The sequence below is a fragment of the Musca autumnalis genome, unplaced genomic scaffold (assembly GCF_047663935.1).
Source record: "Musca autumnalis isolate F117 unplaced genomic scaffold, ASM4766393v1 scaffold_4, whole genome shotgun sequence".
NCBI classification, from domain to species: domain Eukaryota; kingdom Metazoa; phylum Arthropoda; class Insecta; order Diptera; family Muscidae; genus Musca; species Musca autumnalis.
Genome location: NW_027411977.1, coordinates 251,714,185 through 251,786,273, shown reverse-complemented (window position 1 = coordinate 251,786,273; position 72,089 = coordinate 251,714,185). Strand labels below are relative to the sequence as shown.

General features: G+C 34.3%; 2 protein-coding genes and 3 long non-coding RNA genes across 7 annotated transcripts in view; 3 read left to right on the top strand and 2 right to left on the bottom strand.

The window, feature by feature from the left end:
- Positions 1 to 29,214: 29,214 nt before the first annotated feature.
- On the bottom strand, positions 29,215 to 35,577 carry btl (breathless). Its single transcript, XM_073982779.1, has 3 exons — positions 32,064 to 35,577; positions 29,485 to 31,998; positions 29,215 to 29,423 (listed from the first exon to the last, which is right to left on the bottom strand). Exons 1-2 carry the CDS (start codon positions 34,806 to 34,808, stop codon positions 31,423 to 31,425), a joined length of 3,321 nt encoding a protein of 1,106 aa, XP_073838880.1. The 5' UTR covers positions 34,809 to 35,577; the 3' UTR covers positions 29,215 to 29,423; positions 29,485 to 31,422.
- Positions 29,215 to 61,686, bottom strand: Pex1 (peroxisomal biogenesis factor 1). 2 transcript variants are annotated; one of them, XM_073982781.1, is made up of 13 exons: positions 61,567 to 61,686; positions 60,882 to 61,150; positions 60,669 to 60,783; positions 60,268 to 60,371; positions 60,091 to 60,205; positions 51,470 to 52,462; positions 51,298 to 51,413; positions 50,778 to 51,234; positions 50,512 to 50,711; positions 50,254 to 50,453; positions 37,011 to 37,434; positions 29,485 to 29,588; positions 29,215 to 29,423 (listed from the first exon to the last, which is right to left on the bottom strand). In XM_073982781.1, exons 2-13 carry the CDS (start codon positions 60,972 to 60,974, stop codon positions 29,354 to 29,356), a joined length of 2,991 nt encoding a protein of 996 aa, XP_073838882.1. In that variant the 5' UTR covers positions 60,975 to 61,150; positions 61,567 to 61,686; the 3' UTR covers positions 29,215 to 29,353. The 2 variants fall into 2 exon arrangements, with proteins under 2 accessions (XP_073838882.1, XP_073838881.1); XM_073982780.1 differs by having other exon boundaries at positions 60,882 to 61,200; positions 61,389 to 61,655.
- Positions 61,687 to 62,630: 944 nt separating this feature from the next.
- LOC141402100 (uncharacterized) lies at positions 62,631 to 64,917 on the top strand. Of its 2 annotated transcripts, none has more exons than XR_012412527.1 (3): positions 62,631 to 62,756; positions 64,623 to 64,694; positions 64,780 to 64,917. It is a non-coding gene; the product is annotated as an uncharacterized lncRNA (long non-coding RNA). The 2 variants fall into 2 exon arrangements; XR_012412528.1 differs by lacking the exon at positions 62,631 to 62,756 and adding an exon at positions 64,483 to 64,521.
- A 2,446-nt stretch (positions 64,918 to 67,363) lies between these two features.
- Positions 67,364 to 69,048, top strand: LOC141402098 (uncharacterized). The gene is made up of 4 exons (XR_012412525.1): positions 67,364 to 67,501; positions 67,572 to 67,706; positions 68,174 to 68,245; positions 68,331 to 69,048. It is a non-coding gene; the product is annotated as an uncharacterized lncRNA (long non-coding RNA).
- A 1,879-nt stretch (positions 69,049 to 70,927) lies between these two features.
- The window catches only part of LOC141402099 (uncharacterized), a 1,675-nt gene continuing 513 nt past the window's right edge, over positions 70,928 to 72,089 (top strand). Inside the window, exons 1-4 of the long non-coding RNA XR_012412526.1 lie at positions 70,928 to 71,054; positions 71,125 to 71,259; positions 71,727 to 71,798; positions 71,884 to 72,089. The exon at positions 71,884 to 72,089 is cut by the window's right edge and continues 513 nt beyond it. This is a non-coding gene — a long non-coding RNA (uncharacterized lncRNA). The remainder of the gene's footprint in view (positions 71,055 to 71,124; positions 71,260 to 71,726; positions 71,799 to 71,883) is intronic.

The following is a 72,089-nucleotide window of genomic DNA, read 5'->3' as shown; positions in this document are numbered from 1 at the left end:
GAATAAGAAAGAAACAATTCACGCGAATCAGAAATAAGAAATTTGACCTCAACAAAAATTGTATGCCCACCACAATTAAGACAAGATGTATATAAACTTCAGTGTTCAAGCGATGGACATAGCTGGGATTGAACTGAGCAAAACAGTCCACTTTGTGTTGGATCGAAAATCTCAATGGTTTGGCTGTTATATGCCAAATTGTCCAAAAACGTGTATAAAAACTTAAACTCAAAATCGGGAGGCTCGATTTTCACCGTAAATCTATGGTCTAGTGGACTTTTTTGCTCAGTTCAATCCCAGGAATCCGAAAGGAGAAGGGCCCATTAAGGTTTTTTTCCTTCCATACAAATCGCCCCGACATAATATGCAGGCTCCGAAGCATCGGTACCTACGCAAGCAGATAAAGTAGTACTTAGTACTGAATCCAATTGCTACAAACGAATATATATTTTTTCAATATATTGCGCATATTGTGCATCAATTGACTCAGAAGTCTACAATTATCCGAAACTGTTCACCCCTATAGTGACAGTAATGATCATAATACGAAAATGATGTTGTTACCAGTATAAATTTCATGCTTTTTTGGTAGTGCTTATATTTTGATGCTTTCTTTGGGAGCAGGTTTGTAACAGAATATTTCACATTTATGATTCAAATGATGCCTAAGGATTGTATAAGACCATATTACAAGGAATCTAAGAATTCCGTGGAATCTACTGACTTCCAAAGAAATCTCAAGAAAAACGTGCATTTATCGAAGCCCACAAAGGTATATTATGCACAAGAAGAACTTCAAAGCTTTCTAGGATCTCAAGATTTGCAAACTGACGCTAATTTTGTGATTTTTAAAAGTACAATATCAAAAAATTAAAAGAAATAAAGAAGGGTCCGCTTTAAAGAGCTATACAAAAAGTCTGACCTTAAAAAACGACATATTACCCACAAAAATAATTTTTTTCTAAAATATATCTCAGACACCCAGAGACATTCGCCAAAACAATAAAATGTATAAATTTTCCTTGGGGTGCACTATGGGCCCAATGACAGGTTTTTGCTGCAACAAGTCACAGGAAGCAGCTGGAGCTCCGATGTTTATAATGAACATAAAAATACATCTGCAAAATTTGGTAGGAATCGGTTCAGATATAGATATAGCTTTCATATATATGTTTCATATATAATCATTTGATTCCAGATGCCGATTTCAACTTTAAGGAAAATGTGTTTTATTTCACAACTAAGGAGAAGCGTATTTCTTTGGAATTTTTTATGTATCTATGTCTTTCAATAAATGCCTTTCAATAAACAACCATATAAATATATATATAAATGTGTGTTTATAAATGTATGTTAGAGATAGGGTTCCGTATATAGATTTTAAGGCAGCATTTGACAGAATTCCTAGAGACCTACTAATATACAAACTTCATGAGATAGGTCTGTCTGCTAAAATCATAACCTTCGTAGATGAGATATACAAGAATATCAAGTCAGCAGTGTGGTCAGGAAACCAGCTGTCTGATTACTTTGATACCGTAACCGGAGTAAAACAAGGTTATCTTTATCGCCCATTTTATTTGCAATATACCTTAACGACCTTCATGAACACTTAGAGGGAGGACTTTATATTGAAAAGACAAACATCCGACTACTCATGTACGCGGATGACATAGTCATAATGACCGATAATCCCAATACCCTGCAAAAAATGATCTTAAAATTGGAAACATACTGCGAAAGATGGGGAATGGAAGTAAATCAAGCGAAATCTGAAATTATGGTGTTTAGAAGAGGAGGTGAACTTGTGAATAATGGACATATAAAGGAGAAACGTTGTGAATTGTCAATGAGTACAAATACCTAGGAATTGTATTAACCCCAAAACTATCCTTTAGCAAGCATCTTATCAAAAAAGAAGAGGCGGCAAAAATGACATTAAACTCGACTTGGAAAACTTGTATCACCAATCCATCAATGCACTTAACCGCAAAATGCATACTGTTTCTATCACTTTGTCGATCTATTTATAGTTATGGAGCACAGGTATGGGGAGGCACATATTTTGAAGAAGTCGACAAACTGTATCGTTATTACATAAAAAGAATATTAAGACTGCCAGAAATCACCCCGAATTATATAATCGCACTGGAGACGGCATACGAACCGGGATTTATATATACGTATTCGCTTCACTTAAATTATCTATCTAAAGTTTTATTTGATCTTGAAGGTCATAGACTGCCACACATTCTTGCTCTACAACTACGCAACAAAAACATGCTAAGATTAGACGAACATAATGTATGCAACAGAAATGTCAACACAAGTAAGAAATATTGGACAGATGCAAGCAAAAAACTGCTCCAGGAAATGAAGAACAGGACTTACAACTTACACATTCAAAACGCTAATCAGAGTGAATATAGATTATTCAAGTTCCTTGATTTTAGCATCGGACCCATCTATTGCAACAAGAATTACAGTCAAGAGTATATCACGCTCATAATGAAGGCTAGGGGTGACCTGTTTTGGCTAAATCCCAAAAGGTACAGGACTACGAATGAGCAGAGGTGATCTATGTGTAATATGGGAGAAGCGGAAACATTCGTGCATTGTCTAGGGCCCTGCCCCATATTAACAAGTATACGATCTAGACATTTTAACAAAACTGAAATGTTATTTGATGAAATTATTTCAATCCTAAATGGTGGTGAAGATTTTTGTTGGATTCGTTTATGCAGATTCTTGAAAGAAGCTCTTAAATACCGAAATATTCTAATAAATGAATTTAATTATTAACTGATCAAAAAATATAAATAAATTACTCAATTCTCCAGCTGACGGTTTTAAATATAACCATGCAGAATAATTCCTTTATTTACTTTACGAAATAAAATTGTAATTGTATTAAATCTTTATAACGATCTTTGAAAAATAAATATAAATAAATAAAAGAACTAATAATAATAAAAAATAGAAGTAGCCAGTGCTCTCATTAAGCGCCCACTTGTGCATGTGTTTGTTTTTTTATTTATTTGCACCCAAACATATAATTTGTTTGCACTCAAACATATATTTGTTGGCAGGACCCAAACATATGTTATGTTTGGGACTGATTGTAAACAAATATATGTTTGCTGCAAAATATGTTTGGGACATATGTTAGAGAGTCCTTTTTTTCCTCCGTGTATAGTTTCGCCGGTACGTGGAGGTACCGAGTGTTCTATTCCAAAAAACATATAAACTACAATAATAACTACAAAAACGCATCACATGTCTTCGCCAACAATTCTTTATCACACCTATTTTTTAATTCTTAATTAAAATCTTAATTATCGTACCTTTTCTCCTATTTTCCATTTAAAAAACACTAATTATGCTAACAAAGATTAGTTGTCGAGCGAAGCAAAGTCATTTCTGGTTTCTACGTCGTAAAAATCCCAAACTTCGTCCCATATTTGGTCTAAACTTACAGCCTGTATATGTATTTCGAAACGAGAATTTGTGCGCATGAAACACACCCAATCTTTAGTTTTGGATGTATTATTTCCTTTGTCCCGGTCCACACTAGAGTGATTTCACTGAAAAAAATTCTTGAAATTAGGTGTTCTTAGATCGAGTTCCCCACTACAGCAATTTTATTATGGAACTCGATCTAGGGACTCATAATTTCATGTATGTAATTTTTTCAATGAAATTACTCTAGTTTGATCCGCGACTTTGCTTTTGATTCAAAACAAAAACAAATTTGAAAAACACATAGATTAAGGGTGAACATTTTCACGAAAATAATGCATTTCTTCAATAGGTTACCCCATGTTCTTTCCTGGCCAATTTACTTAATTCTTTTGGCATTTATGTATTTATTTTGGACCATTTAGTAAAGAAATATACTTTTCTAGAAGTAAGAATCATTTTTTTTTTGCAATTTTACCATAATCCTCTTTATAGTATGCGTAAAATGTCAGTACTACGCAGACAGTATAAAGACTTATATAGTTTAATTGTTCTTCATAATTTCTCACAGTTTGAGACATAAAATTATTTTGGACACCGTATTCTAAAACTTCAGTACCTTTTTGGTAAAATATGAAACGAAACTTGCGATTTTTACCACGAACAAACCTAAAAAGTGTTTACGTTACCTTAGCCCGGATTACGCTTCGTTGCATTTCCAAACGCTGACAACATTTATTTCCATAGGAGACCTCGAATATTGTTGCAAAAGGACTACTTTTAGCTAGTTTCATCCAAAATTCGATAATAAATTGCAATAGTTAATAGTATCTATCACATTTTTCTTAAGTATTTCGAATGTTCGTCCAACTTTTTATACATGCAAAATTTTCAATCAGCACACTATAGGTAATTTGCCCTGTTTTCGAGACAAATATTAATAACAGCGGAATTAAAGGATTTTTTTAACTTTTTAAATTATTTATGTGTAAAAGTGAGATAAATCAAAGATTTTTAGAGATAAATTCGGATATAACGAACAACGGTTATAAGCAACTACGTATATAACGAACAAAGTCATTTTTTCCAATGCAATTTTCATTAGTTTTCACTATAAACTGTTGAAAACGATCACGGTAGTAAGTAAAAAAAATTTTGTCCCCGCGAGTAGATTTTCCAAGGAATTTGTTACTACAGTTTTGTGTATTTTTTGAATATACGCTAATAAAGACGAGTTTAGTACTCAAACCGTATCAATGATTAATATGTAATGGAGAGATAAAATAAAGCTTACTACTGCCGCACTGTTTATAGAAAACCACGGATATAGCGAACAATTTGTCGCCATTATTTATTTTACTTGTAACGAAATTGTAAACAACAATATTTTTTACATTTATTGTTTATTTCCTCAAACCAAACTTCCACAATTTTAGGACTTTTTATTGAGAAGTAACCTAATAAAATCTCATAAATATCAAAAAACGGGCAAAATCGGGGTTTGAAACCTAGTAATACCAATGCAGAAGACTTTCAGTAATGTGTTCTAGGTGGCAAAATCACGGCCAAATACGGCCAATTTAGTATAAGTCTATATGAAGTGAGTTTAAGAAAAATAAAATATTTATTTCTGACTTTTTGTGTTTTTTGGTCGCTACCCAAAATGTTTAAGCTATATTATATATTAAATAAATTCCTCTCGCAATTGCCAATCTATTCAATTTTACATACATATATTTATATTTGATTGATTTTTCCGCGGTTTTAAATACATTGAAATATGCATTACAATATATATTTTTTTAGTTCTTCTTCGAAATTCTCACTTTGATTGCAATTTAAACCGCGATAATGACGCTATTTTGAAAAATATCATTCATATTAATAAATTTTAACATGTTCTTTTTTCAATGCCAACTAAAAAATTATTATTATTAAAAGTTGCAAAATCGACTTTTTGCCTCAAAAACTGGGCAAAATACCTATAGTGCAGCAGAGGAAATTTAAAAGAAGAAAAGAACAACAATTTGTGGCATTTTGCTTAAAAATCTTTAAATACCACAAATATTTATTGTTTCTAGGTGTACGAATACGAATTTCGCTAGTGGTGGCCAATACATTTGCAACAAAATTGAACGTTTTATAAAAGCACTAAATGTGTTGAAACCTTTTCTTTTTTGGGAAGCCTGTGCTCTTCCCAGAAATGTCTATACATAAAATGTGTGCGGTAAATTATCATCTGACGGGCTTTCTAAAACATTTTGCCTTTATAGAATCCCGAATTTCCAATAATATCGCCCGTTATAACGTCATTAGATCAGTAGTACTCACTCTGATATGGGTTCGATACCTACGCTCATATGTTGTTCGAGATCCAGACTTCTGACTTTTGCTAATAAACGATATAACTGCACTCTGTACTCTGAATTTTATTAAATCCAAAACTTAAATGTCAAGAAATTGCCATTATTTCCTAAATTTCTTACTCTTGCACCCATGTTCATGCCCCTCCACTAGACCCGCCACTCCCCTAATGAAGTACGTATGACTGATATCAGTTTTAAAATTTTACTCACTTTATAACTTCCCAAAACAAAAAAAAAAACAAATATTTTGAATCATATTAAAAATTGTATTTTGCAAAACATTGAAGATTTTTGCATGAGATTTGGCTCAGTTGCATATGTTTTGACCATTAAATTTTAAGGTGTTTTATGTATTTTCAAATTTTTTCATAATTCTTGTGGGATTTCGTGTCAAAACTTTTAATTTTCTTGTACTTGAAACATTGAACTATAAATAATTGCAAAAAATACCTTAATTGTCTTTCAAAAAATATTTTACAGAAAATTTTATAAAACGCGCAATTTTGTTGCGAATGTATTGGCCACCACTGTATACCTAAATGACGGAATAATTTAAAAATTTGTTTTGTTATTCTTCGTTATAGTAATCCCCATCAATTGTTTCACATTTGAATATAAAATCTGGAATTAGTAACGATTTTATTCATTTTTGAGGGGTGTACGAATATGAACTTTGCGTACTGTATATACAGTATAGTCTCGATAATCCGGATTATCGCGATTTTTCTACTCGATAATACGGACATAACTATTTTCTTAACCCTTAGATCATTTTTCCTTCTATATTTAATTTAAGTGTCTGGTTTTAGCAAATACAAGTAAAAGAATATTTTTATACGCCTACCACGAGTGATTTAAAAATAAAAACTATTTATTTTTCTTACCGTTCGGTAATCTGGAAAAACAAACATATTATACCCTCCAACTATGATGGAGGGTATAAAAATCAAAATGAAGTACATACAGTGTTGCGCGATACAAGAGCAACAAACATCTTTCATGAGTTATTGATAACTACAATTCTATATTTAATAAAAATTATAAGTGCTTTTGGAATAAATTGTGTTTTATGGACAGACTAAGATAAAGATAAAAACATTTGAACTAAATTTTCCGACAGGCTTGCCGCCATTTATCATTTTTTCCACGGTTAAATATTAGTTATTCAATATTTTGCACAATAATAAAAACTCTGAACATCTCAAATACCATAATGAGTGTCCTTTCTGGTGGAAAACCTTAGGAGCCAACAGTACTCTCTTAAACAAAACACTTCGGAACTTTTAAGGACTAACAGACTATCGCTACACTAGAAACATTTCTTATACAAAGTAAGTATATAGATGTACATACTTTTCTACACGAGTCTAAACATTTGTATATTTTTGGCTGCGCCAATGGTTTCTTTCCGGGTCAATTTTGGAGTGCTGATTACTGCGCTCCTACAATAACTGTTGATCAGCCTTTTGTAGTCAAATTTCCAAGCAGGAAAGAATGGAATAATGGATCACCACTGACAGGTCATGACATCAAGTTATACACAGACGGCTCCAATATGAAATGTGTAGTCGGCTCTGGTGTATTCTCAGATGAAGCAAAAATACATACATCCACAAAGCTACCTGAGGACTGCAGTGTTTTTCAGGCGGAGATACTTGCCATAAAGGAAGCTTGTATTATACCCTTACAGGTCCACACAACAAACTCAATAGGATTTTTTGTCAACAGCCAATCGGCGTTCCTTGCACTTAAATCAAACTCTGTCACATCAAAGCCAATAAAAACTGTAAAGAAGAACTTGCTAAACTAGGGCGTCTGTCAAGAGTAATTCTCACATGGATCCCAGCACATAAGGGACTTGTTGGGAACGAAAAAGCGGGCGAACTAGCTAGAGCAGGATCCGACTCTAATGAACTCCCATATGCTCCAGTCGCAATACCAATGGGAGTAGTTATAGGGAATATCTTCAAATACTATCTATCATTGGCAGAGAGTAGATGGGATAAAACTGAAATATGCCGAATATCAAAATCTACGTGGCCTTAATACAACGCCAAACGCACGAAGTTCCTAATCAGCCTAAATCGTCGGAACCTGGCAAGACTTATTACAGTATTAACAGGTCATTGGTCTATCGGTAACCATGCAAACCGCCTAAATTTGCCACACAACGACCACTGTCGCAGCTACGGAAATGAAGAGGAGGAAACTATTAGGCACCTCCTCTGTTCCTATCCTGCACAAATGCAACGACTACTTAAAGCTTTAGGACGACCGTTCCTTCATGATATCGCCGAGATAGCCGAAGTATATGTGGAAGACCTTCTGCGATTTCTCAATTCATCAGGCTGGATTTCTTATGGGTATTTTACACGATATGTTATTTTACATAAGTGTTGTCACTTAGCATGTACATTTTGTATATAAAATGTGACAACCCATATGTAAAAAACATATCGTATAAAGTACCCATTACATACTAATTAAGGCTATAAAGTATAGCCACCACGTAAACCAACCTATCCTTTTCTACTTTGAACCGTAAAGATAACTTATTGAAAGTTCTCCCTATCTAACAGACTATCGGGCACAAGTAAAGTAGTAAAGTAAAGTAGTAAAGTAAAAAGTATTTAATAGCTTCGAAAAATTAAATTACTTTATGGTACTTGATTTGTTGCTTTTGCATTGCGCAATACTGTATATTGCCACTTAATGGACTATAATTCGTATTGGAGTCTTAACATTAAAATAAATCATCATGAAGGGATAATCATGGAATAGCAGGAACAGGTTGCTATCGCCATAACGAAATCACCACCATTACTTTTACACAAAAATAACTACTTTTGGCTCAATCATGTATTGTAGCCAAACACCAGTATCCCCAGCGACTACATTGAAAATGTTCGATATCATGTAAAAATCTCCAATTTCAATATTATATTCATTAAGATGTAACGTCAATGCTCTGATTCCACGGACCCGTATGTTCATAAGGCCATTTACTCTTCCCTTATAAGATCTAGATTAGAATATGCTCTGGTTGTTTGGAATTCAACAACTTACACGCATTGAAAGGCTCCAAAAAAGTTTATAAAGTTTGCACTTTTCTCAATAAACTTTAGCGTTCCAGTTCCCTCATATGAAGCTCGCTGCAAATTAATCCATTTGCCACTGCTTTACAATCGTAGATACTTACAATCTATAATATGTTTTTGTACAAACTTATTAATGGTCTGATTGATTGTCCCCAACTTCTGCAATTAATACGTTTAAATGCTCCCATCAGTTCTCTGAGGAATACTGAATATTTGTATATATGCACCTTATCATAGAACAATGTATGCAAAGAATGAGCCAATCTTAAAAATCCTTCGCGAATTTAATAGAATTAATGTACAGTCAAACTTAGATTTCTCTGATACTATTATAAAACTCAAAAATATGTTAGAATTAATTTATTTTTAATGCATTAGTCTGTAAGGAATTTCTACTCCATAGACGAAATAAATAAATAAATAAAAAGATGCAACCATGAAATGTGGTAGCTGCCAGACCCTATTTGACCGACTGAACATAGTAGATTTAACCCAACATAGGTCGGAACGATGTAGTGCTGCAGTCCCAATTACGACAAAATTGAAGTCATAGTAATCAATCAGCACTACCTCTAATCGTGTCAAGAAAGCATTCGAAGAGAATTTAAATTTTCACAAGTTTTGCGCATAATGAACATTGAAAACAACACAACAAAATTTCCAATAGTGTCTAACAAAGGATATGTTAGAAGGAAGCACATCTACTACGTGAATTCAATCATAATATGCTTAAAATCTTATTTCGCACACAAAGGATTTTGAAACACTTCATGAAAACGAAGCCGTATTTTGCAAAACAAATTTCCAGAAAAAGGATAGAAAAATAAACAAATGAATCAAAGAAAGCCAAATCCTCGCCAAAGAAACCCCCTGTGAATGGCTCACATTCACACTTCTTCTTCGTGGTGTTAACAAACAATGCCATTGAAAGTGGTGACAATTTGGTTTTAGCTTTCGATTGTTTTCTATTATTTTTTATTGAAGTGTTTGACAAGTGTGTGTGTGAGCTGGGAGAAGCACAGTTGATACATCGGCCTCACGTTTGTCATTCACTTAATGTCCTTTGTCGCTCATATGCGTGTCCCTGTTATTGTTATCATCCACTGCACGTTCACACAGTATGCCCCCAGTTGTGATTTGATTGAACTCCTCCCAGTCTAACGGCATTTCTATGAAAGTATTAAAACATTCATAAACGAAGTGAAGCCTTTGTTGAATTTAGACCATTCTCTAATGCTTTTCCTAACAACAAAGGACGATGTAATTCCCGACATGGAAATTACAAAATTTAAAGACTTTCTTATGAACTTTTTCCCTACTTGTAACTGATTTTGCACCGATTTTCGGTTGCATACTTTAGGGAGTTGTTATTGTGTCAGTGCAAGGGTTTTCATTGAGTTGAATTATGTGTGTGCGTGGAGCATAGACGAACAAGATTAGAGCATTTGTATGGTGAATCGAACGAAAACGTAGAGGCGAATGCTCATCTTGCTCATCTATGGCGTGGAGAGAGAAAGTTCTGTAAGCCCAAACCAAAACCGATGCATTATCCACAAACCACAGCTGCTCTGTTTTCGATGCCATTTAATGAGCAGTACCCGATTTAAAATAACTTTGCAATCTGCTCATCAAAATATATGCAAGTTAATTTTTCCATCGCCAATTTCTGTCGTCGCTGCTCGCCAAATTTTACCCACCGAACAACAAGTTTTGTTAACAGGAGTTAATTTAGTTGTCGAGTCGAGCACCAAGCAAACGGATAAAGTTTTTGTGTTTTCAAAAACTTTCAACAACTTTGGTATCTATACACTCGCCTAAGATAGTAAACGGAAATAACACAACTTGTAAAAGTAGCGATTATATTTCCGCCTTCCTTGCTGCTTGCCATCACCAGACTGAATGTCGCGAAAGTCAGTTTTGTCTTAAAGCACAGTGTTCCTACTTGTTGGTTTATTTTGAAGTAAGGCTGACTTCGGAGAGGTACCAACAATTTGCAATTTTTAAATTTCGTCAAAATAATTCAGTTGTACATTTTCTTCGAAAATGCATCAGAAAAAACGGCGTTACAAAATACAATACTTACGACATTTGCAAAGCATCTAACATTTCGTAACTCAAATTCAAAAATACAGTGGATATATGCAAAAATTATGCAACCTGAACTTAAAAATTTAAACGTTGATAACTCAATCAGGGCAACGACGTTAAATACCAGTCCTGGCTAATATAGAACTTTCCAAATAACATTAAATTAATTAATAGTAATTTGTTGAAAAAAAACTACAAAAACTGGAAATTTTAGCCAAATTGCGATCATGCCAAAATAACGACAGAAACAGCATTCTACCTGCAGGAATCAATGACATAACTAAAATAAGCCAATTAAGTGAAAACCAATAAGCCAATTAATCCACCATTCTGATTACTAAAATGGTATAAAAAAAAACAAAAATTTGATCATTATTAATCGATTATTGTGGTGCATCATTTAAAATGCCAATTTTTTTGGCGGGGTACACACGATCAGTTTTGGCTGTCGATTTTTAAAGTAAAATATGGTGAAAATGACAAAACAACAGTTCGAAATATTAATTGATAAATTGAGTGCAAATCCAATGTACACTGTGTTCCATCTATACAGCTGACTACACAAGGGAATTTCGTTTTTGAATAAAAATGATTTTTATTTTGTCTTTTTTTCTCCTCCGTCAACTTCGAAACGATCCAATTTTGCCACAATTTGTCCTCCATCAAGTGGACAACTTCCTTCAATACGTTCGACAATGTATATTAAGCCATCAAATTGTTGTAATCATTGCCATGGGACCTTTGGAAACTTCCCTTCGCAAACAATCTCAACGCAGCGCACATTTTTAAAAGTCATCCTTTAACGTTTCCACAATGTAAACTACGGCATACTTTGGCAATCGAAAATAAGTCTTAAATCTATAATAATTTACTGAGTATACAGATCTTTCCAACATGAGCATCAACTTACAGTGCAGATGGCAATTCCAATGGATTCAACTTGTCCCTCAAATTTTCTCTAATAAATGCAATGTCCTGTACATTTTCTTCATCATCAAAAAATAATTCCACTGAACTTATCATTTTAAAATAGTTTTTTTTGGCGAATTGAGTGTTTTGGATTGAATATAGAGTTCACAAGTTTGAAAAAACACTGATCGATAACACGTTTATCGACCACCCAGCTTTATGCCCGACATTTAGCAATATTGAGGTCCAATTATCACAATATAGGTACATTGTATTTATAATATTTCATATATTATATTTACTTATAGCTACCAAATTTCACCTTTATAAGCGATTTCGACTTTATATAAAAGAAGTTTCCCTTTTGTACGCTTTGGGAAATATGTTCTTATGTTAGGTCTACAAATTAGAAATAACGAGATTTTTTTTTAAATTGAAACATAATTGAACAATGCTGAGCTACACTGTGCCTCCGACCACAACACCAACGAGAAAATAGACAAACTTGTTCAAATTGTACACAAGAACGTTTGCATAATCTGAAGCCTTTACATCTTCAACTTTTTCGAAGAATAATTAGCATTTGTGCGTATTCCAAAAACAAATCTCGTGCAGTCACTTGAGTGTGTTGTAATTTTAGTAATTACGGCTTTTTCTTGAATCCGTGAGTGTTCTTTGCCACTTTTGGCAACTATAAAAACTTCGAATTAAAAATAAAATTAATATCGTGCGGAAACACAAGACGGGTAGCAAACTACGAGGAGAACTCTTCAGCCACCAACAATTCAAATGTCCATATTAGATGAATCAATGGCATCTCCTATTCGCAAATATGCGTATAGTCCTGCATGTCTGCAACAAAGTTTCCTCGAATATTGAAACAAAAACTCATTATCGACAAGGGAACATAATTCAATATTCACTGTTGTGACGTTCTGTATTGTGATACATAATACCAAAACACATGGCAATGGTGGTAGCACAGCCCAAAGCCCACATAAGAAGGGAGAATGTGAGTTAATTGAAATTTCCACTTTTGTAGTCATGCTTCTGGGGCCCAAAGCAAAAACGTCTGCCTCTCCGTCTGCCGTTCGTGTTTGCTTCATCGTGGAGCCAGGTATTTTTCTATGTTGTCCTTTATGGGGAAAAGTGATTTTTATTTACACAATCACCTCAGCAAATGCTTCTGCAGAAACGAGAATGATTATTTTTTCATTTAAAATTCTTTACGCCCAATTAAGTAATATTTATTGAGATGCATGATGTGAAAAGATGATTACATGCAGCGAACATTGCAGATTAATATTGGTATGATCGTCGGAATTGTCAATCAATGGCAAAAAATGAAACACAGCAACAAAATGTGGAAATTATGTAATATCAATGTTTTCCAGGTGTGATAGTCACACTGAAAAAGGTTCGTTTTAGGTGCCTAATATGGACTTAAAATTTGTAAAAAAAATTTGGTTCTTATCCTATGTACCAACAAGTCTACAAGATCCCAAAATATTTTTCGGATTTTTTTATCATAGAGCACGAGAAAAATCATTTTCCTGTTTTTAATGCGTTTTTGTCACACTTTAATCACATGTGTTAAACGATTTTAAACTATGGTTTTTTCGAAAGACAATATTCTCCCCTTTCAAAATCAAAAAACTAAGTGACCCGAAGAAACCAAACGTATTTCCAAAAGTCTTCCATGGACTCCCACAAAACCGAATTTATGCATTAGAACTTCTGCAAAAAAATGTTGTCAACTATTGTATCACAGTGTTATTTTAGGTAGTTCCCCTAAAAGAAATAACTACGGTGGGGAGGAAATACAAAGGAATAAAGTTACGGTACGGTGATCTGGCTGTTTTATGTGTGGGTCTTGGCACCTACAGCTGTACTTGCTACAAGCAGGGATGCCAGATAAGATTGGTCGAAAATCGGCACTTTTCGGGTACCAAAATCGGCAAAATCGGCAGAAATTTTTCAAAATCGGCAAAAAATCGGCAAATTAAATAACGTTTTTTTCAGTTCAAATTATTGCTATATTTAATAAGCATAAGTAAAAAAATAACATTTTAAGTGCAACAAAACAATTAACAATTCATAACCCAAGGCAATAATTCAAAATATGTATGAATATAAATGGTTTTACCATATGTATATGTAGTATATATTTATAAGTACGTGTATGTATATATGAAATCAATATATTTTCAATTCAGTCAAGCTAAACAAAACGTATAAAAATATTGTCTCAGCATTTATGCTAACGAGGGTATATAAACTTTCATACGGGCAAAAGGTACCTCATCGAAATAATGGTTTTGGACCCCAAGTATGTTTGGACGAAATGTGTTTCAGACAATTTGGAGTCGATTTAGCAATGTCCGCCCGTCTGTCTGTCTGGCTGACTCTCCCACAAAAGTTCGAAAATGTTCGGAAAATTTGTGCGTACGATAACTCTTGAAGGGAGTAACCTATTTGGTCCATACTTTACACATCGTGAAATGTCTACCAGACTTAGATGAGGTTCCAATACGTACTCAATCGGTCCACTCCTTCGGGAACCTCCCACACAAAAGTCCAAAAATGTTCGGAAAAATTGTACGCGCGATAACTCTTGAAAGGAGTGACTGATTTAGTCGATTTAGTACTCTACACATCCTAATATGTCTACAAGATATAGATTAGGTACGAATATGGACTCATTTGTCTATTCCTTCGGGTACCTCCCACACTAAATTTCGTATAAGTTTTCTTTAAGACCTGAGGCCCAATTCCGTTTCTATGAAAATGTAAAATGAAAACTTTTACAAAGGAGAAAACTGTCAAATGAAAAAAATTATAAAGGAAATATTTTTCATTTCAATTTTTCATAGAACAAGAATCTAGCCCCTGCTCTCGAATCACTTCGATTTTGGTTGAAACAAATTGAATACGCTGCCTCCATTACGACGTTAAAGCTTTTTCAGGGGCATGTCCATACTTCTTGAGAATATAGCCCGAGAGGTGTAAACACCCCTATGGCACCAAATGTAGTGGCTGTAGAGCACGATAATTCTCGAACTGATCAACCGATTCCAAAAGTTAAACGATGACCCACTGAAATGACTAGTGGGCGCGATATCTATCGAAAAGATATAACTCTCAAAATAAAATCCACTTCCCTAATGGACTATGTAGGTCCATTCCTTTAAGTACCACCTCCACAACACTTTTGAATTTAAATTTTAATCCACATTTTTCGGCAAGTTAAAATGTCTAAAAATGGCCACATAATTCTGAAAAGACCTTAAAAACATTCGATCTGTCCGTAGAAGAAAGATTCAATTCACATAGGCTGAGTGTATACCTCTGTCAGCAAAGCCGACTGATACTTTCTTACTAGTTGTATTGGAATTTTGAAATGTTGGTTTACAATTAAATTAAATTTATGTAATAAATATTTGAATTAAAGTTTTGTAACAAATCATTTTTTAATGACAGCATTATAACAGTTAGCCTTATTTAATTTTAAGTAGTCTTTAGTAAAGAGAATTCCTTCCATCGAGTCTCTAACTAATCGATCTCGGCACTTGTTGTTATTTAAATGTACTTGGCTAGAAACTCTTTCCACATTTGCTGAAGAATGTGGCAAGACTAAAACATGTTTAATAAATTTTGACAAAATAGGAAATAATGATTCAGAATTTGCACATATTAATTCACACATTTTTTTCCACAATTCTAGCAACTCTACGTTTTTATCTTTAAACAAATTTTTGAAATTTAAACGTGAAAGTTCGCGTGATTCTTGCTTTTCGTTTATGTTTATAAAGCATTCGTATTCCTTTATAATGTCGAAAAATGAATCTTGTGTGCCATTTAATATAAAACTTTGATTTATTGAAGCTAGGCACTTAAATTTATTTTCAAAATTAAACCGCTTCAAAATCTGACCACAAAGTTCAATGTAAAAGTTTGTGCAGTTTTTAATTATTTCCACTAACCCACTTTTCGACTAACCCACTTTCAATTTCCTTGACGTATATACTGAAGTACACGTTATGGTAATCAAGAAAATTCAAACTGTTTTTATAAAATGTTAAACAAATATTATTATTATTATTAATCAAACTACTCTTGACGATATAGTTGTCTTCGTTATTGTACCAAATTAGTTCTAGCAAGCACAATTTTCATACAAAATGGAAATTTTATGTGAACAAGTTGCCTTAACTAAAAATCGGCATTTTAGGGGTAAAAATCGGCAAATCGGCATTTCTATTTTTTTGGACTAAAAATCGGCAAAATGCCGATAAATCGGCAAATCTGGCATCACTGGCTACAAGTGCACAAAACATTAACGATAGGAAAGATGGCGTCCACATAGGACAACGATAATGCCAAAATAGGTGCAAACCAGTCTGCGACTGACAGGACCGATTTTTTGTGCGGAGGAGAATTACACGAAACTCTAAAGGCTATTGAAGATAGCTCCGAGAGACAAAGTAGAGACCTCCTCCACCAACTGGAAAAACTTGTTCCAGATGAGCAGAACATGTTACTCAATTTGACCTATCTGACGACTAGCGAACATGAGAGTAAGATGGGAGCAAAGGAGTATGGAGTCTGATGCTCAGCTGGCAACAAGCCCAGTTCCATCTTGCCCTATATCGGCTCATGCCACGGTGATCCCAGCTAAGTCTACTAGGGAAGATGAGGAAAAGGGAGTATGGACTCTGGTGCTCAACTGGCAACAAGCCCAGTTCCATCTTGTCCTATATCTACGCAAATTCGTGGGTCGAGATCCGAATTTGCACACTGAGAAGGAGGTCTTCTTCGTCAGAAACTAGCTGAGACACGTAGGGAAACTCGAGGGAACTTACCTGATGCGAATTTCATGGTGGACAAGATCCTCCTTCCTGCCCCTGTTGTTGCCCAAGCCAAAGCCTATAAGGAAGCTGCGGCGACAAGCAAAGAAGTTGAATTGGCGTAACCTACCAATCTCTGCTCCCAAACCGATCACAATTCTGAAGGGAATAAAGAAGCTTAAACGAATGAAGAAGTCTAAAGAGTCTACCCCTAAACCAAACGACATTCGTAAAGGAGAACAATTGGCGAAGGCGTCTGCCTCTAAGCTCGACACATAACCAAAAGACAATTCCCACAATGGCGCAGTGTGCTGGTACCCAGCATAGTTGGAAAATATTTGTTTGGTTTTCCAAAGCGAATCGGCACTCAGCATCCAGATTTTTTTCAATTCTGCTGTCTTTCTGACCGCTAAGATTTCATCATGGTATACAAGACCCTAGCCTTTCACACTAGAAACCAGCTCCGCACAGTGCGAAATATGAGCACTTTAGTGGAACTTTACTCATAACTTTTAATGTAAAGGACGTAGGTTACTAAAATTTTCTAAAAATATATGTTTGGGTCGTATGTGGATAAATATGGACCATATACACCCGCGGTTTCCTATAGCCCCCACGTATCGGTGGCGGCCGTTTTTAAGTATTAGGTAGAGTTGTACAATCTAGTTCATTTAACAGATCTAGTTCAATAGTTCAGCTCTTTTAACTGAACTAGTTCAGTAATCTAGTTCATAGTTCACTATCCAGCTCAATCATGATTAAAACACATACATACACCAAATATGAACAAACAATAGAATAATATAATTTAACTAATCCAGGGGCTCAATGTTGTTTCTATGAAAAAGTAAAATGAAAACTTATAGGGCGAAACCTATAGCTCTGCGTGTTGCGTGTGCGTTCAAAAATACAAAAACAAAATACATATGTATTTCAAATTGAGAACAACAACAAATACATGTATTTTGTTTTTGTATTTTTGAACGCACACGCAACACGCAGAGCTATAGGTTTCGCCCATATAAAGTAAAAAACTGTCAAATGAAAAAAATTATAAAGGAAATATTTTTCATTTCAAATTTTCATAGAACAAGAGTCCAGCCGCAGAACAAAAAATATTACATTTAGATATTTTTATTCCAAAAAAAATAGTAGCTCTGTTCCAGAACTAAAAAGTTTTTAAAAATTTTACCACTTTAAAGGCCCCCACTCATTAGTCAGTCTGACTGCCAGCATTTATGGTAGTATGTGTAAATTTTTGAAATTTTGAGAATGTATGTGTGAGTTTTCCAAGACTGATGAAAATCAAAATAGTTTTGATTTCAAAATGAACCCCCATCAGTCTGGGTGAATTGTGTTTATTTTCAAATTGTCAATAAATAATTTTGAAAAACAGAAAATAATGTTGGTGTTGGAACACAAAAAACGTAGAATTCATTCATTTTTGGAGGAGAAATTATAGATTTTTAAACTTGACTGATGGCTCGTGCTACACACTTGTCAGTCACACATACAGAAAGGGTTCATCGGACTGACGGCACAGACTGATAAATGAGTGGGGGCCTTTACACATTTTTACAACTTTTACGACTTTTACCACTTTATAAAGTACGGGAACAGGCCAAGTGTGTGAATGTTTTTTTTTTCGTCCAAAACAAGGCACATTGAATAGGTAATGGACATATTGGACATGTTGTCGACATATTAAAATATGTTGTCTTTACTGCTATACCTTGGTCCGTCCCAGTACTGCAAGAATCTACTAATTTTTACTGTTTTTTTTTCGATAACATAAAGGAAAAATTGTTATCATAGTAAAAAGTAGTAGCTTCTTGTAGGTTCTGAAACAGAGCACATAATTAACGACGGGACGTACACAAATATTTCACCTTTCTACCACAACAACGCTCTGGGAATACGGAGGTATTTAGTAGAGTTGGGCAATCTCGTTCAATTGAAGGTTCCGTATCACTATCTCGTTCAATGGACACCGGTAATTTCTTTGACAAAACTGCGTATACTTAATTTCACACGTTGGTTTTTATGATGTTAATCATTCGTCTTTGAACGAGGACAGTGATCCGGATCGTTCAATTGAACGAGATTGCCCAACTCTAGTATTTAGGCATGTCTCTTATGTTTTTGTACAAATCTTCATTTTCGATCAGCTATTCCATGTACAGTGAGTGTCAAAAATGTTCGGGTTTCAATTTAACCAATATTAACACCTCGGTAGTTTAGAAGCCCATACCCAATTACCAAAAAAAAACAAATACTTAAAAAATGTTGGTCCCGTGGCAATTAAAAAAAATTATGTAACATGGATCCATGGAAACCCTATAATCGAGAATAACAAAGAAAAGTTTGATAACCCTGGGGCCTAATTATGTGATTCGATATCGAGTTGTTTCGACCCGATTACTCAAAGTTGGGATGACAGCATTCGTTAACAAGTAAAATTATCGAGTTATTGAGCATAAATTTGCGAGAAATTATTCGTAGCTAAATTGCCTATCGTAAATCAACAAAATGAAAGACTTCTTACCCCCAGTTTTTGTAACTTATTTTTGTTCGTTCGTCTATATTCGTAATAATTTAGGCATTCATAGCTCAGCCCCCAGATGACATACACATCTAATTTTTCGTATACCCGTTCCATATATCATTAAGGATTCCTCATTTAAAAATCAGCGCTCTACATTTGCGCTAAAGCGAGTAAATCGATCTACAAAATTTGACAATTCGTGTGAGAAGAATAAAAAATTTTACAAAAACTGGGGGTAAATTTCATATTTTTTTTTTTTTGTTTTATTAAAAAAACTCGCACATTTCCATTATTTCTCAATGAACGAAAACAATTGTTAACAAAGTATTGTCACATAATTTTTTCGTTGTAAATTTGTAAAAACTAGACAATCTGGCATTAGGAATGTTTTAGGAATGTTTTATACCCTTATCGAATACGAAATACCTAATTTCAGTTATTTCGATGGGATAATGAGCCTATACCTTTAAAATGCCGAAAATCGGATGGTACCGTGTTTGTGGGAGTGAGTTTTGTAACCCCAACGAAGTCTAAATACCAAATTTCAACAATTTTGGTATGATAATATGGGTCAAATCTTCAAAATATCGAAAATCGTTAGGAACCGGTAGAGTTTCCGACGAATATTTTGATGTGTTACAAAAGGAAACAAAGTTAATCACCCTTATTACGGTTGGCGTTGTCGTATCCAAAATTGCAAGCTGACGTGTCGTAACGTCTAATTGGTATTATGTATGCTTTTGTACAAAAAAGCAAAAATTTCAATTTTTAAAGAATTCTTTTGGTAACTAACATTATTAGAATTATTAGTAGATCATTTTTAAACTTTTAATTCAGAAGAAAAACTAACCCTACAGTTTTTACAATCAAAATAAGTGTTTGGCGTAGACGTTTTTGTGGTCGTTGGCGTAGTCGTTGTCGTAGGTATATTTTTTGGTACCACGTAACATTTACGACAACGACAATTTTTTCTCATACAAAATTTAAAAAATTTATATTTTTTTAATTGTAAAACAATTCGTTTGAAATCATCTTTTGAGCAAGAACTAAGAAATTTACATTGCTTCAATCGTTATATGAGGACTCTAACAGATTTTCAATAGAAAGTTTGTCATCTGATAAAGACACGAAATTTATCTTATGAAAATGAATCAAAGTAGTAAAATTTGTATTTATTATAGTTATTTTCCAAAATATCTTAATAACCATTGCCAAAAAATTCTTTTGAAATTAATTTGTTTTTATTTTTATATGCTGTCGTTTACAAAATCGGTCACGACTTTTTCCTCGTATTTCAACGCCATACGTAATACCAATTTGTCGTATCAAAAAAAAAAAATGTTGTATTTAAACCAAGAAATTCGTTTTGGGAATAACAAATGTATTTCTTTCGATTTTTTTAGGATATAAAATGCTATAAAAGACAAAAAATTTCGTTGTATATAATTTTTCATCATATAAAAATGTATCTTACGACTACGCCTACGTCTACGCCTACGACAACGTCTACGTCACTTGAACGTCTACGACTACGCCAACCGTAATAAGGGTGAATAATACTTTCCAGGTAGTTTGTACGTACTCTGGACATAACCCTTAATGATTTTTCATATTCATTTTTTGGAAAATAACTTCAAAAACTAGAAATTTATAGCCAAATTGCTTACAAAGGGACATTAATTACAATCATGCCAAAATTACGTCAGGAACATAATTTTTTCTACCAGAATCAATGATAAAACTACTGAAAACGATGGGGAACCATTTATTCCACCATTCTGATTACTAAAATGACACAAAAAGCAAAAAAATGGAAATTATTAATTGATTATTGTGGTGCATCATTTTTAAAGCTCAATTAAAAAATGTCCATTTTTTGTTTTCCGGTAAAATTTTAATATAACGGTACTGTAAACGGAATATTTTTGTATGTCATCTCAAAGACAACTTTTCAGCCTACAAAATTGTCTTTTGTCAATGAGTGCATCCCGATTCATATTTTGCTCAATGATATGGGATCGACTGTTTGTCGTCGAGTCCGAACGGCGTGTCTTTAGACAACACTTGTAGAGAAGTTTTACACGGCTGAAATACACAGGAAATGTCGCCGTTGTCACAGTTGAAAATTGTTGATGTTGAATGGCCTGGGAATCGTGAAGGACGCATATTTTTCATCTTTGTGAAAATCATATGAGTGGACTTGGCTTCGTTTAATTATATTCTCCAAATTCTGGAGTTTATTTGACGCTATTTCTTCTGTTTTAACACATCCAAGTATGACAATTTCATTTGCGTAATACATTAGACAGACGGCAACGTTAATTTGCATTAAGATGAGCATTTAATTATACCCTGACAGACGGCAGTTTCTGCATTTACAAGTATGAATCAGCTGACTATTGGCTAACATGTATTTTGTTGTTGTTTGCACTGCTTTATCTTTTTGCACTGCAATATCCATTCCTTCTTACTCAGTGCAAATCAATATAATGTTGCTACAGCATTGCCATATTTAAATTAGTAAATGCAGTTTAAATTCAGTTCAATTTTGTGCAATAAGAATGTGGATAATGCACGAATTGATTTGAAATTAACTCTGCCGTCTGTCTAGGGTATAAAGATAAGATATAAGAGTGACCCAAATATGATCTTAAGTTTTCAAGCAAAGAAGCAAAAAAAGTTACAAAATGTTTTATAGAATACACATTGTATGAGGGCGAGCATTGTGGGCATTATTAATCATATACGAATGAGAGTAAGTAATAAAACCAAAACCGCGGAAACGTTTGGATTTGGGATCGACCATTACTACAATATCTGCAATGTTACCCCATTTTCCGAAATGACATTTCTTGAGTATGACCGTTATTTTTAAACGCAGAAGCTTGCATTTTTTCAAGAGCATGTGCTTTACGTCGCTCATACGCATTTGGAACGCAGGATACACACCAAATAAACATCAGGTAGAAAGCTGATGCATTGGGTAAATTTTGCAACAGAGTGTATTTAAAATACTTTTGCCATGCACAGTTTTACAACGTTTCGGTAATCAGCCTATCTGTTATCCTACATTTAAGGATACAAGAGGTCAGAAGTCACCTCTACGAAAAACTGGCGTTATACAGTTAGGGACAAAAGTTTACATACACCCCATTAATCTCGGCTTTTAGGGGTCGATTATCGATAGCAATTATCGTTGAGTGGAGTTGCTAGTTGTCAAGATTACTTTATGTATGGCAACCTTCAACTGAAGTTGCGAATATCAGTTGACGAAACGGCTATTTTTCAACCAGTTAATTTCAGTTGCAGTGAATATTTTCGAAGAAACAAGAAGTAAAATTGAAAGAAAAAACATTTTCTTAACAATTGTTGATTATTTGCATGATTAATTAATTTTGTGTATTAAAAATATGGTGAAAATAACGACAAAAGAATAGTTTGAAATATTAATTGATAAATTGAGTGCAAATCCAATGTGCACCTGGGTTCCATCTATACAGGCGACAACACCAGGGAATTTCGTTCTTGAATAAAAATGATTTTTGTGTTGTCTTTTTTCCTCCTCCGACAATTTTGAAACGATTCAATTTTGGCACAATTTGTCCTCTATCATGTGGACAACTTCCTTCAATACGTTCGACAATATAGATTGAGCAATACAATTGTTGTTATTAGGGTAACCCTAGTACTACCACATAAAATGCAACAATCTGGCAGCATCATAGCAGTGTTGCATGCATCAGTAGGTTTAAGTTATATCTCTCTCTACTCATTGTCAGTACACAGTCAGTTAGTTACTTTGCAACCACCAATTAATAGACATCTCATCTGTACATATTTTGTCATATTTCATTGTTCTTCATAATTAATACTTTATTTCAACTCATAAAACAACTTAAAGTTTTATTCAATAAATGAATTGATTGTTATGTTTAAACATCGTCTTTCATTCAATCGACCACCTCCGTAAGAACATAACAATTTGGCGACGAGGATTTTGGAACAAATATGTATCATTCTCGCTAACAATTTGGCGACGAGGATTTTGGAACAAAGATGTATCATTCTCGCTAACAATTTGGCGACGAGGATTTTGGAACAAAGATGTATCATTCTCGCTAACAATTTGGCGACGAGGATTGTGAATTGAATACAGTACTCAGTAACAAAAAGGAATTTCACAATTTCATCAGAACTTTCAACAAGGCTGCGTAATAACATCAAGACATCGCACACAATAAAAGGTTGTGGCAGGAAGATTTTCAAGGAAAACATCAAAACGCACAGGCGCAAGTTCATCAGGAATATTCTAACAAGAATTTTCAAGAAATCTTCAGCGATCAACACTCACACAAACAACAGTTTGCAGTCTCACATATACATAAATTTTTTCAGCTCAACACACACACCACTACAACGTTGGGAATTTCATCATTTTTGCTGTACACACATACAGACATACAACGGCAGCGTCTCTAACAAAATTGTAACGGCTGAAAACACACAGACACTAGAACAATCTAGACATGTCGGAACAAGCGAATATTTTACAAATACTTGCGAATCAACAGGATTTGCTCAACAAACTCACACAAATCATCGCTGGACAACAAGGTGCAAACACTGTTTCATCATCAATTCCAGGTGAATCATCAGTGGCAAAAGCCCACCTCATGGAATCTTTAGCTAATTCCATGACGGATTTTCACTATGAGCCTGACAGTGGTTTATTATTTGAATCGTGGTACAATCGTTTCAAACACATCTTCGAAAGGGAAGCAAGTGCACTGGACGATGCAGACAAAGTAGGACTTTTGTGGAGAAAAATGTCCAATCACATTCATGAACGATTCAAGAATTTCGTGTTACCAAAACAACCTCAAGAACTTTCATTGGCAGACACAATCAAGCATCTCACAAGACTATTTGGCCGAACAGAAACACAAGTAAGTTTACGTTATAAGTGTCTCCAAATCACAAAGATGGAAAATGAAGATTTTAAAGAATACGCTAGTCGTGTCAATCTTCAGTGTGAACTTTTTAAACTGGATGACTTAACTACAGACCAGTTCAAGTGTTTAATTTTCATACTTGGTCTCAAATCATCACAAGACAGTGACATCAGAATCCGTTTATTACGGCATCTCAATGAAAGTAAGGAAGTAGTCAACCTAGAAAAGCTAGTTGATGAAACACAAAGCATTTTGGATTTGAAAAGTGACACAGCACTAATTGAGGGAAGTCAAAAACAGTGCAACAAAATTGGTAAGCCTCAACAAAAACAAAAGATACCAAAAACAGCATGTTGGTATTGTGGAGATATGCATTATGCAAAACATTGCCCCTACTCCAAGCACAAGTGTACCAAGTGTCAACAGATTGGTCACAAAGATGGTTTTTGCAACAGCATGCACAGGCAGAGCAAACCAAATCACAACAACAACAAACATCAACAAAGCAAAACCAATCATGATCAAAACTCAGAACAGAACAATGTGAGTCATCAGAATTTTAACAACAACAAAACAAAATTCAGCACAAAAACAGTATCTACAACAGATCCAGTCAAAATCAAGCAGGCAAGAAAATATGCTACAGTGAGTATTAATTCAAAGCAAGTGAAACTACAGTTGGACACGGCATCAGACATTACCATAATTTCCAAATCAACGTGGAAAAGAATCGGAAAGCCGGATGCATTTGAAACCACAGACACCGCCGAAGATGCAGGTGGCAATAAACTCACATTTTTTGCAAAACTTTTTCCAATAGAAGTGTCAGTTGCAGGAAAATCAAAAATTGTGGATTGTTACATTTCAAATTTGGAATCATTAAATGTCCTAGGCATAGATTGGATTGAGAAATTTAATCTATGGGATATTCCAATAGCGAAATGGTGTCATCAGATCAAGTTCACAGGAACTAAGTCATTTAACAATGTTTATCAAGTACTCAATGCTCACTTTCATCCCAGCCCAAATAGGCAAGTCAAAACAGCACTCAAAAAAAGGGAAGAGGAAGGAGCGACCGCAAAAGCATCTTCAAGAAGAAAAACTCACAACGTATTCAACGTTCATAAAAATCTATGTTCATCAGTCATGGACAGAAATCAGAAAAAGGAAAGTCAGTATAATTCCAAACACGGAAGTCGCATCAAGGTACATGCAGATCAACTTCAAACAAAAATAGGCGATACTTCTGCTTCATCAAACAAATTATCACCTTTGGACATATTACTTCGAGAATTCAACATTAAATTGCCGTATACAGATTCTACAGCATATCAACCAGAATCATCCACAGACGACAACCAGTTGAAGTAATATCCAGAACCCAGGTTCAAACTTAAAAGGGGAGATATTAGGGTAACCCTAGTACTACCACATAAAATGCAACAATCTGGCAGCATCATAGCAGTGTTGCATGCATCAGTAGGTTTAAGTTATTATCTCTCTCTACTCATTGTCAGTACACAGTCAGTTAGTTACTTTGCAACCACCAATTAATAGACATCTCATCTGTACATATTTTGTCATATTTCATTGTTCTTCATAATTAATACTTTATTTCAACTCATAAAACAACTTAAAGTTTTATTCAATAAATGAATTGATTGTTATGTTTAAACATCGTCTTTCATTCAATCGACCACCTCCGTAAGAACATAACAGTTGTAATCATTGTCATGGGACTTTTGTGAAACTTCCCTCCGCAAAAAATCTCAACGCAGCGCACACTTATAAAAGTGGGGGTATTGCTGTTGATCTGTAACTTACATTGAAGTCATCCTTTAACGTTCCCACAATGTAAACTACGGCATACTTTTCAATCGAAAATACGTCTTAAACCTAAAATAATTTACTGATTATACAGATCTTTCCAACATGAGCTTCAACTTACAGTGCAGATGGCAATTCCAATGGATTCGACTTGTCCCTCAAATTTCTTTTAATAGATGTCATGTCCTGTAAATTTTTTTCATCATCAAAAAATAATTCCACTGAACTTATCATTTTAAAAGTTTTTTTTTGGCGAATTGTGCCTTTTGCATTAATATAGAGTTCACAAGTTTGAAAAAAAACACTGATCTATAACACGTTTATCGACAACCCAGTTGGGTCGACATCAATAATACAACATTTCATCTCAGTTGTGCTGACAATTGACAACGCAACACAAGCTTAGTGGCAATGCATAATCGACCCCTTAGGGTAAGTAATGATTTTTATGAAAATCCAAGTATGCAGTTTTATTTCTTTTCACTAATAAACAATTGGTATGCTCCAGTACTGCAAGAATCTACTATTTTTTTTTCGATATCATAAAGGAAAAATTGTTATCGTAGTAAAAATAGTAGCTTTTTGCAGGTTCTGGAACAGAGCAAATATTTGAAACAACAAAAGAATATTCCATACTAAAAAGGTAAATTTTACAAAAACCAAAAAATGATGGGGGACAAAAGTTTACATACACCCCAAGGAAATATTGTTTTATCGTACAATTTATGTCGCAGGGAAAAAAGGACATTACAAACTATGAAATGAAATAAAAAATGAAAATTGTGATTCAACCGGCATGTTGTGAAATGGACGTGGACTACAAATAGACAGAATGAAGTGAAGGATGAGCATCAGGAGGTATAAAATTTCCAAAATTCCCATGAGATCAAGTTTTTCCATTCCCATGCTCCCCCTAATCTGAATTCTAAGAAGCACACACTCTTCAAAATGTGCGAACTGATGTATTATTTTTTTTAATTATTAGGCAAAAATAGCTTTTGTGTATAAAATTATAGAAACTGTTTTTATTTATTACGAATTGAACAATTTTATGTTGATGTCCAATCGGAATAATTTAATTAAGGTGTTTACCACTGGTTTTTTGTTCCTAATGATTCATCAGACTCTGGATTTTTAATATATTTAAACTTTAAAAAATTCTGATTCAACTGATGCTCAAGGATTGCATAAGACCATATTACAAGGCGATTCAAGGCCTTCTGCATGTAATTTGCGCCAAGAATTCCGTAAAATCTATTGACTTCCTGAGAAATCTGAGGAAAAACGTGCACTCATCGATGCCCAGGAAGGTATATTATGCACAAGAACCACATCAAAGCTTTCTAGGATCAAGAAGAGCAATCTGACACTAATATTGTGTTTTTTATAAAGTATAATACCTAAAAACACAAAGAATTAAACAAGGGTCAGCTTTACCGAGCTATACAAGAAGACTGACCTTATATATCGGCATTTAACACCAAAAAAATATTTTTTTCTGTAAAATATATATCAAACACCCAGAGCCATTCGCCAAACTATAAAATCTATAAATTTTGCCGCTAATTCCATAAATTGTACGATAAAACACTATTTCCTTGGGGTGTATGTAAACTTTTGTACCTATCATTTTTTTTTTTTTTTTTTGTAAAATTTACCGTTATTTGTTGATCTGTTCCAGTACTGAAAGAATCTACTAATTTTTACTATTTTTTCGATATCATAAAGGAAAAATTGTTATCGTAGTAAAAAATAGTAGCTTCTTGCAGGTTCTGGAACAGACATTGTAATTTGGAATATTCTTTAATATTCTTGTTTTAAATATTGTTTATTAGTGAGAAGAAATAAAACAGCATACTTCTTCTTACAGTAAAACTCGACATTTATGGGGTGTATGTAAACTTTTGTCCCTAACTGTATGTCCACATTTTGGTATAACCATCAAGGTACCTCACGATTTTAGCCACTTTGAGGACTTTAGCTATATGTATTTTGCAACCAACAACCAGGTTGGTGGTGTTTAAAAAATCTATCTATGGTATCCTTCGATACCATAAAGGAAAAATTGTTATCGTAGTAAAAATGAGTAGTTAATATTTCGTCTGCTCCAGAACTGCAAGAATTTTTACTATTTTTTCGATAACATAAAGGAAAAATTATTATCGTTATAGATGGGATTCTACCCGGTATTTACCCAAAACTTGTTAAATACCTGGTAAATTCCCGATAAATTTATTTTTTGGTTGTTTATTTGGGTATTTAAAAATTTATTTTCAAATGAAAATTTTGTTTATCTGTCAGTTAGAGAATAAAAAAGAAAGCAAGAGCAGCGTTTTAACCTCACGGATTATACTTTTTATATGCAACATCGAGAGCTGGAGTTGTATGTAGGAAGAAAATCAATGCAGACTGCAACAATTATAGCTTTATCGAAGAGGACCAAAATCTCAAGATCAACTGAAATCAACATTTAAGCCACCAGATATATGAAAATTTTGGAGTAGTCAAATTTAATGATCTTTTCATATAATATTTGTTTTTGAAATTATCATTAATCAAAAAAATGTAATATTATTTACACATATTTATATTGCTCTTATAATAAAATGCTGTATTTCTTTTGGAGTAGTTTAAAATCCTTCCCATTCTTGGAGTATCAAAATTCAACTAATCAAAATGTTTTTTTTTTATTTACATTTATTTTATAATTACTGTCCCCTTTTTATACATAGTAATTATTATTTTTTTTTGTGTATTTTTAATATCCCTCCCTTGTTATATTTAAGCTAATTTATATAATATTAAATTGAACTATGAACCGCGCTAAAAGCCCTCATATTTCAAAATTTTCGCTGTCACTATATATGAGAGATTTACCAAAATATGGACCAAAATTGATCATATTTTAACTTGTCCCGGATCCGAAAATGTAATTTTATTCCTAGTCAGTTAAAATTTGCTAAAACACTGCGTTTTCGCATCTAATTGGGTAAATACCTGGGTATTTACCCATTTTTACCCAATTTACACATTTTATTGGGTATTTACCATTTAGGTATTTACCCATTTCCCATCTCTTAATTATCGTAGTGAAGAATAGTGACTTCTGGAACAGAGCAATAATTGATGTGAAAAAAGTCACTAAACGTTTAATGACTATTTATTAAAAACATAACAATATCGTATACATATAGCATGTATCGAAAAAATATGCAAAACAACGTACAAAATATATTTGGTCAAAGACTAACTCTAAAAAGATTTAGGCCAAAGTGGCACGTTTCGAAACGTAATCTCGAGAAGATTTTTCCTTGTTAGTAAATCTGGCATAGCTGAAAAAAAACAAACAAAACAAAAATAACAATTATTTTTACATAGTGATGAGGAACTTACGTTTTTTGATATCTTTCAACGTCCGATTTGCTGAGCGAAGGTCTAGTTGAATTAAAAGCGTCAAGTAGATGCGTCTGCTTGATGATGATTTTTTCAGGGATTTTCTGTATTTGAAAAAGACAATTACATTATTAATGGGTCGTATCTTAAGTGACTAAATGCTACTGCATTTTTATGCCAATTTGAACCATAGTGTCGCAGAGAAAAATTACATTACAAACTATGAAATGAAATAAGTCCAAGAAAATGAAAATTGTGATTCAACCGGCATGTTGTGAAATGAACGTGGACTACAAATGGACAGAATGAACTGAAGGATGAGGGTCTGGAGGTATAAAATTTCCAAAATTCCCATGATTTTCCCATTCCCACGCTCCCCCTGTTCTCAATTCTAAGAAGCACACTCTCTTTAAAATGCGCGAACTGATGTATGATTTTTTTAATTATTAGGCTTTTGTGTATAAAATTATAGAAACTGTTTTTATTTATTAAGAATTTAACAATTTTATGTTGATGTCCCATCGGAACAATTTAATTTAGGTGTTTTACGAGTATATCACTGGTTTTTTTGTTCCTAATAAATTATCAGACTCCGGATTTTTAATATTCTTTTAATTTAAAAATTCCGATATTTTTCACGGCATTGACTATTTTGCGTATTATTACTATGACTATGTATTTATATTAAAAAGGAAAGATATCAATTTTTTAAAATTAGTTTGGCAACAAGAGTAAATGTTAAAAGCTAGTCGAACATTTTTTAAAATCATAAAAAACATTTGGACGAAGGTTAGACTAGAGAGGTCTCGTTAAAAAATTGCGTTCTTTTTTAGGAATGATGAATTGGTTTCTTTCGATATTTTATGGATCTAAGAAGCTGTAAATTACAACAATTGTCGTAGTATATCATTTTCCGTCATATATAAATATTCGAAATCCGGAATCGAATGACATATTTGATCTACTAATGACACATTTGCAGTTTATAAATATTTGCAATAATTTTTTTGTCATGTAGATGTGTTAAATGTAATATCTCTACCTACTTCTTATAAAAATATGAAATTTCTTTAATATTTTAGTTAATTCCCACACTGTTTACTGAGGAGATTTTGCCCACGCCATATTCTCACACAATTCAAGATTGAGAATACATATTTTTTCCCATGAGAACAAATTTCCAATTCGAACTTCGTTCAGAATAAGGGGATATGGGAAATGGAAAAAAATTATTTAGAATACGAAAAAGTGCAAGAAAGAAACAATTCGCATCTCCCACGCATTCAGAATAGGGCTGAGGGTCTATACTCTGAGGAATTCAATCTACATTCAAAGTGCTCGCTTTGCTGCCCAACCGATTAAATATTTTCCCGATATGCTATCGTTTAAAGCTTATTTGTTTATTTCTTATACAATTTGCACCTTAACAATATAATAAATTATTTCTAAAACTTCTTATATCTATGCAAAACTAGTTTAAAAGGAATGCATGCGTTAAATATACGTATAAGTCTGAAAACTTATTACCAGTAAACAATATGACACATACTGAATCAAGTTTTCTCTTTACAAAATCTTAAAATAAATCAACAATCAACATATGTGCCAACATATGAATGTGTGTATGCCTAGGAAGTCTTATAGGTAATAGAAAATGAAATGGTGAGTATTTTCATATTTTTAATTTACAATGCGCTGTTATGTTAACGAATGGTAATATTTGGTTTAATATGTGCATATCGAAATAAATTGGCCCCAACCATTTCCTTGGGCAATCGGATGGGTTCCCTGAATATATCTTGTCTAACACCGAGGCCCATGTATGTCACTGTCGTCGTACTCAATGAAGAATTCAGGGTTTTTGAAAATAGTTGCGCAAGCCTCTGTACTGATGGTCAGTGATAAAAGTTGACAATATTTGTTGGTCTGAACGTTAGTTCATTTGAATTTATATGTGTATTGGTATCTGGCGGACGGCGATTCCAAGAAAGTCTCACTTTCTGATTCATCATCGCTGGATGACGGCGGAGTTTCGAGCATTGGCATTGACAAATCTAGATATTCTTCATTCGGCGTTGTACTCGACAGTTGCAGTATTTTGTCAAGATTTTCAACTATTTCGGAAAATGTGGGCCTTGCATTCGAATCAAAATGCCAGCATTGTCTCATCAGCATATAAATATTGAGGGAACAACGCGGCGGTTTCTCCATGCGTTGACCGGTAATTAAATAGCTATATAACTCTTCTGCTGACATAATGTTTGGATATGGCTGTTCACCATAGGTTAGGATTTCCCACAATAAAACACCATACGACCAGACATCGGATTGAGAGTCATAAAATTTCTCTTGGAGCGATTCGGGTGCCATCCACTTAATGGGTAACCTTCCATTGGTGTTCTTCCGATAGTAGTCTGTATCTTGAATATCCCTGGCGAGCCCAAAGTCAGCAATTTTCATTACATAGTCATCACTAACCAAAACATTTCTCGCTGCCAAATCGCGATGGATGCACTGAAAAGTATAATGCGATTAAAAGCTAACTCGGAATGTTTTGAGAAGTAAAATGCAATACTTACTCTTCTTGAGGCTAGGTATTCCATACCACGTGCTATTTGGAATGCAAATGACGTTAGCTGTTTTTCAGTCAGTGTTGGCTTCTCCTCCAGATAGTCACTGTCCCGCTTCAAACTGCAACTTCCCCAAGCAGAATTCGGCCGATTCTTTTTGAGGAAGTCTTTCAAATTTCCGTGGGGGGCAAATTCGACAATCACCCACAGAGGTCCATTTTGACTGCAGCAACCTAGCAGATTTATTATGTTGATGTGTTTCCCAATCATCTTCATGACCTCCATTTCACGCACTAAACTGGCCATGTCTGCATCGGTGTGCTCTTCTTTTACCATTTTGACAGCCACAATAGTTGTTGCGTTATTATTCGCTGGAGCACGGGTAAGTCCACTGGCTTGAGCCATCACAACACGTCCAAAAGCGCCCTCTCCCAGTGTGGATCCCAAGGACAGATGACTACGTGGTATTTCCCAATTTGAATCCAATGGAAATTCATACTCGTTGAACCCTTGGGTAGGATCAGAATTCGTGGACGTGGTGAATGTTGTACGTTGCTTTTCAATTTTAATAACGGGCATTTGCAAATCACATGTGCTCCCATCGGATGGTGGGGGCTTATATATGATAACCTTTTTTGTCCACTGATGAACGGTTTCTATCCTTTGTTTAAGCAGTTTTTCGTGTTTCAAGTTGCGCAGAACATAGATTATGAAAATTGTCCCCAGTAGAAACAGTAGAACAACGACAACACCAACTGTTGTAATCCAAGCAGGGTGACTACGCTGCAACCCGTCTCTCAGTGGCAGTTTGTCAACTACTTTCAGATAGGCACTAGCCACAGTATGTCCCAATGAACTGGCTGCAACACACGAATACCAGCCTTCGTCGTCGTGTGTAACATTTCCAAAACTCAGAATATTCGGTTTGTCTGGGTCGCGATCAAGCACAACAACATTTCCAAAATTCAAAATGTTCTGTTTGTCCGGATCACGATCGGGCAAAACAGTGTCACCTGTTTCATTCTCATTTTGATTGGCGGCAAAATTTTGTGCAATTTTCTTTGCAGCATAGTTTTGTGCAATTTTCTCAAGCTCTTCAATGGACTCATTTTTCTTGGAATACTTTAGCCAGACAATGTACGGCTCTAAGTCGGACACGACTCTGCACTCTAATGTTGCGCTGCTATTTGCAAGAACTGTCTGGTTTTGGGGGAATTTGTCGCTTATAATCGGACGCGAACGCAATCTGTCGAATATGGTTATTTTTATCGAATGCTCTATACAGCCGTGAACATTACATATCTTACATTTGTACACCCCCGAATCCTTGGTTATAGCATCATCCATCTGTATGGACCACTTTTTGTATGTGACCTTTCCTATATGACGTTCTATAGCCGTATCATTTAGAGTCCAAGTTATATTGGGGGTCGGATTACCAGTGGCCGGACACAGCAGTTGTAGAGAACTGCCAGAAGGTTTATGAAGCTGACGAATGAGCTTCTTAGGGTTCTTAAACTCTGGAGGAGTTTCCCCAGACTCATTTGTTACTTTGTTCTCTGGTTCAAGTTCGTGATCTGATGACTCGTCGTTCTCTGATTGCCCCAGATTCAAAGAATTGAGTGTTGGTACAATTTCTCTTGAGATATCGTATTTTTCATCAACTTCTCCTGTGCTGTATGGAGGCTCAGACACTACGGATAAATAGGCACTCGCCACGGCCGCACCACTCGAACTGGTAGCAACACATGTGTACCAACCTTCGTCTGCTGCTTGTACACTACCCAGATTCAGTATATGTGGCTTATCGAATTGTGTCACCATCCTTCTCATGGTCGAATCTTTTAACAGTTCAAGCGGTTTAAGTGTTTCATTTATTGCCTTTTTGTGGTTTAGCCAAAAAATTTGGGGTACAACATCTGACACTACATTGCACTCGAAACTAACATTAGAGTCCACATTAACTGATTGATTTTTAAGATCACCAATGACAAGTTTAGGTCGCTCTATTTCTCGTGAAATAACACTCAACTGCGTTGAGCGATAAACACATCCAATATTGTTGCAAAGCTGACATGTGTATGTTCCCGAATCCGAAGGCTCCAGATGTGTGATCGAAAGGGACCATTTTTTGAAAACGGTCCTCGTCTTGTCGATTTTGATTGGACTATTATTGTACAGCCACGTTATGTTGACGGAGGAAGGTGTTAGTGGAATACAATTGAATGCCACATTGTCTCCATTTTGCTTAATGACTTTGTTGAAAAACCTATTAGTCTCAAATTTCGGATAGTTGTGGTAGTGTAGTATGCTTTTCACATTACCATTCATCGTACTGCTACCTTTAGATATGTTGCCATGTTTGCAGGAAATAGCACAGACAAATATGGTTGCGTTCGCCCAAGCTCTTTCTAAGCTTTCTTTTCTCTTGGAAATACAGCTGTATATGCCTTGTTGTTTAATATCCAGAAGCTCGATACTCAAACGTCGATCCGCATATAAAGATGTGTCGTTGTGATACCACTGATATCGCTCAAAGGGGCAAACAATGTTAAGAGTTTGATTGAAATTCACTTCTTCGAACTGCACTACTTCGGGCACTAAATGAATGTTCTTTTCGTTTCCGCCCAAATGCGGCGGACTGTTCAACCCGACACTTTTTGCATGAGCAATGTTCACTTCGAATATAGCATTTATTGCAAATATTAGAACTATTGGGTTCATCGCATATAAACGACTTTTCGATCTCAACATCGTGACTGAAAGATCACAATTATTGTAAAACCAAGCGTTGGCTTAAGCTAAACACACGTCAAAAAATAAAATCTAGCACTTGAAGTCGGTTTGCTGCTAAAATGACGACATTTCTCGTATCCAGTGGTAGAAGTGCTTATGTAGAATGGCTTCCTTCTCTAATAATTTGTACTGGTAGCTTCTCAATAGCAGTCTACACTTTTATTCAAAATAGTATGTGCACTGCCTTCATAATGAGTTTGGACAATCGTTGTCGCACCAAATCGATATTTTAGTAATAGGGTATACACTAAAATAGGCATTCGTCGACGTCGGCCGTATGCCGTTTTTTATCGTGTTGTTAGTATATATTCCATGAAGCAGGGTGTATACATAAATGTTTAATTAAACTTTAAGTTCGCGTTTAATAATATATATTTTCAATTGTTATTCGCAGCAAATTAGTTTAGTTAAAGGTAATGTTGACTGGGTATCTCCTTTTCACTCTATTTTATTTTATTGTATTTTGTTTTTTATTGCAATATGCACAATTAGGTTGCAATTACATTGTTTATTTATAAATTGGATCTGTTAGGTCTTTTAAGCCACAACAACAACAATATTTCCGATCGATACCTTCCCAGCTAAGCGCTCATTCGCAACTAACGACATCGAAGTATTCAAACTTTAGCTTACCCAATGTGTCGTGCTACAAACGCAGAGAAGGTAACAAATCAAGAAAAACACTTGTGGTTGGCAGTAACGAAGTCACGGACTCGATCGTCACCAATGCTATATTTAAACTAACTGCCGATTGAGCGACCAATCAAAGCACTCTTAAGCAAGAGACATACTTTATGGCCAGGAATATATCATTCTATATTCGTTTTCCTTTCTGCCTATTCAAAAAGAATTAGGCACTACTACCTGTGAGCTAGCAACGAACATAACACAAACAATGCGCGCACACAGCATTGCAGATAGATATGCATGCTTGCATTCAACACACATCCACGTTCTAAAACCAATAAACATGCAGGAGCCGCTGTTAGGTGCTTCAGTGTGCAATATCCATTTTCCATACACAAACTATCGCCACACGTATTTCCCAGATTTTTCATAATTTAGGCATATTTTAAAATGTTTGTTTACCTTCTGCAATCGCTTCACTCTAACCAACAGGTACCCGTCGTCTGCTCTGCGATCTTCATTGTTTCCCAGTGTCTTCTTGTCTTTTATTCTGTACTCAATGCTTAGTTTTGGTTCTTTGTTTGTGTTGCGTGTACGTTCGCTGAATATCAATAACAAATATCCGTTACGTGACTTATTTCTTCTTTTGGTTTTACAAATTCTGTGTGTAAAACGTTCTAATCCGAATAGGACTTGAGATAACACAGAGACTATTGGGATATCACTTTACCCGCATAATAAAGATAATTTCGTTGGAACCATACAGTGATAAAGATTATTCGGTGGAAAATTGTATCCGTCGCTTAATGCAAAAGGACACTTTGAATAGTTCAATAATCCTGTCACGAACCAAATAAAAAATGTCAGACAACTTCCTAACTAATTGTTATCGAACAATACTATGATTGTTTGTTTAATGTGTGTTTCCTTTACAACAATAGGTACATATTGAATGTACATACATACACGTAGATACGTGCATATGATCGATAAGGATTACTAATATTTTTGATTGTATTCAAATTGTACTTGGGGTATTAGTATAAAAAGTAAAAAGGCAAACTTTTTTGCTCACTAATGAAATCGATAAAACTATTTTTTGGCTATGTATGACTATTATATATAAATTTATCCAAACTTATAAATACAGATGGAACATTTACATAGAATTCTGTTGACTACGTATGAGGCAAATAATCTCCAAAAAGTTTATGCTCGATCTAGCCTAGTCAGTTTAAAAATATCGATTTTTTAATGAAGCTCTACCTTCTGCATTACCAGTTTGCTGAAAAATTGGGCTATCTCTTTAATTTTTTCTTTAATTTTTACCATGTCATCGCATGGAACCACTTCCACTAAATTTTACTGAGGAAGGACATTTTTCTTTGGCAAACACCACGAATGCGATGTGATGATTATTGTGAATCGAGGGAAATGTTTATAGCGACACATATTAAATTCATTTTGAGGACATTTTTACTGCAGTAGCAAAAATATGCTTCTTCAAAGTAAAAAATATATTAAGGTACATACCTCGCGACCGAAATTATCGATGGCTTCTTTTACAGCAATCATATTCGCAGACGTCAGGACACTCTGTATATCAGCACCAGTATAATTTTCGGTTCTTTCGGCAAAGTAAGCAAAATCTACAGTCTCATCGAGACATAGAGTCGTGGACAAAGACTCGAAAATCGATATTCTTGCCGAAATGTCTGGAAGAGGACATTCGACTAACCGGTCTATACGCCCTGAACGAAGCAGTGCAGGATCCAATAATTCGGGCCGAGATGTTGCCGCTATTACCGTAACACCTTGTAAACCTTCAACGCCATCAAGTTCGGTTAGCAACTGATTTACAACACGATCAGTTACTCCCGTAGAATCATGGCCACGTTTGGGCGCTAAGCTGTCAAATTCATCAAAGAAAAGCACACATGGCTTTGCACTCCGAGCTCTGCAATGAGATATAATAGGTAATATATTGTTACTACTGCTTGATTTGGTAATTGTCAATGCAGCTAACCAGATTCTAAAGAAAGAGGTAGTGTTTTTGCACAATTTTTCACTATATCATAATATAAAATAACACAATATAAAAATGTAGATAATAAAACAGAAAATTAAAAGTATATAAAAACTATGTAATGATTATGGCTGACTTCATAAATGCAGTATGATGCTTCCAATGACATCGTAATGACTTCATAAAAGCAGTATGTCTTTTTATAGACATCGTCGCGACTTTATAAATGTCACGCGATACGTCACCTTGCGCAGCAATTCCTAAATTTGTGCAGTGTCACCACTTGTGCTCACAACAATTGACATTTCTTTAGAAGAAAACAAGAAAAATACAGAAGAGACATTTAGAAATGGCGGATTTGTGGTAATTATATAATGGAATAAATTTATTTCCAAAAAAAATCGAATTTTACAAAAAATAAGCAAAGTGTAGCAATGTGTGCGTTCATAAATGCAGTAAAATGACATGTCTCTTTTTTTAGATGTTTACTGAGTTCAAAAGGTTAACAATAACATTTCTATTAATAAACAAATAGATAATTAAACACTATGGTAACATTACACTGTCCCAAAGGGGATACTCTAGTAATCTAATTATAATAATATATGTCTCTTTTTTGACACATTCACACATTCGTCATTTTTATGATCTTGTCAATATTTGCAATGTAAGTATTGCATTTATGAAGTCAGCCTATATTATCCAGTTTATTTTATAGTATGTACACATATATTATTGTAAGGCAATGCAGCTTAATCGCAGAACTCTTTCACTCTTTATGACGACACAAGCTCAATGCTAAATGTGACTGATGAATTCATTTGAAGGAGAACACTGTGCAACAAAATTAAATTTTTTTCAAAATGATGGGAAAAATCTTATATATTATGAAAGTAGAGCTAAAATGTGAGACACGTGTATAGGCGTTTTTAAAGTTTACATTGGAAAGTAACCAAAGTAGGCGGGTCAAATTCCGCCCATTTCTAGTTTTTTCGAAGTATTCGAGTTAAGATATTATGGAATCCTTGCATTTCAGGTATATAGTGTCTTTGGCAACTTTATAGAGACCCTCATGCGGTTCATCAAAGGGGTCTTTTTGGTCCTTTTTTTCGAAAATCTTTCAAAAACTCCTTTAAAATGTGATCATATTAAATCCAAATATTCTACAAAATAGTTCGTCATAAAATGTTACTATAGATCTCAGAATACACCAAATCTGTATATCTTATCTAATCGCCAGAAATCTATAAAAATTAAAAACACGTTTAAGGGTTAAAGTCGGACTTTATCGGAGTTTATTCAAAATTGTCCCGCAAAACATAATTTTATAGAGATGACGTCAAAGACGAAAATATTCTTCTTCAAAAATTTCACTATGGGCCACCAAAGAAATTAAATGTACATTTACATTATTTATTATGAAAATATTATTTATTTTTTATTTATTTATTTATTATTTATTTATTTATTTATTTATTTATTTGTTTATTTATTTGTTTATTTATTTATTTATTTATTTATTACAATGTTATTAAAAGACAAGATATAGCATTGGCTACTGTGGCCAATTAGTTCGGAGTATAAAGTTGGATTTTGATATGAAATTATAGATTGCATCAGTGTTGGCAGATGTCGGTGATTTCAGGATATCCAGTCCTTGGTTGTTAAGTTAGGTGCGGTGAAAATGCGAAAGTCGGTTGCAATATTGTAAAATGTGATCAACTAGAAAGATATTTCCGCACTTGGGTTAAGTGTTGTTGATGTCTTTGTTAATAAGGTGGAGATAGTATGTCCCATACGTAGTCTGGACAATATTCTTATCTTCTTTTTATCCAAATTTGTGGGATATATGCATTTTGGATCAACGTGGTTGTAATGGTTATGTCTGTATAGATATAATATTGAGGAGCTCGGTTTTAATATGAGCTCTCAAAACCATTTTTCCGCAATTGTGTCATATACTAGTGGCGCTGTGCATCCATTCTTAGCTGCTTGCCCATGCCCAGGTTTCCAATCTAATTTTATTTTGTTATTTTCAGATAATACATCCCGTATTAATTAAATCCATTTAATATTTGATAAATTGGAAACAGCTTTAATTACTGATAAACTATCATAACAAATAACAGTATCTTGTTTGGTTGATATTGCGTAGTTGATGGCTTTAATTATCTCTGCTGCCCCTGCTGTGAAAGTGGAAGCAATATCTATGAGTTTTTTGGTTTTTAAAACGTTTCCCTCAACTTCAACAACAGCATATGACGAAACTGAGTTTGTTTTCGAAGCATCAGTGTATAGAAATTGCCAATCAGTAGTGCGATTCTCTAATTTTTTGAGTTACCGACAAAAATCGGTACCTTTAAAACGAATAATTATTAATGAAAAGTTCAAATAAAAGTTGACAACTTGCTGTCGGTAGAACTTTACGACTGGTTTTTATTGGTCGTTAACTTACCGAATAATATCGTTAATTACCGAAATTATAAGCATTTTAATTTTACCGATTTTTGTCGGTAACGTTTTAGAGAATCGCACTACAGAATGCTCAGATGAGAAATTTTGAAAATGTTGGGAGTATATTAAATTTTGAGTTATACTTTTGCCTAGAGTGCTGAGAGATATGTCACAAACCTTGTCTGACAAAGACCAAACGGGATTTTTTATATTGAGTGCATTGTTTGTTAGACAGTGATAAATGGCTGATGGTGTTTTAGGTTTTCTTTTCGCCCTCAAAATTTTCGAAACATCGGTATCGATAAGCGTGGATTTGGAAGATAGGATTTTTGGCAATAATAGATTTATACACTCATGGTATCTATCCTCTAGAGAGGTTAAGTAAGTAATGTAGTTACGGGTGTCGTTCTGTACGCGTACAAACTTGCTCTGATGCTGTCATGGTATACAGTTTTGATGTTTGAATGTTAAGTTAGTGCCGAATAAATATAAGCCGTAGTCAATTTTCTTAAAACCAGAGTCTTTACCAAGTATATAAGAGTATTCACGTGGACGAAACTTCTTGATGAGAGGTGTTTGATGATGTTGGCCCTCGGTTTCAAGTCTTTTTTCAACTTTAGTATGTGCTCACACCATCGATAATTTTTTTGGAATACAATGCCCAATGTAATCTGTGAGAGCATAGCTCGGTAGATGAAATAAATAAATAAATAAAAAATATCATAATTTTAAGTTTATTGACGTATGGTATATTAAATCCATTTACCAATATTTCTGTGGGAGAACAATTGTGTTTACGACAGATATGAAGAATTGACGACTTTGCGAAAGATATTTTGGCACCAGAAGTCCTGGACCATGTGTTGGTGTCAGATATGATGCCGGAGAACCGGTTGTTGGTAGTGGTATTGTCCTTCTGAGAATTCAAAATATATAAATCGTCAGCGATTCGAAAATGGCGTCCTGTTAAACAGATTTGATAAAGTTTAAGATTTTGTAGCCAACTCCACATGACACTAAGGATAATAAGATAACATGTATTCATTCCTATGCGATCAAATGCTTTTTCAAAATCTGTTGACAGTACGCTTGCATGGATTTTTGTAGAACGGGCTTTGGATGCATAAGAATCAATGTGCAAAAGTACGTATGTGCAGACTTGTTGTGATTTGTAAGCAACTGGTTAATTGCAATGAGTTTGCGAGAACTTAGGAACCCTGATAATCGATTGACGATTATGCGTTCTAACAGTTTTGAGAAGCAAGATAGCAGAGATATTGGTCGATACGCAGAGAAATCTGTTTTTGTTTTGTTTGGTTTAGGTATTGGGACAATTGTGGCTGCCTTTCACTTGTGAGGAATTATGCCACTTTCGAAGATTTCGTTGTAAAAAATTTTGTTTGCATTTATCGGACAAGTTTAGTAACATCGGATACGATATATTGTCCCGTCCCGGCGTGTTCCCTTTGACCTTTTTCATAGCCAGTAAAAGTTCGGAGAATTTGATTTTTCATTCAATTGTAGATGCTTGTTTATTTGAAGCGGTATTCAAAAATGTGAAGGGAATTCTTGATTTGGCTGAACAAAAATCACTGGAAAAATTGTTGTTAGATGATTCATTTTTTGGTCAATCGATTAAAGGAAAGTACACACTAACAGTCAAAACTGACAGTCAACGTACTTTAAGGACAATTTTCCGGCAAATAACAACTTTTATTTAGCTAAAAACGTTTGAAATACAATATTTACGGTATTATTTAGAGATTATAAAAGAAATTTTTTAATTAGGCTTTAGCCGAAATAGACCTCGATGACTGTCAGTTTTGCTTGTCAATGTGTACTATACTTAATCGTTTGTTACACAAAATTTAGGGGAAGATCACGGCTTATGGTTTTGGTGAAATTGTAAAATCATAACGCTTTTGCTTTTTTGGATTCAAACCTAAATTTTGCATTCGATTTTTTGTATGTTTTTAATGGGTCGATTATGGATAGCAACCCAATTCCAGTTGCGTTGCCGAAAGCAAATTTAAAAATAAAAAATTCCATTTCCTCATTGAAATTCATAATTTTTTTACAATTAAATTAATAGCTTAAGGATCAAAACACTGACATTGAATGAATTTGACAAAACTTTCTGTCGTTTCAGTTATTTTAATTGTATGATTTTCTCATCTGGCAATGTAACTACAGTTGAGTTGATATCCATAATCGACCCCTAAATTCCCCGCAGAGGATGCATTCCTAAATGTCCGATTAGAACGCATCTTGTGTTTGCGTAGCGTGTCCAATTCTTTATTCCACCAAGGGACAGTCTTTCTTGGCATACTTTTAGATATTGGAATGTTTTTTTACAAGCTACGTGAATGGCTTTTGTGAAGATCGCATTGACTTTATTTGGGTTACCTTTAAGATTTTTTGTGTCCAATACCTTATCGACATCAATTTTATAAGAGTCCTAATTTGCCTTTTTTATATTGTATTAGTTGATTGCTGGATTCGATTTTATGAAAGAGGTACCCAACAAGATATTGGTAGCTGTGGGAAAGTGGTCACTACCATATAAGTCGTCTAGTGAGTGACTACTAGCCAATGATAATATGGATGAAGAGCAGCACGATATATCTATACTGGTGTGTGTTCCAAATGTTGACAAATGTGTAGGTTTTCCATCGTTGATCACGCATAAATTTTGAATATTGAGGGCGTTTCCTATAATATTACCCCGAGGGTTAGTCGTGTTTGATCCCCAAATGACGTTCCAGCTGTTGACATCACCAACGAATACTATAGGTGTATGTATATTGCGAAAAAGATCTGAGATGTCGGAAAGTGAAAATCTTTCATTCGGGTTGATGTATACAGAAACAATCGTAAATTTTATGTTCAGAGGAACCTCAACTGAAAATACCCCTCAGTAATGTTGGCGACATTTCTTGAGTATTTCAGCCATGTAAAACTACTCTACAAGTGGTGTCTCGGACTCGTCGATAAACAGTAGGTCCCATATCATTGAGCTAATATGAATCGGGGTGCACTCATTGATATGAGAGAAGTCTCCCTGCCAATAGACGTAACAGCATACTGTAATTTTCATAGAACACAAAAGGAGTAACCCACATTATTTCAAAACTAAACAGCAGTACAAAGCTTATGGAAATACCTATCACATGGTGTAGTTACTTTAACCGTTTTGTCTCTTACTCGGCTTATTTATCCATATGTGTAATTTGACTCTAAGTTGACGACGTCTCAAGACGGTTTTTTTCTGGTCTTACAGAAAAAAAATCAATAATTGAAATAACTGAAGATGATGACAGAAGACCTATGTCCGGATTTAAATAAACATCTAAAACGCACACATGGAAAACAATATGTTAACCGGTATTGTTCATTTTTCCAAGAGAAAGAACGAACCGAAATATTCAAAATTTGAGGCGTTGATACGAAAACGCGTATATCCTAAAAATTCACGTCGTTCTAGTACAAAGATGTATTCCTTAAAGACGAATACGATTAGGCTGTAGTTTGCAATAGAGATCAACTGATTATAGTAATCAATAGGTCCAGAGAAAAACGCAAATTTTCTGTATTAGCTTACTTATAAAAAAAGACAGGAGATCCTACAATCACTGCGAGCATTGGCTTTTGATCCTAGCAGTATAATCTTTTTTAAAACTGATATCAAAGACGACTACCAGATTCTACCATAGAGAAGTTCCGGAAATTTTGAGGCAGTGGATCCTCCTCAGATGAAAAAAGAAATTTCAACACCTGCAAGACTTAAAACGCTTAATTCCAAGTGATTGTCATTACTATAATGACAACATTCCTTATGACAATTAAAAGTTACATTTAAACTGTTACATACCACTTAATTTATATGAACTATATTTTGTACATAAATTGACTTAAATACAACAATAAATGATGATGTCCAAATTTTGTTTAAAGGAGAATATATGTTTTTGGATGTTCTGCAGTCGTCAATTGATTTCAATGTCAATATGTTGGTTACTTGGTTGTCTTGTAACGGGCTCTCAGTGAATACTCGGAAGACTAAAGTGATGTTTTTTGGAAACTTGCAAGAGGATTCAATTAGTGTTTCCATCTATAGTACTACTATAAATGTTGTAAGCTCGATGAAATGTCTTGGTTTGTTTCTTGATAGTGGTTTAGTGTTTGATGTGCATGTGAATTCTTTGTTTTAAGAAAGTTGTACTGTTTGGACTTAGTTCTGTCTAGATGCCTCACTTTTTGTATTGTGCTGAGATTTTCGGGGGTAGTTATGGTTTTGTTTTGCGTAAGCTGCAACTATTGTTTCATAGTGTTATGAGATATGTTTTCTGTGTTAAACGTAGTGATCATATTTCTCCTTATGTGAAAGAGTTTCTTGGCTGCACGTTTGAAAATTTTTTGAGTTTGCGGTCTATGTTATTCTTCTATAAGGTTTTTAAGTTGAAGACCCCTTTATGTGTGTTGAGTCTGTTCACGTTTTCTCGTTCTGAGAGGAACAAACAGATAATTGTTCCGCAGTTGACTCCTTTTTTGGAAAAATCGTTTTATGTTAGAATTTCGCGTGTTTATAACAATCTGCCACCATGTCTCAAGACATTTAATTCCTCCTTAAAATGTTACAAGAATAAATTATGTGCTCATTTTAATTGTAATCAAATACAGCGTTCATAAATGTTGTCTTAGTTTGTAATGATATATTGTTGCATAGCTGATTCTATTAATGATTATTTTGTTATATATTTTCATTTCTTAATTTACATGCTTTTGCTTTTATTTATGTTTAATTCTATTCATGATATGCTAAGAAATATTGTTAGATATAAGTATCTGAGAGTAGTTATTGTATAGCTGTTTTTGGAACCGCTCATGGCCCTATGGGCTAGGTTACTGTGTTTGTCAAATAAAAATTAAATTAAATTAAATATAATATTCCAGATTTAATATCGTCTAATACAATTGAAATTATAAGTAATTATAGTGATGGTTGGAATAGACAATTCACCTAATTGTGGTCCATTGAAATATCAACGTTAAGACTGGGAATTGAACCCAACACCGTCAGATTGCTAGTTTAAAGTTCGCTTAACCGCGTAGGCCAATAAACCATTTCTACTTCGTTTATAATTTGTCATTTATACTAGTTTCTTCAAATGTATACTCAAGAAATTGTGGGTTACGTCTTTTAGCATTTCAGAAAAATACAATACCAAAAGACGTAACCCACTGTTATGTCTGTACTACGACATAATTAAATAAGAAGACGCGTGGTCGATCATTGTTTAATATTAAAATCACTTTATTAATAAAACATTACAAACTAAAGGAAATAATACGTGTGACACTGTTGAAGGTTATAACAAGAAGGAGTTAATATCGAAGAAATGGCTTCTATGTAAAACCTAAGATTACGGTTTACAATAAAGAAGGTATTGATAAATGAGTGTATAATGACAAACATTGATGACAGTAAAATACAAGTATAACAGATAGGGATTTCGATAAAGATAATGAAGGATACAACAATCTCCCACGCTAATAAAAGACATGGCCGCTTAAATGTGGAGTGGTCTTCTGATACGGGCAGCTCTTCTAAGTGGTTTAGGCATTGTTGAATGTTGTTCTTGATTCGGTTGTGTCGTTTGAGCCAATGTGGACATAGATGGCTGTTTATCTTCAGTAAATATTTCGTTTTGATTCGACCTGGAATTTCTTTGAGCCAATGTGGGCCTAGATGGCTTTTGATGTAATGAGTCTCGATTCGTAGTGGACACTTGATGACGCTGTGTTAGTGGTTGTTCCATTTGTTGACGTTCGTTGTGGGAAAAGAGTGTGTCAGAAGTAGTTTTGCTCTGCTGTGGCACACACGTTTTGTATATGTGATTGATGTGGCGTTTGATTACATACCCATTACCCAATTTGATGTAACAATGGGAATTTGATATTTTATACTGCACGACTCCCGATTTCCATTTTTGTTTGTGTTGCGCGTAGCATTTGATCTGCACCCTTTCTCCCACGCTAATTTGATAAACTGCAGGTTGTTGTTTTTCTTGATGTTTTTTGCTCTGAATTGCACTGAAATCTGGTGGTATTTTTGTTCTTAGAGGAACTTTTTGATCTTTTGTTGCAATAGGCTTTGTTTTTGTTTGATATTTTATTTTTCGTTCCTTTGTGATATTTTCTTTCTTCTCTTCTTCACATTTACTACCGCCGATTTCTGGAGTCACTATCACAGCATTGTTGTTGTAGACATCGATAATTTGATTTACACCATTTTCTTCTGATGAACACGATTCCAAATATGACGTTTTGCATGGTTGTCGTTTTTGCTGTTGCAATTTTGTTTTTATGCATACTTTTTTCACATGCCCTATTCTATTGCATATAGAGCACCACAATTTGTTTTTGTCGATTCTGCACTTGTTCGATAGATGGTTGCTTTTACCACAACGTAAACACATACCTTGGATGCCCAATTCACAGTAGTTGAGGTTATTGATTGTTGATATCGTTGATCGATTATTTTGAAGTCGGTTACCGCACCTGTGATAACCGTTTGATGTTTGGCGCACAAAATTTACATCACTTGTTGAATTATTTGATATTACATTGTTGTTCATTTTAGCAGCTTCCAGCACTTTAGCTTTTTCCACAATTTGTTGAAATGATTCGTCCGGCTTTTGAAGTAATTGCTCTCGAATGTTGTTGTCACGTAGACCTCTGATGAATTGTGCCCTGGAAAAGAAATCAGTGACAAACTTCTTACACATACACACAAATTCGCACGTAGCGGCTCTTTTTTGCAATGTTGTCACAAATTCGGCAATTGATTGATTTTCGTATTGCACTTCTGATAAAAACCTGTGTTGCTCCACAAGAATGTTCCTTTTTTGACTATAATGTTGATCGAGGAGTTCAATAATTTCTTCATACTTCAGTTCCGAAACAGTTTTTGGTGCGGCCAATGTTGAAATGGTTGAATAATTTTCCGTTCCAATGTATTGCAAGAGTAGCTTTGCACAAAGCTCCTTGTTGTCGAAAACGTTTTTTATTTGAAAATGAATTTCTAGCCTTTCTTTATACAATTGAAATGTTTCCACTTTTGGGTTAAATGGTTCGAAATTTGAAATGATGTTGATGCTCGTACTGAATGTAGCTTGCTGCTGTGCCAATGCAGCAGTCATTGAGGTTATGGCTTCAAGTAACTTTTTCATTTGTTCGTCGGCCATTTTGAAATTGATTATTTTCTTGATCTTCTTGTATTGTTGGAAAATGTTGTTTTGCACTAGTTTATCCTCGTACCAATTGTTTTTTATGAGTTGACGTAATTATGCCAATTGTTGTCTTGATTTTTTTTTTTATCTTGATAATTCGATAGCTGAAATTCTGCTTGAATTTTTTCTTAATCCATCCTCGTTTAAATTGTTGTTGGCTTGATCATTTTGTTGTTGAAAATTGAATTGATTTTTCTATTTGATCCTCATCGCCAATTGTTATTGGCGTGATAATTTGAAATGTTGAAATTTTAATTGATTTTTTTTTCTTATTTCATCCTCGTCGCCAATTGTTATGTCTGTACTACGACATAATTAAATAAGAAGACGCGTGGTCGATCATTGTTTAATATTAAAATCACTTTATTAATGAAACATTACAAACTAAAGGAAATAATACGTGTGACACTGTTGAAGGTTATAACAAGAAGGAGTTAATATCGAAGAAATGGCTTCTATGTAAAACCTAAGATTACGGTTTACAATAAAGAAGGTATTGATAAATGAGTGTATAATGACAAACATTGATGACAGTAAAATACAAGTATAACAGAGAGGGATTTCGATAAAGATAATGAAGGATACAACACCCACACAGCTTCTAACATTCTGGAAAAAAAAATTATTTTTTTTTTCAAAAATATATTTCTTCTCTGTCTTAAAACACGATACTAAAAATTGTTTTTTGCTTCTCTTGTAAAGTTTTATTTTTGTGGGTTACGTCTTCCGGCATTTATGGTGACGATATAACCTCAACTGAAATGTTCAAGATTTTCGAGTTGTTTGTAATTTGTTTGTGAAGTATGTGGTTTTTTAATCAAAAAACTGCGATACCGCTCTTAGCAGTTCTGTTATTCGGATGGTTTGTTGAATAACAAGTAAATGGGGATGGCGCAATTGGATTTCCGTTATATGGTATATGAGTTTCTTGTATGGATAAAAAAAATCCGGATTATAATCGTTTATTAAATGTTAAAGATCAATATAATTATTGATCAAACCTTTAATATTCCATTGAATAATCTTAAAGTTATTCATATCAGTAATTGAGATGGATTGTGTACGTTTATATTTACGAAATCCACCCGATTTCAAATGCCAACTCCATAGCGCATACCATGACAGATTAGCTTGTCATATCAATATCGTGTGAGTCGATTTCAGATCTTCTTGATGTGGCAGGTGCCTCTTTGAGAGCATCTGACAATACCAAAACACAAACTACCCGCTTGCGACGAAAATTCCAATTGTCGCAATTTAAGTAGTCCAGAACTAGTTCAAATCAGTACTAGTACAAATATTGGCCCCTAAGTAATGCGAAGAGAACCAATTGTCATCTTTTTATCCCCAAGTAAACGAGGAGGCGTCAGTTGCGACTTAATTAACTTAACTTAAACGACGAGTTGTATAAATAATTCACATTTACATTTTCTTCATGACTTTAATATAAATGAAGCATCCAATAACAGAAGCTAGTGTTGATGGACTGAATATCTTCGTACATATTATTCATATTGTTCTGGTATAAAAAAGGAATACAAAGGAAATATGCAAATCGCCCTCTTCTTCTCTCTACCCGCTAGCAATTCCAATTGTCGCAATTTAAATAGTCCTAAACTAGAGGTAAGTTGTACTAGTTCACAATTGACCCATAAGTAATGCTAAGGGAACCAATTGACACCTATATATCCCCAAGTAAACAACAAAGCGTCAGTTGTGACTACTTCCCACCACTTTTTTTATAAATAAACTGGTATATGACTGTAAACCTGGAACTAGTACAATACCACCTACAGGTAATGCATAGTGTGTCAATTGGTTACCTCCTATGACATCCCCATGTTAAAGTTTACAGTTGATTGCACTGTTAGGGGTCAGAAGTGGAACTAGTTACTGTAACGCTGAAAAATAATAAAAAAATAATCACGCTATCTTACGAATGAGTTGAGCTACAGGACTGAAATTTTGTACACATGTGTTTTTGGTCTGAACTTAGATCAAGTTCGAAGATGAGCTATATCGGTCCACGGTTTGGTATAGCCCCCATATAACGGTACCACCCGATTTCAGATATTTTGACGTTATTAGCCACATTTTCAGACTGAATTAGCTATAATTTCCCAGTGAGCAAGAAACTGCTCCACCAAAAATTATGGTCATAAGTCCACGGTTTGCTACAGCCCCCATATAGCGGTATCACCTATTTTGACGGTTTTAGCTACATTTTCAAACCGAATTACCTATAACTTGACATTTAGGTTTTCCAATGATCAAGAAACTTAACCACCATAAATTATGGGCATAGGTCTACGTTTTCTTTTAGCCCCCAAATAGCGGTACCGTCCGATCTCCGGTATTTTGAAGTTTTTAGCTACATGTTCCGGTCGAATTGGCTATAATTTGGCACTTAGGGTTTCTAGGGGTCAAGTGACATCTCCAGCTAAAATTGTGTGCATAGGCACTTTCGCAACAGAAGGAAAACTAATAATTCCATATTATTTGATTGTTTGCTGTTTTCGCTTTATGCATTGATCAACGAAGGCCGTGTTGATGCCTATTATTGTTGTTGGCGTTTTTTTATTGTTGGGCTACAGAATTTTACATCTTTATGTGTTGTTTCAGCTAACGTCCATATTTTGTTTTATTGAAACATTTGAAAACCACAAAATGTTTTACAGTGGATATTCAATTGATTAGTTGCTGGCGGAAGTAGGGAAGACCATGGTACAATCATTATCTAATAATTGAACCATGGGGAAGACTATAGTTTTAGTTGTCACCAAACAACTCCATAAGTTCCCTTTGTCGCCGACTATGTATCGATAAACAGGTCACAATAAGCCCATCTAACAATTTATATTTTAGATTAATAAAAATTATTTAGCAAAACAAATGCAGCTAACCAGGCATCCCCTTTGTATTTGTTGCTCATGAAATATGTATTTTGGACGAAACATAGTCACCAATGGCGAACTCATAAACTAAAAATGTCTAATTTACTTACCGATTGAATAAATTCCGAACATTCTCCTCACTTTGTCCAATATATTTCGCTAGTAATTCCGGTCCCTTTACAGATATTGTACGAAGATTCCACTTTTTAGCTAGTTTTGACACTAAAAACGTTTTGCCAGTGCCAGGAGGCCCATAAAGAAGGACGCCGGCTTGGTTACGCAACGGTGACATGTTGAATATTTTGGGATACTAAAACATTTATAACACTTAATTTTATGTCCATTTGGTTATGCTATTAATTACTCACTCGTGATGGCCACATCAGAACCTCTTCAAGTACTGATGTAACCGAATCTAAACCATGTACTTTATTTTCGTCACTTGCATCATTTACATCGGAGTTTTGATCTATAGACTGATGGTTCTCTATCCCCTTAAGGCAGTATGAATTGGTATTTTCCAAAGACTTTTTCAAATGTTCGTTTAAAAGAACTGGACGACTTTTACCTTCAAAATATTGATGAATTATGTAGGTGCATATATTAAAAAGCTAAAAAGACGACACACTCTTACTTAGTCGATATGCATAAAATATAGCTCGTTCAATGAATTGCACTAAATCTCCTTTGTTGTATCCTTCTGTTAGGAGCGCATATCTCTCAAAATCAAGTTGATCGCTTTCAATATGACTGCACAGCTCCTTGAGTACTACTTCTCGATCGTTTCTTTCTAAACCCGGTAGTTTTACAATAGTCTGAAATAGGTGGCGACCACGTGGTGAATGCAAACGTTTGTTGAGAGAATGAACTTCGTTTGCAGTAGCTATGACGGCAATTGGATGATATGTCGTATATTGAACAACAAGTTGATGGACGACATCGGCTATTCTATTGAAGTATTCGCTGTCTTGTGTAGCCTGGTCATTCGATGCATGTGCCAAAACATCTAGATTTTCCAAAACGACAATCGACGGAGCATTTTGTAAGCAAGTTGTAAAAATCGTACGCAAATCCTTCTGCACAGACTCGGCCTGTTGGCAAACCAGAAAAAATATCATGAAGCTGTCTAAAACTGTATCCCCTTTCATCCTTACCTTCCGTCCTTTATTTCGCGTACAGTTAAATATTTCAAAATGGCAGAAATAAGGTTTGCGTACTAGCTCATTAAGAATACGTTCAACAAGCACAGTTTTCCCTGCACCCGATGGACCTGTAAATATCAAATGAGTTATTTTTGTAACATTGCTGGATATCGGAACATATTACCTGTCAATAAAACATTTGCCTGTCTCAAAACCGAATTTCTGGAATCCAAACAAAGGCTACTCCTCAATTCGCTTATTAAGTCCTCAACTTTTAAATCAAAATCACGTAGCTTTATAATGTCTTTGGAGAAAAGCGGCGACGCAGCAGGGGGACTTACGGAAATGATATCGTCAACATTGCGCACCACATCTGCAGCATAAATTTTACTTTCCTTTAAGAATTGCGAATCGACTGCACAGTAATGGAAATGTTCTGGCAGTATCCCGACCGTAACTATAAGGTCTTCTTCTAAGCGTACTATCTCATTTTGGTTTAATAAAAGGGGACTTTTATCGGTTTTCTCCCTTACAAAACGTTTGAAGGCATTCTCGACCACTTTATAATGTGTTTTCTTGTTCGCAAACAATTCTATTTTTTCAACAAAATTGACAACCATTGGCTTTGGTTTGAGAACTACCTTCTCTAGTTCCTTTAATTGAAGCAACTTCATTAGATTTGCGCTCATTTCTACGGTAGGATGAATTGTCGGTAACCAGTCGCTTGGACTCACTAATCTAACACGGACATAGTATTCGCGATCTTCCATAGTACGAAGGCAATAAATTGACATTTCGTCCATAGTCGGAGGCCAGCTGGCACTGTTAACAAACACGTCAGATATCTGTGAATCCTTTGCCCATGACCCAGATATGACTCTGAACTCTGCAAACTTACATGCTTCCCTACTCAAGTCTTTTTTCAAGCGTTCCATTTTCTCATGGCGACTGGATTTAGCTACATTTTGTGTATCTTTAATTTGCTTATTGGTCGATGATTTAGACAGTTGTTGCTTGAACTGTTCCCTTTCATCGCCATTAGTAATACTTGATGTCGTTTTACTGCGCGATATACTATCAGACGCTCCATTGAAGTTACTATTGGCAACGTCAGGCGATATGATCAACTGTGTCGTATGGTCAATTCTTCCATAAGTAAGGTTTGGTTTCAAACGATCTGTAATGCAAATAATAATAATAATAATAATAATATAGGAATAGGCATTATAAAGAATTTGAACAAGGTTGACTTCTTTTGATAAGGTGTTTAAAAAGTTATAACAATTTACCCTACAGATTGTATTTCTTTACTTTTATAACATTAGGTGTGTTCGTTTACTCAATAATTTGTACAAATTTCTACAAGTCCAGCAACTTCTTGTAATCGACTAAGGTCTTTTGCATTGTACTGTATAGTAAACGAACAACATCCAGTAACAATTTGTACAAATGGTAAGTAAACGAACACACATATTAACAGAAATTTGGCAATTTGTTTTAAATTATTTACTGTTTACACCAACATTATAAATAGTCTTAAAATTTGTTGTTCAAAAAATAGGAATGTGGAAGAAAAAGGACAATCAAAATATTTTTAGTTGAATTTACGATCAAAATTGTAAATATTTTAGTTAATAGTACTAAATCCAATAGATTTGAAGTTTGTTTGAAAACAAATGCCCTTTAGTAGTATCCAAAAATAGGCTATTGTCCTTGTGGCGACTTTTCCCGTAAATTAGCACTTATTGGTCATTTCAGTGGATTTTATAAACGAAAACTTTATTGATTAGAGTTGTTTAGCTCTCAATCAAATCATAATGATTGGAATCCCATAAATTTGTGTATTTTGATCCATGAGCCAAGTTTCAGCCCGTTTCAATTAATCCTTTATGAAAGGATCGGCCAAAACAGCGCATCTATGAGGCATTTATTCCTCGACCAAAAAATATTGTGAGGTACTCAGGATATTAGTTTTGTGTACACAATCAATTTCACTTCTATTCAAAAAATGTTTAAAGTGTGAATGGTTAAACGTTGTTTTACACCATTTTGTGATAATCCGGCTTTGATTACACTATGGTTGGTACACAAATAACCCATCATACACCTCATCACATAACAACAACATCATCATCTCTACAGCACACATATTTCAATAGTCAGGATGATCACAATGGACCTCAAGGTCTCCGAGTGGAGTGCCTGCCAGCACGGCAGTTGCGCATCCTAAACCTAACCTATGGTTGGTACACCGTACTATATTTTTCTACATAAACTCACGTTTTTCGTTCAAAATACTTAAATTAGATTAGTTCTCGTAGAAAATTGTGTTTCATACGATGCAAAACCTAATAAACATATTCGTTGGGCAACTTCAAAAGTATTTTTTTAAAGTTTGTTTCTTAACAAAGCGGGTAGAAAAATGGCTCATATCTGCAAATCATCCGATTTTTCAAATATAAACAAAATAATTTTTCTGAGTGTAGTTAAGATGCTGAGGGCCTCAAAACATTATTTGGTTGAGGAATTATTCCCTTATATATGCGCTTTTTTGGTCGATCCTTACATAAAGGTATAATGGAGATTGGCTAAAACATAGCTTCAGGATCAAAATACACAAATTTATGGTACCAATCATTATGTATTGTTCATGGTAACAGCTAGAGTATTAAACAACTCTAATTAATAAAGGGGTTGTTTATAAAATCCATAGAATTTCCCAATAAATGCTCAAATTATGGGAAAAAAGCTGCAAGGACCATATCCTGCTTGTGGCCACATTCAAAGGCCTTTTTATTTTGGTATTTTCGTTGTCCATGGATCCCATCACGATATAATTTTGCGTCAGAACGCTTGAATATTTTTCTGGTCAACTTTTGCAAAACAGTGCCATTCATCGACATTTTCCGAAAAGTTTGGACCTTCTCAAGGCCAAAACTGCCGGAAGGGGCGTTCCAATGCTTTTGCGATTTATTAGAGAGTTCTTAGTTACTGCCTTGGCTACAATTCTTTTCTCTCTGTTGGATCGAAAATCTCAATGGTTTGACCGTTATATGCCAAAATGTCCAAAAAAGTGCATAAAAAAACTTAGTCAAAATCGGGAGGCTCGATTTTCTCTGTAGGCCTATGGTCTAGTGGACTTTTTTGCTCAGTTTAATCCCAGGAATCAGAAACGCGAAGAGCCCATTAAGGTTTTCAAATCGCCGTGGCCTAATAAATGGGCAATGCAAATCATAAAAACTGCGTGCGGTAAAAATTATAAGCAATTCATGAAAAGATTTTAAAATGGATATAAGCCAACATTTTAGATTGCTTCGAGAGCCTTAAAATCCATATTTCATACATTTTATCCAAGAAAACTACGAAACTTTTTTTAGATTTTCTTCATCTGAAAGAACATAATAAAATCTGCTTTTTTTAATTTGAAAAATACCACGAAGTTTTGTGGCAATGGCCGTATACGAAACCCCCCTTTTTATAAAAACATTTTGCTGTGCCAACTCGAAAACTAAACCGATTGCCATATATTTTTGTGGACTTGACAAGAACATCAGAATCTAGTCCTTCATCGATCGATTTTGTAAAAAAATATTAGATTTTACGGAAATTGTGGACAGAAAATGTCAAAATATTAATGTTTGGCTGACGTCGTCGTGCCGCTAGAATTCCACATCAAAAGTATGAAAATTTTTCTTTGATGTCTGATGTCTTCAGAAACGAACAAGAAAAGTCGAATCATTGTGCACCATGACAATGTGAGCTCTTACACATCGATTCAAACCAACGCATTTTTGACCGGAATTGATGGTCATCCGCCGTACAGCCCTGACTTGGAACCCAATGTCTTCATTTGATTCCCGTACATTAAGAAAAAAGGCGTGGTCAACGATTTTCATCGGCAGAAGATGCTGTTGAAGAGTTCAAGAACAATATTTTGGAAATGTCTCATCTGGAGTGGAAAAAGCGCTTGAACAATTCGTTTGAGCGCTGGCAAAAGTGTATAAATCATGATGGAGAATACTTTAGAAAACAACAAAACTGTGTTTGATGATAAATATTCGCTTGTTCATTATTAGGGCAGAAACTTTCATAAAAGCCCTCCTAATTACATTATAGATGAAGATCCTGGAGTAGATGAAGCGAATTTTAAAAAAAATTATCTCCTCCATTATTAAATGTTGATGCTGATTTTTTTTTTCGAAATCTTTATTCCACTGTTTCACATAGCGATGACGATATTGCACTTGCGTTATCGTAACAGATCATGCTTTGCTCTTCTCACTGACGGCTTGATACGTCAATGAAAAAAAGCGAAGCAAAATCTGGAAGACACCGATGCTATTATTTCAGCATGTGATCAGGAAATTTTACCAAAAGCCTTGGAATTGTTTTAAAAAATTTTTGTTGGTGATTTGGTGCAAGTTATTACTCAATTCTCCAATGACTAATACCCTAGACAGACGGCAGCGTTAATTCGCATTAACTGCCTTAATTCAAATTATTTCTTGCATTATCCACATTCTAAATGCACAAAATCAAAGGAAATTTAAACTGTATTTAGGTATTTCAATATGGCATTTGGGTGCCACCGTGGTGCAATGGTATGCACACCCGCCTTGCACACATAAGGTCGTGGGTTCGATTCCCCGGCCAGGCAACATCAAAACACTTTTCAACGGTGGCAAAATACCTCTCAGTAATGTTGGCGACATTTCCTGAGTACATATTTCAGCCATGTAAAACTTCTCTACAAAAATGGTGTCTTAGACACGCCGATCGGACTCGGCGATAAACTGTAGGTCCCATATCATTGAGCTAATATGAATCGGGGTGCACTCATTGATAAGAGAGAAGTCTCCCTTGTTCCTTATGGGATGTTTGTGGAACAATTATATATTATTATATAATATGGCAATGCTGTAAAAGAGAGCCCATATTCATGATACAATAAGAAGGTAGCATTATCAGCCCAGCTGGTGGTAACATGTGCCAATTGCATTGAATTTATGTCAAATTTTGACATCTTATGTTACCAAAAACGGCAGTTGCTGCTACCTTCTTATTGTATCATGTCCATATTCATGTAGGAGAGAGAGCATATTCATGCTCTGAGATACAATTTGCATTGAAAATCAATTGTCTTTTGTCAAATTTCCATGTTTAAGAAAATAAAAAAGGAAAACAAATCAGAAATTTTTGGCCTTTCTTTCAAATAAGTAGTGGTCTTTCTCGAATAGAATAGCAGCTAATCGTTTTTCATGCCTTCTAACAAATCTCTTTTTAAAATTTTAATTTTCACAACAATTTTCATTACCCACCATACCAATTCTATCGAAAATTATATCTTCTACAAATGTTTTTTTTTAAGTTTTGCAATATTTTTAAAATATTGAAAGGTCTCAAAAATATCGCGAATAAATTAAATTTATTTTTGCATTATCGTGGTGAAAAATTCAATGGTAGAAAGTATATTTGTTTCGCATATTTTGGCGAACTTTTGTAAAGCTTTATGAAATGGTCTGCTGGGTACAAACAAACAACACAAACAGCTGTTTCATAAATGCAGATATTATGGTCTGTCAGGGTGAAAAATTAATTCAAATTAGGACATTTTTAATGCAAATTAACTCTGCCGTCTGTCTAGGGTATTAGTCTCCAAAGTGAATTTCATGCTAAGAGAGCTGTATAACACTGAGCTATCTCTTTCGCTGGTAATGAAGAAATACCTTGTTCGGGCTTTAATAATGCCAGTGATTCTATATGGCACTGAAGTTTTTTCAGGGACTTTTGGCTATATTGTGAAAAAGCTTCAGACTGTATTTAATATAGTAAGGTTCATTTATCCAGTTAGGAATAGAGAACATATTACACCGTTTGTAGTGGATTTCTTGGACTGCACTTTTCGAGATTCTATAAAGCTGCGATCTTTAATCCTGTTTTATAAATGCTTTAAACAGCAGACTCCACTGTATTTAACAAATTTGTTTTGATTTAACAGTTCTATACGTAACCCTCAGCTGCGAATCCCAATGCTTACCCCGTTTTTTGAGCGATCATTTCTTGTTAGAGTTGCTCGGACATATAATGTGCTGTCATTGCCCCTAAGATCTTTCAATTACTCTGTGCTCAGGTTCCGGTGGAACTTGGTAGACTACTTTGAGTCTAATAACTCTTAATCATTTTTTAATGTGGAATATTGCCCATATTGCTTAATTGTGCTAATATATAACTATTTAAATTTTTTTTAATTCATGCTTCTTTTTTTCGAGTAGTTCCAATTCTTACATTACTTGAATAATACATTTTTTATAATACATTTTGTTTTTGTAATACCATTAAATCAAAATATTTTAATAATAATTTTATTTTTTTATTTTATTTATATTAGTTTTATACAAAAAATTGTATTTCTTTTTCGAGTAGTTTAATATCCCTTCCCTTCCTGAAGTTTCAAAATTCAATTAATCAAAATGCTTGCTATTATATAATTTTTATTTATATTATATCCCCTTTTTATACATAGTAATTGTTGTTTTGGGGGTAGTTTATACATCCCTCCCTTATTATATTTAGGATACTTTCTTATTATAATTTTAAATTTGTTTTTTTTTAATATTGCACTGTAGTATACAGCCGTAAGGTCGAAAGACTGGGCATATGAGAAATGAAATAAATAAAAATAAATAAAAAAAGAATATTTTCCAGAGTAGTTTCAATTCTCTACATTTTTAGCGTTAATTTGCTATATGGTTTGGCTTTAAAATTAATAAATATGTAATAACCAATTGGGGTTTCTTATGGGTCGATTCCGTATTGCGACGCGAGTCGTGTCGCGTTGCCAGTTGCAATTTTTCCATTACGTATGGCAAAAGTCGCCCGACGACGTCAAATTCTGTCGCCATAAAATTCATTTTTGCAAACGAATAAAAACGAAGAAATGAAAAATTACTACAAAACAGCAATTTGAAATGCTGCTTAAAAAAATATGGAAGCCCACCGAAACGTAGCTCGTGGAGTCAGACTTTTTGGCGAAACTAAAACCACTTTTGATGAGGTGTGAAAGGATGTTGTGGAGCAATTAAATAGTTGTGTGCGCAAACCAGATGAATGGAACAGAGTATGGACTCATTTTGAATCCAAACAAAAGAAAATAAAATTCTTAAAATAAGAACATTACAGCTACAGGAGGTGGACCATCACAAGAAATATCTTTGTCGTCGATGGAGCAAGCGGTAGCAGACTTACTGCTAATTAATATGGTTTCAAATCCTGCAGGTGCGATCTACGGAATTGAAGAAACATGGGATGATAATAACAGTGAAATTGGACAATCTGCTGAGGTAGAAAATGAAAAACCTCAAAATGAAGTAGAAAATGACAACGTACTTGCCAACTAAACGTTTAAACTAAAAACTTTTCTATTCAGATATAAATGGCGAACATCTTCCTTTGGCCCCATTATATGTACGTGTGTTCCGTCAATACATCCGACAACGCCCGGGAAATTTGTTTTTGAATAAAAATAATTGTTATTTTGACGCTTTTCCTCTTCTGTTATTTTGCAAACTATCCAAATTGTACACAGTTTTTCCCCTATTAACTCCAGAACTTTGCTTAATACCTTTGACAATGTGGGTTGAGCCATCCCGAGGATAAAGTCATTGCCATGAGATTTTTGAAAGCTTCCTTCTGCAAAACACCTTAAGCAGCACACACTCTAAGTAGTGGCTGTATTGCTGTTGATCTAAAAAAATAACAATTATGTTGAAGAATGTTGGAAACCAAACAAACTCACAATACTGATGGCAATTCTAAAGGATTAGATTTCTCTCTTAAGTGTCGTCTGATAGATGCTACATTAACTATATCTTCTTCACTATCATCAAAAAATAGTTCCACTGAGCTTATTATTTTAAGGGGAGTTCACACTATCATTCAAAACTGACAGTCAACGTACTTTTAGGACAATTTTCCGGCAAATAACAGCTTTTATTTAGCTAAAAATGTTTGAAAAACAATATATACGGCATTATTTACAGATTACAAAAGCAAATTTTCAGTTAGGCTTTGATATTCACGAAATAGTCCTCGATGACTGTCAGCTTTGCTTGCCAATGTGTACTATACTTTAGAAAACTATAACTTTTGTGTAGAACTTGTTCGGATATTTTTTTCTAATTTATTAAAATCAAAACAAAAAACGCTCCGCTACATCACCGATAACTTATTATTTTCTATCGCTTTACGTAGTGCATTTTTTAAATTTTGTCACAGAGACGATAGACGATGCGACATGACTCGCCTCGCAATACGGAATCGACCCATTAGATGAATGCGAAAATCTAAAACATATCGTCAAGAAATACGTTTTCGATAGCAGGAAAAGTCATTAAATATGTTCTGCATATAATAGGCCAGCCTAAGGATAAATTTACTCTTATTGTACATGTTTGGTATTGTATTCCGTAAGATTTATAATGGTATCCATATTAACAATATCCGTTAAAAAAAAATTGGCGTAGTTATAAACAAAGGAATTTTCGAATTTTGAAGGCTCACATCTCGGGAAGTATGGACTCCCCCAAAGAACTTTATATTTTTGTAATCAGGACAAAATAAGCAATTCGGATTTTTCCGTTAGCTGGGAGATTATTCAATATGTTCCAAAAGCTATAACCCTCCATTGGAGTCTGCCAGACCTTTTTGATTATATATTATAGCGCCTGGCCAGACCCAGGTGTCTAATGGAGGGCTAATGTAACCATTCCATTATAAGGTTTCCTTTATATTTTAGACTGTACTTACCCACGGTCAGAGCCACTTGTATAGATTTATTTATCCAAACTATTAAAATTTGATTTGAGTTGACAATGCGCGTCTGATCTAAGACGCTATCTGAGATGTGTTCACTGCTCAATTCCTTAAAAAGAAAGAAGTTTAAATAGTATTTTGCTTCCGATTTTTATTTTTTAGCATACTCACAATGATCTCCCAGTCCTTGCCCGAAACGGGTGTCAAGAATACATTCCTCAGTACAGGAACATCTACGACAAGTGTGCATTTTACGTAGTCATTCTCATTGAGACCTGTAAAGATAACGCCATAAAGTTATTTAAGGAATTTTGTTAAATCACAAATTAAGCAAAAGCGTTAGTTTTTCGTTTTCATCCGATACAAGATGCAGATCATTTTGTGTGCAACAACAACCCAAAAGTCATCAAATAGGGTATAGTCTCTAAAAAGATTACATATTTGTGAAACATTAATGCGTACACAAAACCACTGTTTTCAAGGCAAACATTAAGATATAAAAATATATTTTTGCTTGTGCATTGCGATTAGTGCCAAATTTATAATTAGCAAATGTAAAAAAGAGCACTCACCGATCTCTTTTGCAACTCTTGCGTTAATAGCAATTTCATTGTCTTTACTACTTTCAGGAGCCCAAGAAACATAGTGAGTCCGTCCATCGTATTGCAATTGCAAGCACCCATTATCCTAAGTGGAAAGAATAAGGTTCACCTTTGTTAATCTTATCGGATAAAGTTATCAATCGTGGCACACATTAATCTTAATTTTTGGCTGTTATTACTTACGTATGTTGAAACTACTTTATAATAACTTTCCGGCAACAAAACAAAATTATTTTTCGTAGGTCGAAGTACGACTTTGAAGGCACGCTTAAACATGATTGCCCGCGAGAAACTAAACTTTTATTATTTACATTCAATAAAATCTTCTGAATTAAAATCAGGAAACTAATACGAACGGCCAATATGTGTATTGAAAACAATACAATGAAAACAATACTTCTTCTTTTCGATAACAATTTTCTATATGCGCGTTTTCAGACGATAAGGTTTGACTGCTCAAAAACGTGGTTTCCGCTTTGACTCTCATTCGTAATTTTCACATCTAGTGTTGCGTTTTTGAAGTCATTTTATACAAGCGTACTTTTTGAACAAAAAGAAGTACGGTTTTACATAAATGTACCAAAAATATTTATGTGTGTATTGTATTTTAACATTTTAAAATAGAGTAATTCTTGTAAATTCCACAAAATCAGGAAAAACGAATGGGTTAAAATTGTTAATAACGAATACCGTAATAATTGTTAACACCGGCGTAGAATTCATAAATTTTTTTTTTTTCAAAACATTTAACATAATTTCAATCACGATAAAAAAAAAAATAAATTTTACAAAATCATAACATGTAAATGAACAAATTTTTACAAAAATTTATTTCATTAACTAATTTATTAAAAAAGTACTTATGTACGTTTTCTTTCACTTAATTCCACATTTTGTTTCAACACTGGCACAGTTTGCGAATGAGAACCAAAACGGACAACGCGTTTTTGAGCAGTCAAACCGTATCGTCTGAAAACGCACTATGTATAAAGAATGATTAGCTTAGTTAAAACTATGGTAGAATAATTATAAGGTAGGCCACAGCTAACAGCTGATTACAATTTTATCTTGTTAGACCATGGGCTGGATTCTTGTTCTATGAAAATTTGAAATGAAAAATATTTCCTTTATATTTTTTTTTTTCATTTCAATTCAATTCAATTTATTTAACTTGTAATTCAAAGCCAACCGGCCCATCAGTGTAAATTACAAAATGCATAAGAATTGCTTAACCAAATAAAAAGGAAAAACTACTCGAAAAATATAATGTAAGACCAAGAAACTAAAAACTAATATAAAAATATGCATACCAATAATATATACAGATTTACTTTGAAGCTACTCCAAAACAATTTCAATCAATATGCAACATCCAAATCTCACATGACATAACGTCACTTAAGCAAAAGTAATACATTATAATAAATATATATATATATATATATATATATATATATATATATAATATCTAAGTGCACTTTCTAAAAAATCAAAAAAAGGAGGCAAGCAAATACACAAAACAGATGAAAAAGTAACATACTGGAAGAATACAATATTAATGTCACTATCTGTTCAAAGGTACGGCAACGGCACGTACCGAAGTGAAATGCCGGATAAGTAATTTAGTAAACGAATTAACCGATACACCAAAATTTCTTAATTGGTCAGGCAATGCATTAAAAATACGGATTACTCTAACAACAAAAGAATCCGACATAAGAAGAGAAACATTCGGCATAGTCAACTGATTCAGACGCGTAGAGTGCAAAAAACAGAACGTCTGTAAAAGAAATAGGGGAGTTTGGTTCTTAATACACTTGAAAAGCAACAGCAACAAACGTGTTTTGACAAAATTATTAAAAGAAAGGCCAAGGAATTGAACAACATAGGGTGTAATATGCGCACGACGATTCAACTTGTAAACATAACGAACGGATCTATTGACTGCCAGTTGAATAAAATCCAATATTCCTTGCGTGGTCCCAGAATAAACCTCCAAACCATACATAATTTTTGGCAAAATAATAGCACGTGCAAGTCTCATCCTAACTTCCAAAGGCAAGTGCATATCAGTATTGTAAAGACACCTCAAACTGAAATTAACTTTCGACACCAAGGAACAAACATGTTTATCAAAAGAAAGCCGGCTATCCAAAACAACACCCAGACATTCCAAATCATTTACAAACTGAACATTCGTACCATCATAAGAAATACTAATATCAGTATGATTATTACTAGAAAAATATAATGCTTTAGTTTTGCTGGGATTAACTCTAAGGTTATTCCTCAACATCCAAGACACTAACATATCCATCACAAGGTCTATTTTGGATTGAGCAACTTGAGAATACCGAGTGTCACCTTTGAAAAGCATCTGTATATCATCAGCATATGCATAGAGCGAGCACCAACCACTTAGCTTAGGAAAAAGATCATTCATAAAAATGATGAAAAGTAGTGGACCCAAGACAGAGCCTTGTGGGACTCCACTCACAACTGGCAACATGCCACTGTATCTGCCACCAACGCAAACAATTTGGCTCCGATCCATCAAATATGACCGAAGCAGAGAACATGCACTATCAGAGAACTTATAGATGGAACCAATTTTACTCAACAACATTGGCAGTTTTTTCCTTTATAAAAGTTTTCATTTCATATTTTCATAGAAACAGAATAGAGCCCCAGGGCTGGATTCTTGTTCTATGAAAATTAGAAATGAAAAATATTTCCTTTATAATTTTTTTTCATTTGACAGTTTTCTCCTTTATAAAAGTTTTCATTTCACATTTTCATAGAAACAGAATTGGGCCCCAGGTTTATATTATAGCCTTTTGCAGGGTTAACCTTCTTTATAAGGATTTATTTGAAATATAAGCAATGGAATTGACATTTGAAACCCAGTGGGTTTGTTAAATCCGGTTATATATAAGCGTACTATTATGGCCTTTTCTGTCAAAAGCAGGGTTGAGATTTTTTAGTGTTGTTGACATTTTGAAATGTTCCAACAAAAACTGCTTTAACACTATATCTTAAAATAGAAAACAAGGACAAGAAATTTTGTTCGCGTGGCTAAATAAAATTGTTGATTTTTTAATATGCAGTAATGCTTGCGAATGAACGATTTGTCAAGTATTAGCATTTATTGAAATTTGTTCTAAAAGTACGAGAACGAAAAAAATACTAATATTGTAAAATTTCTAGCGGAAATGTGGCCGTATCTGTAATAAAAACGTACAAATGTGAACTACCGATGTTTTAAAGTGAACGAAAATTCGCAAAGTTTTGTCATTGAGTGGCATTGCCGGTATGCTGGCGTTTTGCGCGGCTATGGCTCGACGGATGAGGGGTGGTTCTTGCCACTTGCAGACAGTTCGGTTGAACAACAAAAAAAATTAATCATACCGGTCTTGACCAAAAGGTAAATAAAAAGGGAAAGCCCGAAATATGCTTATAAATAGAAAAAAAAACTAGCCTAAATCAAAACTTAACAGCTGAACTCACCTATCTTATCTTAGCCTATCGAAACAGCTCTCCTGGCGGCTGACCAACCAGGAGATAGCCCACCCTCCGAGATCACCTCTCGCCATGACACTTCGTTGCTTCCGTGTCCCAGGCTTGACCCTTTACTTACCGTTTTATTCCATTCCCACCACCTTTTTAATAGGGCTTTAAGCCGAAGACATTGTCACTATTTTCAATTCAAAGTAGTACATGTTTATTGATCTCTATCTTTTGATGTACATGAAATTATTCAAAAGTGGTATACGAATAAATAGCAAAAAAAACACATCAAAGGAAATCATACATATTCATTCTCGTAATTGAAATATAAATTTACTATTCGGATATAATTAATGGAATGGAAAAAAATGATTTATGATGATTTATGATGCAATTCTAATCTCTTTTCTCTTTCAGGCTGCAATATTATACGCCAGGAATATTGAAGGCAGCAGCGAGTATCATCTGCGGACTCATCCCAATGTGAAGGTAAGTATGTCAAAGTTCAAAGTTTTAGCCTTATAATTATATTCCGGATTAGATATTAACGATGTTTACCTTTTTTCTTTTTCAGGAAAGGACAAACAAAAGGACGAAAGGCCGCCATACATTAGAGCGACCAAAACTAGAAAGCAGCAGAAACCTAACCCTGGATTGAGCTCAGTTCAGAGTACCTGCACACCAAAACGAGGTGAGTAATATGAAACTCCAATACCTTTGTTTACCCCTTCTAACACTTATTTCTTCTTTTTTTCTATGCAAACCACGGAATTTAACTATGTTGCTGTCGTCCGTCGGTCTGTCCGGAGTATGGAAGTAAAAGGTCTATTGGGGATTATACCAGGGCCTGGCGGACGGCAAAGCTTAACTGCGCCTCCCTCGTTGGACTGGGTGGGTGATGGTGTGGCTCCAATTCGCTGGATTTCTCGATCCGGATTTGTTTCTTTTTTTAACTTTGTTTAGCTTTAAGTTTTAGAATTATTTGCTTTTAAATTTGGTTTTAAGTCTTTTCTTTAGTTTTAGTTTTAGGTTTAGTTTTAGGCTTAGTTTTAACTCCTCTTATTTTAGCTTTTAAGCGTTTTTACTTTTGTTTGAATTCATTTTTAAGTTTCTTTTATCTTTTAGCCTTAAGCTTGGTTTATTTTGTTTGTTTTTTTTTTGTTTAAATTCATTCTAAGGCTTTTAATGTGATTTAAATGCTGTATTTTGTGTGTTGCTTTTCACTTCAGAAAAAATTACTGGATGTTTTGATATTCAGTTTTAAATAAAGTTCTTTGTCACCAAAAAAAAACTGTCTTATTAATTTTCTTTGTAGTTGGTTGGAGCCACACATCCAATCTTCTTCAAAGGTAAATCCAAAAAGGGCAAATCTTCCGGCCTTTTTTTAGCAGGAAAGATCATCCTGTCAAATCATTTTCTCCTTTCCCTCTTTGTTTTTCTTTTATTTCCCCCTTTACGTCAGAATTGTCAACTGTTATACAAACAGCTGTTTTTGTCAAATGATGAATGTTATCATTCATACATTCTTCTTCTTATTTCACAAAAATTAACCTTTAAGAGGCGCACCCCACAAATGTAAATAAACAAATGTTGTTTTTGTTTTTCATGTCATACTCTTGACATGGGGGTCGGATTTGAAAGGTTAAAGGCCTGCGTACATAAGCTGCCTTGCCTGATTGCCTTGCTTTCCTGCTTCATTTCTGACATAATAAAAATAAAAGGAGACCGAGCAAATCTATCTATCTATATAATCCTTGAACACCAATTGAATCAGAAATGTACAATTATCCGATACTTTCCGACCTTATATTGACGGTAATGGTCATAATACGAAAACTACGTTGTTCACAGTGTAAATTTCATGCTTCTTGGTAGTGATTATATTTTGATGCTCTGGGAGCAGGTTTTTAACAGAATATTTCACATTTCTGTTTCAATTAATGTCCAAGGATTATATAACACCATATTAAAACACAATTCAAGGTCTTCTGTATGTAATTTGAGCCAAGAATTCCGAGGAATCTATTAACTTCCTGAGATATCCCAGGAAAAATGTGAATTTATTGACACCCAGGAAGGTGCGTTATGCACAAGGTCAACTAAAAAGCTTTCTAGGATATCAAAATCTATAATCTGACACTAATATTGTGGATTTTGTATACTCAAATACCTAAAACGGAAAGAAATCGGCAAGGGTCCGCTTTAACGAGCTATACAAGAAGTTTGGCATTAAATAACGGCATTTAACACCCAATTTTTTTTCTCTAAAATATATCTCGGACACCCAGACACATTCGCCAAAACAATAAAATGTATAAATTTTGCTGCTAATTCTATAAATTGTACGATAATACTCGTATTTCCTTGGGGCGTATGTATACTTTTGTAAGTATCATTTTTTGGTTTTTGTAAAATTTACCGTTATTTATATTATGGAATATACTTTTGTTGTATTAAATATTGTTTATTAGCGAGACGAAATAAACCTGTGTACTTGGAATTTCATAAATATCATTACTTTTTCTAAAACCCGAGATTTATGGGGCGTACGTATACTTATGTAAGACTGTGTATTTAATTTTACTAGGCGTTTACACCAGACAGTTTGTCTTCAAATACAACTCTGATTTACTACACATACATACATTTGTCTTTTGTCTCCCAGCTGTCCATAATTTTTTCACAGACAGCCGGGTTAACAAATTTTTGACATTTTGTTAAAAAAGAAGTGATATGATAATTTAAATGTGTTGAAAACAAAAGAATATGTACAAAAACAAAATATGCGAACGGAAAACAAAAGGAAATCTATGATTTTCATTCATAATTTTACAACTGTTTTTGCATTTGTCTGGACGCCTACGTCACAGAGGCAAGTTTTGGGTTTTGACAATCAATACATGAAGTCAACTGTCCTGTCTTTTGTAAACGCAGGGTTATAATGGTTGTAGCAATTAGCCGATGAATCTACCTTGGTAATTTTGCCATGCTTTGTACTGTTTTATGTCTTCCATTCGTAAACAAAGGACAGTCGGTCTTTATACTTCCCACTCATTCGTAAATAATACAGCAGGCGACAATTTTGCCTTGTTATCGTTTTTTATCGGTGATTCTTTTTTGTCTTCCACATTTGCATTTTTCGGAACGTTTTTAAATTTGTTCGGCTTGACTGGCCATCTATCTGAATCGTTTCGTCATTCATTAAAGACACTAGCTCTGCCACATTTTAGGAAATTCATGTTTATTAGGCATTTTATTTCACCTCTTCGCCACCAAATATCGCTTAGGACTTTGGAGTGAGTTTCAATTGTTGCTATTCCAAAATTTGTCTTAAAGAGAGGAAACGATTTTCTATTGATTTTCAAGAAAAGCAAATCATCCTCAGTCGGTTTCTGCGTTGTGGTGTCATCGTACAACTATTCGGTCTGTTGAAAACCGTGGGAGAAACATGAGCAGTTCAATATCCACTCCAGATGCTTTGAAAAGTTTGCCAGTCTTAAGGTACGTAAGTCATGCTAATAACAACATGTATATGAAAGGAGTAGTTGGAATAGTTAATAAATTTCCAATTTGTTCGTGGATGGCACTGAAAATGATGCAACCTGAACTAAAAAATTTAAACTTTCTCTCGCCATGACACTTCGTTGCTTCCGTGTCCCAGGCTTGACCCTTTACTTACCGTTTTATTCCATTCCCACCACCTTTTTAATAGGGCTTTAAGCCGAAGACATTGTCACTATTTTCAATTCAAAGTAGTACATGTTTATTGATCTCTATCTTTTGATGTACATGAAATTATTCAAAAGTGATATACGAATAAATAGCAAAAAAAACACATCAAAGGAAATCATACATATTCATTCTCGTAATTGAAATATAAATTTACTATTCGGATATAATTAATGGAATGGAAAAAAAAATGATTTATGATGATTTATGATGCAATTCTAATCTCTTTTCTCTTTCAGGCTGCAATATTATACGCCAGGAATATTGAAGGCAGCAGCGAGTATCATCTGCGGACTCATCCCAATGTGAAGGTAAGTATGTCAAAGTTCAAAGTTTTAGCCTTATAATTATATTCCGGATTAGATATTAACGATGTTTACCTTTTTTCTTTTTCAGGAAAGGACAAACAAAAGGACGAAAGGCCGCCATACATTAGAGCGACCAAAACTAGAAAGCAGCAGAAACCTAACCCTGGATTGAGCTCAGTTCAGAGTACCTGCACACCAAAACGAGGTGAGTAATATGAAACTCCAATACCTTTGTTTACCCCTTCTAACACTTATTTCTTCTTTTTTTCTATGCAAACCACGGAATTTAACTATGTTGCTGTCGTCCGTCGGTCTGTCCGGAGTATGGAAGTAAAAGGTCTATTGGGGATTATACCAGGGCCTGCCGGACGGCAAAGCTTAACTGCGCCTCCCTCGTTGGACTGGATGGGTGATGGTGTGGCTCCAATTCGCTGGATTTCTCGATCCGGATTTGTTTCTTTTTTTTAACTTTGTTTAGCTTTAAGTTTTAGAATTATTTGCTTTTAAATTTGGTTTTAAGTCTTTTCTTTAGTTTTAGTTTTAGATTTAGTTTTAGGCTTAGTTTTAACTCCTCTTATTTTAGCTTTTAAGCGTTTTTACTTTTGTTTGAATTCATTTTTAAGTTTCTTTTATCTTTTAGCCTTAAGCTTGGTTTATTTTGTTTGTTTTTTTTTTGTTTAAATTCATTCTAAGGCTTTTAATGTGATTTAAATGCTGTATTTTGTGTGTTGCTTTTCACTTCAGAAAAAATTACTGGATGTTTTGATATTCAGTTTTAAATAAAGTTCTTTGTCACCAAAAAAAAACTGTCTTATTAATTTTCTTGGTAGTTGGTTGGAGCCACACATCCAATCTTCTTCAAAGGTAAATCCAAAAAGGGCAAATCTTCCGGCCTTTTTTTAGCAGGAAAGATCATCCTGTCAAATCATTTTCTCCTTTCCCTCTTTGTTTTTCTTTTATTTCCCCCTTTACGTCAGAATTGTCAACTGTTATACAAACAGCTGTTTTTGTCAAATGATGAATGTTATCATTCATACATTCTTCTTCTTATTTCACAAAAATTAACCTTTAAGAGGCGCACCCCACAAATGTAAATAAACAAATGTTGTTTTTGTTTTTCATGTCATACTCTTGACATGGGGGTCGGATTTGAAAGGTTAAAGGCCTGCGTACATAAGCTGCCTTGCCTGATTGCCTTGCTTTCCTGCTTCATTTCTGACATAATAAAAATAAAAGGAGACCGAGCAAATCTATCTATCTATATAATCCTTGAACACCAATTGAATCAGAAATGTACAATTATCCGATACTTTCCGACCTTATATTGACGGTAATGGTCATAATACGAAAACTACGTTGTTCACAGTGTAAATTTCATGCTTCTTGGTAGTGATTATATTTTGATGCTCTGGGAGCAGGTTTTTAACAGAATATTTCACATTTCTGTTTCAATTAATGTCCAAGGATTATATAACACCATATTAAAACACAATTCAAGGTCTTCTGTATGTAATTTGAGCCAAGAATTCCGAGGAATCTATTAACTTCCTGAGATATCCCAGGAAAAATGTGAATTTATTGACACCCAGGAAGGTGCGTTATGCACAAGGTCAACTAAAAAGCTTTCTAGGATATCAAAATCTATAATCTGACACTAATATTGTGGATTTTGTATACTCAAATACCTAAAACGGAAAGAAATCGGCAAGGGTCCGCTTTAACGAGCTATACAAGAAGTTTGGCATTAAATAACGGCATTTAACACCCAATTTTTTTTCTCTAAAATATATCTCGGACACCCAGACACATTCGCCAAAACAATAAAATGTATAAATTTTGCTGCTAATTCTATAAATTGTACGATAATACTCGTATTTCCTTGGGGCGTATGTATACTTTTGTAAGTATCATTTTTTGGTTTTTGTAAAATTTACCGTTATTTATATTATGGAATATACTTTTGTTGTATTAAATATTGTTTATTAGCGAGACGAAATAAACCTGTGTACTTGGAATTTCATAAATATCATTACTTTTTCTAAAACCCGAGATTTATGGGGCGTACGTATACTTATGTAAGACTGTGTATTTAATTTTACTAGGCGTTTACACCAGACAGTTTGTCTTCAAATACAACTCTGATTTACTACACATACATACATTTGTCTTTTGTCTCCCAGCTGTCCATAATTTTTTCACAGACAGCCGGGTTAACAAATTTTTGACATTTTGTTAAAAAAGAAGTGATATGATAATTTAAATGTGTTGAAAACAAAAGAATATGTACAAAAACAAAATATGCGAACGGAAAACAAAAGGAAATCTATGATTTTCATTCATAATTTTACAACTGTTTTTGCATTTGTCTGGACGCCTACGTCACAGAGGCAAGTTTTGGGTTTTTGACAATCAATACATGAAGTCAACTGTCCTGTCTTTTGTAAACGCAGGGTTATAATGGTTGTAGCAATTAGCCGATGAATCTACCTTGGTAATTTTGCCATGCTTTGTACTGTTTTATGTCTTCCATTCGTAAACAAAGGACAGTCGGTCTTTATACTTCCCACTCATTCGTAAATAATACAGCAGGCGACAATTTTGCCTTGTTATCGTTTTTTATCGGTGATTCTTTTTTGTCTTCCACATTTGCATTTTTCGGAACGTTTTTAAATTTGTTCGGCTTGACTGGCCATCTATCTGAATCGTTTCGTCATTCATTAAAGACACTAGCTCTGCCACATTTTAGGAAATTCATGTTTATTAGGCATTTTATTTCACCTCTTCGCCACCAAATATCGCTTAGGACTTTGGAGTGAGTTTCAATTGTTGCTATTCCAAAATTTGTCTTAAAGAGAGGAAACGATTTTCTATTGATTTTCAAGAAAAGCAAATCATCCTCAGTCGGTTTCTGCGTTGTGGTGTCATCGTACAACTATTCGGTCTGTTGAAAACCGTGGGAGAAACATGAGCAGTTCAATATCCACTCCAGATGCTTTGAAAAGTTTGCCAGTCTTAAGGTACGTAAGTCATGCTAATAACAACATGTATATGAAAGGAGTAGTTGGAATAGTTAATAAATTTCCAATTTGTTCGTGGATGGCACTGAAAATGATGCAACCTGAACTAAAAAATTTAAACTTTCTCTCGCCATGACACTTCGTTGCTTCCGTGTCCCAGGCTTGACCCTTTACTTACCGTTTTATTCCATTCCCACCACCTTTTTAATAGGGCTTTAAGCCGAAGACATTGTCACTATTTTCAATTCAAAGTAGTACATGTTTATTGATCTCTATCTTTTGATGTACATGAAATTATTCAAAAGTGATATACGAATAAATAGCAAAAAAAACACATCAAAGGAAATCATACATATTCATTCTCGTAATTGAAATATAAATTTACTATTCGGATATAATTAATGGAATGGAAAAAAAAATGATTTATGATGATTTATGATGCAATTCTAATCTCTTTTCTCTTTCAGGCTGCAATATTATACGCCAGGAATATTGAAGGCAGCAGCGAGTATCATCTGCGGACTCATCCCAATGTGAAGGTAAGTATGTCAAAGTTCAAAGTTTTAGCCTTATAATTATATTCCGGATTAGATATTAACGATGTTTACCTTTTTTCTTTTTCAGGAAAGGACAAACAAAAGGACGAAAGGCCGCCATACATTAGAGCGACCAAAACTAGAAAGCAGCAGAAACCTAACCCTGGATTGAGCTCAGTTCAGAGTACCTGCACACCAAAACGAGGTGAGTAATATGAAACTCCAATACCTTTGTTTACCCCTTCTAACACTTATTTCTTCTTTTTTTCTATGCAAACCACGGAATTTAACTAT

Excerpts from the sequence above, each read along its gene's own strand:
- btl (XM_073982779.1), bottom strand. The coding sequence starts at position 34,808 with ATGTTGAGATCGAAAAGTCGTTTATATGCGATGAACCCAATAGTTCTA. Across the intron at positions 31,999-32,063 it reads AATACCTAGCCTCAAGAAGA|TGCATCCATCGCGATTTGGC; the intron begins GTAAGTATTGCA and ends TATACTTTTCAG.
- Pex1 (XM_073982781.1), bottom strand. The coding sequence starts at position 60,974 with ATGTTTAAGCGTGCCTTCAAAGTCGTACTTCGACCTACGAAAAATAAT. Across the intron at positions 60,206-60,267 it reads GCAAGGACTGGGAGATCATT|GAATTGAGCAGTGAACACAT; the intron begins GTGAGTATGCTA and ends TTTCTTTTTAAG. Across the intron at positions 52,463-60,090 it reads ACAAGTGGCTCTGACCGTGG|ATCGTTTGAAACCAAACCTT; the intron begins GTAAGTACAGTC and ends TTTGCATTACAG.